The sequence below is a fragment of the Neomonachus schauinslandi genome, chromosome 16 (genome assembly GCF_002201575.2).
Source record: "Neomonachus schauinslandi chromosome 16, ASM220157v2, whole genome shotgun sequence".
Lineage (NCBI taxonomy): Eukaryota > Metazoa > Chordata > Mammalia > Carnivora > Phocidae > Neomonachus > Neomonachus schauinslandi.
The window spans coordinates 2,619,087-2,691,175 of NC_058418.1; the positions used below are offsets into that span (position 1 = coordinate 2,619,087).

Sequence of the window (72,089 nt, forward strand, 5' to 3'; positions counted from 1 at the left end):
TGCTTGGAAAATCAAACACAGAGATAGAGATTTCCATGCAGGAAGCTTACTGGGGGGTGTTCTGAGGAACAACACCTATATAGGAGTGTGAGAAGCAGAGCTGACAGAGAGTAGTTTGGCTACAAGGCTGGTGTATCAGATAAATCAGCCTATAACATGTATAGCTATATAGTTGAGAAAGCTTTCCAGAATTGTCCCAAAACTGTCTGACCAACTGTCCTTCAGAAATGAAGGAGAGATAAAACTTTCTTGAACAAACAAAAGCTGAGGGAATTTATCACAACTTGACCTGCTTTACAAGAATGCAAAAGAACACTGTTGGTAGGAATGCAAGTTGGTACAGTCACTCTGGAAAACAGTATGGAGTTTCCTCAGGAAGTTAAAAATAGAGCTACCCTAAGACCCAGCAATTGTACTACTAGGGATTTACCCGAAAGATACAGATGTAGTGAAAAGAAGGGGCACATGCACCACAATGTTCATAGCAGCAATGTCCATAATAGCCAAACTGTGGAAGGAGCTGAGATGCCCTTCAACAGATGAATGGATAAAGAAGATGTGGTCCAGGGAGTGTACAAAAAGATGGCTGAGGATTAGGGGACCCTATTCCAACTGGTCCCCTGAATTGAGGTGGATATCTACCAGACCACTATGAACACCTGAAATCAGCCTGAGATGTAAGAAGGTAGATCTGGATCTCTACAATTAGAATATCATAGGCAGTTGGTTTCGAGGTATGAAGTGGGGAGCTGTGATTCCACGGGCAGATATCAGAAGACAAATAGAAGGGGGTGGGAGCAGATGGGATCCTGCACCGCTGGTGCGAGAAAGCCTCCCGCACTGGGGATGGGGCATAGACTCAGAGACCAGTAGCGGTGGGGAAAGGACTTTAGGACAGCCCCCCAGACTGAAACCTGGAGCTGCCAGGGCACGCATGTGAACTGGGGTGGGCTGGCTGGCAGTTTTAGAAGCACAAAGTGCAGAGACAAGCCCCGACCTGGAGGCGAGAGCTGAGAGTGCTGCTGAGGGGCGCACAACCCAGGGTGCTGCAGTTTTTAGCAGCATAGACAGAAATGGAGATAGTGTGGCCTGGAGAGCTCACTGAAGAACAGACTGCGATCTCTCTGTTCTGAGACAGAGGGTTGGAAATGGTCTCTTCTGCTCTGACTCTTGGAAGAGACATGGAAGGCCACCAGGAAAAGCCGTCAGAGAAAAAAAGCCCCCAAAAAACGTTTTTCACTGAGCCCATTCCCCCCCCACACATGGGACAGGGTAACCCCCAAACAGGGTTGCCTGAGTAACGGTGCGACAGGCACCTCCCCCAGAAAACAGGATTTGGGTTAGGGACAGGCTGGAAGAACAAGAGGCTGACAACTCTAATGTCCCTATAAAACAGGTGCATCTTGCTTGGGTTGTGGTCAATAATTTGGACTCTGTATACTCCTACAACCACTCAACAGAATGACTAGGAGGAGGAAACCCCCAAATAGGAAAGACTCAGAGACTGTGACTTCTGCCACAGATTTACAAATGGATGCAGATATAACCAAGATGTCAGAAATGGACTTCAGGGTAACAGTTATGAAGACAATAGTGAGAATGGAGAAATAGATTCATGGCAACATAGAGTCGCTAAGGGCAGAAATGAAAGCTGAACTGGCAGAACTTAAAAATGCTATCAATGATGGGGCGGCTGGGTGATAGACATTGGGGAGGGTATGTGCTATGGTGAGCGCTGTGAATTGTGCAAGACTGTTGAATCACAGATTTGTACCTCTGAAACAAATAATATATGTTTAAAAAAGAAGAAGAAGAAGATACCAGGAGGGGAAGAATGAAGTGGGAGAGGAACCATGAGAGACGATGGACTCTGAAAAACAAACAGGGTTCTAGAGGGGAGGTGGGTGGGAGGATGGGTTAGCCTGGTGATGGGTATTAAAGAGGGCACGTTCTGCATGGAGCACTGGGTGTTATACGCAAATAATGAATCATGGAACACTACATCAAAAACTAATGATGTAATGTATGGTGATATAATAAAAAAATAATTAGCTTTAAAAATCTTATCGATGAGATCCAATCTAATCTAAATATTCTAACAGCTACAGTAAACGAGGCAGAAGAACGAATTAGTGATCTAGAAGACCAACTGATAGAAAAGAAGGAAAAAGAGGCGGCCTGGGAGAAACAGCTCAAAATCCATGAAAACAGAATTAGAGAAATAAGTGACGCCATGAAACGTTCCAATGTCAGAATTATTGGGATCCCTGAGGGATGGAGAGAGACAGAGGACTAGAGGATATATATGAGCAAATCATAGCTAAGAAATTCACTAATCTGGGGAATGAAACAAACATTTGTGTCCTAGAGGCAGAGAGGACCCCTCCCAAGATCAAGGAAAACAGGCCAACGCCCTGACATGTAATAGTAAAACTCACAAATCTTAGAACCAAGAAACCATCTTAAGGGTAGTTAGGGAGAAGAGATTCCTTACATACAGAGGGAAGAATATCAGAACGTCAGACCTATCCACAGAGACCTGGCAAGCCAGAAAGGCCTGGCAAGACATATTCAGGGTGCTAAACGAGAAGAACATACAGCCATGAATACTTTATCCGGCAAGGCTGACATTTAGAATGGATGGAGAGATGCAGAGCTTCCAAGTCCAGCAGAAACTGAAAGAATATGTGACCACTAAGCCGGCCCTGCAAGAAATATTAAGGGGGGGTTCTATAAAAAGAGAAAGACCCCAAGAGTGATATATAACAGAAATTTACAGAGACAATCTATAGAAACAAGGACTTCACAGGCAACATGACAATAAATTCATATCTTTCAATAATCACTCTCAAAGAGAACAGCCCAAATGCTCCCATAAAACAGCACAGGGTTGCAGATTGGATAAAAAGACAGAACCCACCCATATGCTGTCTACAAGAGACTCATTTTGAACCTAAAGATATATCCAGACTGAAAGTGAAGGGATGGAGATCCATCTTCCATGCCAGCGGACCTCAAAAGAAAGCTGGGGTAGCAAAGATTATATAAGACAAATTAGACTTTAAGCTAAAGACTGTAGTTAGAGACACGGAAGGACACTATATTATTCTTAAAGGATCTATCCAACAAGAAGATCTAACAATTGTAAATATCTATGCCTCCACCATGGGAGCAGCCAACTACGTAAGACAACTGTTAAGCAAAATAAAGAGTCATAGTAATAATAATATGCTAATAGTAGGAGACCTCAACACTCCACTCTCAGCAATAGACAGATCATCTAAGCAGAAAATCGAGAAAGAAACAAGAGGTTTGACACACTGGACCAGATGGACCTCATAGATATATACAGAACATTCCACCCTAAAACAACAGAATACTCATTCTTCTCAAGCGCACACAGAACTTTCTCCAGAATAGACCAAATACTGGGTCACAAATCAGGTCTCAACCAATACCAAAAGACTGAGATTATTCCCTGCATATTCTCAGACCATATATGCTTTAAAACTGGAACTCAATCACAAGAAAATATTTGGAAGAACCTCAAACACTTGGAAGCTAAAGACCACTCTGCTCAAGAATGTTTGGGTCAACCAGGATATCAAAAAAGAATTTAAACAATTCATGGAAACCAAAGAGAATGAAAACACATCGGTCCAAAACCTATGGGATACTGCAAAGGCAGTCCTAAAGAGGAAATACATAGCCATCCAAGCCTCACTCAAAAAAATAGAAAAATCCTGAATTCACCAACTTTAGACCTTAAAGAACTAGAGGAAAAGCTACAAAGGATTCCTAAGTCATGCATTAGAAGAGAAATAATTAAGATTAGAGCAGAGATCAATGAATTAGAAACCAGAAACACAGTAGATCAAATCAACGAAACTAGAAGCTGGTTCTTTGAAAGAACTAATAAGATCAATAAACCACTGGCCAGACTTATCCAAAGGAAAAGAGAGAGGACCCAAATTAATAAAATTATGAATGAGAGGGGAGAGATCATGACTAACACCAAGGAAATATAAACGATTATCAGAAATTATTATCAACAACTATATGCCAATAAATTAAGCAACTGGAAGAAATGGATGCCTGCCTGGAAACCTATAAACTACCAAGACTGAAACAGGAAGAAATTGACAACCTGAACAGGCCAATAACCAGTAATGAGATTGAAGCAGTGATCAAAAACCTCCCAAAAAACAAGAGTCCAGGGCCTGATGGATTCCCCGGGGGAATTCTACCAAACATTCAAAGAAGAAATACCTATTCTACTGAAGTTGTTTCAAAAAATAGAAACAGAAGGAAAACTTCCAAACTCATTCTATGAGGCCAGCATTACCTTAATCCCCAAACCAGGCAAAGATTCCATCAAAACAGAGAATTTCAGACCGATATCCCTGATGAATATGGATTCCAAAATCCTCAACAAAATCCTAGCTAATAGGATCCAACAATACATTAAAAGGATCAGCCACCACGACCAAGTGAGATTTATCCTCGGGATAGAAGGGTGGTTCAACATTCACAAATCAATCAATGTGATAGAATACACTAATAAGATGAGGGAGAAGAACCATATGGTCCTCTCAAATGATGCAGAAAAAGCATTTGACAAAATACAACATCCTTTCCTGATTAAAACTCTCCAGAGTATAGGGATAGAGGGAACATTCCTCAAGTTCATAAAATCCATCTATGAAAAACCCACAGCAAATATCATCCTCAATGGGGAAAAGCTGAGAGCCTTTCCCTTAAGATCAGGAACACGTCAATGATGCCCACTCTCGCCACTATTGTTCAACATAGTACTAGAAGTACTAGCAACAGCAATCAGACAACAAAAGAAAAGGTATTCAAATTGGCAAAGAAGAAGTCAAACTCTCTCTTCACAGATGACATGATACTTTATGTGGAAAACCCAAAAGACTCCACCCCAAAATTACTAGAACTCATCCAGCAATTCAGTAATGTGGCAGGATACAAAAATCAATGCACAGAAATCTGTTGCTTTCTTATACACTAACAATGCAACTGTAGAAAGAGAAACGATTCCATTTAAAACAGCAGCAAAAACCATAAGATGCCTCGGAATAAACCTAACCAAAGAGGTAAAGGATCTATACTCTAGGAACTACAGAACATTCATGAAAGAAATTGAAGAAGACACAAAAAGATGGAAAAACATTCCATGCTCATGGATCGGAAGAAAAAACATTGTTAAAATGTCTATGCTACCCAGAGCAATCTGTACCTTCAGTGCCATCCTGATAAAAATTCCAATGGCATTTTTCAAAATGCTGGAACAAACAATCCTAAAATTTGTGTGGAATCAGAAAAGACCCCGAATCGCCAAGGAAATGTTGAAAAAAAGAAAAACAAAGCTGGGAGCCTCACATTGCGTGACTTCAAGCTATATTACAAAGCTGTGATCACCAAGACAACATGGTACTGGCACAAAAATAGACATATAGACCAATGGAACAGAATAGAGAGACCAGATATGGACCCTCAACTCTATGGTCAAATAATCTTTGACAAAGCAGGAAAATATATGCAATGGAAAAAAGACAGTCTCTTCAATAAATGGTGCTGAGAAAATTGAACAGCCACATGCAGAACAATGAAACTCGACCATTCTCTAACACCATACACAAAGATAACCTCAAAGTGGATGAAAGACCTCAATGTGAGACAGGAATCCATCAAAATCCTAGAGGAGAACACGGACAGTAACCTCTTTGACATCGCCCACAGCAACTTCTTTCAAGATACATCTCCAAAGGCTAGTGAAACAAAAGCAAAAATGAACTTTTGGGACTTCATCAAGATAAAAAGCTTCTGCACAGCAAAGGAAACAGTCCACAAAACAAAGAGGCAGCCCACAGAATGGGAGAAGATATTTGTAAATGACAGTACAGACAAAGGGCTGATATCCAAGTTCTACAAAGAACATCTCAAACTCGGGGTGCCTGGGTGGCTCAGTTGTATAGCATCTGCCTTCGGCTCAGGTCATGATCCCAAGGTCCTGGGATCAAGCCCCACATCGGGCTCCCTGCTCCTCGGGAAGCCTGCTTCTCCCTCTCCCACTCCCCCTGCTTGTGTTCCCTCTCTTGCTGTGTCTCTCTCTGTCAAATAAATAAATAAAATCTTTAAAAAAAAAAAAAAAGAACTTCTCAAACTCAACACCCAAAAAACAAATAAGTCAAAAAATGGGCAGAAGACATGAACAGACACTTCTCTGAAGAAGACATACAAATGGCTAACAGACACTTGAAAAAATGTTCATCATCATTAGCCATCAGGGAAATTCAAATCAAAACCACATTGAAATACCACCTTACACCGGTCAGAATGGCAAAAATGGACAGGGAAAGAAACAACAAATGTTGGAGAGCTTGTGGAGGAAGGGGAACCCTCTTACACTGTTGGTGGGAATGCAAGTTGGTACAGCCACTTTGGAAAACGGTGTGGATGTTCCTCAAAAAATTAAAAATAGGGCTACCCTCAGCCTCTTCGACCTCAGCAACTTCTTCTTAGAAACATCGCCAAAGGCAAGGGAAGCAAGGGCAAAAATGAACTATTGGGATTTCATCGAGATAAAAAGCTTTTGCACAGCAAAGGAAACAGCCAATAAAACCAAAAGACAGCTGACAGAATGGGAGAAGATATTTGCAAATGACATATCAGATAAAGGGCTAGTATCCAAAATCTACAAAGAACTTATCAAACTCAACACCCAAAGAACAAATAATCCAATCAAGAAATGGGCAGAAGACATGAACAGACATTTCTGCAAAGACATCCAAATGGCCAACAGACACACAGACCAAAAGTGCTCAACATCACTCGGCATCAGGGAAATCCAAATCAAAACCTCAATGAGATACCACCTCACACCAGTCAGAATGGCTGAAATTAACAAGTCAGGAAATGACAGATGTTGGCAAGGATGCAGAGAAAGGGGAACCCTACTACAGTGTTGGTGGGAATGCAAGCTGGGGCAGCCACTCTGGAAAACAGTATGGAGGCTCCTCAAAAAGTTGAAAGTAGAGCTACCCTACAACCCAGCAATTGCACTACTGGGTACTTACCCCAAAGATACAAATGTAGTGATCTGAAGGGGTATGTGCATCCCAATGTTTATAGCAGCATTGTCCACAATAGCCAAACTATGGAAAGAGCCAAGATGTCCATCAACAGATGAGTGGATAGGGCGCCTGGGTGGCTCAGTTGTTTAAGTGACTGCCTTCGGCTCAGGTCATGATCCTGGAGTCCTGGGATCAAGTCCCGCATTGGGGTCCCTGCTCAGCGGGGAGTTTGCTTCTCCCTCTGACTCTCCCCCTCTCATGCTCTCTATCACTATCTCTCTCAATAAATAAAATCTTTAAAAGAAAAAAACAGAGGAGTGGATAAAGAAGACGTGGTATATATACAATGGCATATTATGCAGCCATCAAAAAAAATGAAATCTTGCCATTTGCAACTACGTGGATGGAACTAGAGGGTATTATGCTAAGCGGAATAAGTCAGAGAAAGACAAGTATTATATGATCTCACTGATATGAGGAATTCTTAATGTCAGGAAACAAACTGAGAGTTGCTGGAGTGGCGGGTTGGGAGGGATGGGGTGGCTGGATGATGGACATTGGGGAGGGTATGTGCTATGGCGAGTGCTGTGAATTGTGTAAGACTGATGAATCACAGACCTGTACCTATGAAACAAATAATACATTATATGTTAAAAAAAAAAAAAAAAGATAGTAGGAAGGGAAAAATGAAGGGGCGGGATCAGAGGGGGAGATGAACCATAAGAGACAATGGACTCTGAGAAACAAACAGGGTTTTAGAGCGGAGGGGGGTGGGGGGATGGTTTAGCCCGGTGATGGGTATTAAGGAGGGCATGTACTGCATGGAGCACTGGGTGTTACACGAAAACAACGGATCGTGGATCACCACATCAAAAACCAATGATGTATTATATGGTGACTAACATAACATAATAAAATTTTTAAAAATTATGGGATGCAGCAAAAGCAGTACTAAGAGGCAAGTTTATAGTGATAAAGATCTACATTAAAGAAATAGAATCAGTAAATAATCTAACTTTACACCTCAAGGAACTATAAAAATTACAACCAACTAAATTCAGATTTATCAAGAGGAAGAAAATAATAAAGATGAGAGCAGATATAAACAAAACAGAGAAGAAAAAAAGAGAAAAACCAACAATAATGAGAGTGGGTTTTTTGAAAAGATGAGTAAGTAAAATCAGAAATTAAACTGAGGACATTACAACAGATGTCACAGAAATGAAAAGGATCACAAGAAAATAGAAGGAACAATTATTTGCCAAAAAAACTGGATAACCTAAAAGAAATTAATAATTTCCTAGAGAACTGCAAGACTGACTCCAAAACATCAAAAACTAATGATGTACTGTATGGTGACTAACATAAAAAAAAAAAAAAAAAAAAAGACTGACTCCAAAAGAAAGTTTGAACATATCTATAACTAACAAGAGGATTAAATCAGTAATCAAAGATCTTCTAAAAATGAAAAGCCCAGACCAAGATGGCACAACTGCTGAATTCTTCCAATCATTTAAAAAATGAATACCAACCCTTCTCAAACTCTTCCAAAAAACTGAAGGGGAAGGAACACCTCCAAACCCATTTTATGAGGCGAAATTTACCCTGATATCAGAGCCAAGATATGGAAGTAACCTAAGTGTCCACTGATGGGCAAATGGATAAACAAGATATGGTACGTATGTACAATGGAATATTATTTGGCCATAAAAAAACAATTTTGTGGGGCGCCTGGGTGGCTCAGTCGTTAAGCATCTGCCTTCAGCTCAGGTCATGATCTCAGGCTCCTGGGATCGAGCCCCACATAGGGCTCCCTGCTCAGCAGAAAGCCTGCTTCTCCCTCTCCCACTCCCTGTGTTGTGTTCCCTCTCTCGCTGTCTGTCAAATGAATAAATAAAATCTTTTTTAAAAAGCAATTGTGCCATATGCAACAACATGAATGAATCTTGAGGGTATTGCACTAAGTGAAATAAGTCAAAGACAAAAAGAAATTATATGAACTCATATGTAGAATTTTAAAATAAAAATGAGCTTATACAGAGAACAGATTTAACATATTGGTGGTTGGTAGGTGGGGAGGGGGTCAAAGGGTACAAACTTCTAGTTATAATTACATGATGTGACAGAGGTGTTAGCTAATTCTACCTTGATAATCATACTACATTGATGTAAATATATCAAATTAATACGTTGCACACCTTAGACTTGCATTGTTATATGTCAGTTTCAAATAAAGATGTAAAAAAAATCATTGTGTATTTCATGTAAAAAAATTGGTATTCAGGAGGAAAAAGATGGCAGAGGAGTAGGGGACCCTATTTCAACTGGTCCCCGGAATTGAGCTGGATATCCACCAGACCACTCTGAGCACCCACGAAACCAGCCTGAGATGTAAGAAGATCTGGATCTCCACAAACAGAATATCGCAGGCCGTTGGTTTTGAGGTATGAAATGGGGAGCCATGATTCTGCAGGCAGATATCAGAGGATAAATGGCAGTGGGAGGAAGCCTGGACGTGGGGCTCCTACACCGCCGGTGAGCGACAGCCTCGCACGCTGCGGACGGGCACAGACTCGCAGACCGGTGGCACCGGGAAAGGACTTTAGGCAGCCCCCGGGTCGGAAACCCTGAGCGGCAGGGTCGTGCGGGCGAACTTCAGCCCCCGGGTGGGAAACCTTGAGCAGCGGGGTGGCATGCGTGAACTGGGAGCGGCTGGCGGTTTTAGAAGCACAAAGGGCAGAGACGTGCCCCAACCTGGAGGCAAGACCGGGAGCACTGCAGAGGGGCGCACAACCCAGGCAGCTGCAGTTTATAGCAGCACAGAAACGGAGACGGTGTGGCCTGGAGAGCTCACTGAAGAACAGACTGCGGTCTCTCTGCTCTGAGGCAGAGGGTTGGAAAGTCTCTTCTGCTCTGACTCACGGAAGAGACACAGAAAGCCGCCAGGGAAAGCTGCCAGAGAACAAAAGCCCCCAAAACTGATTCCCACTGAGCCCATCCCCCACCACAGGGGCACAGGGCAACTCTGCCCAAACAGGGTTGCCTGAGTAACAGCGTGGCAGGCCCCTCCCACAGAAGACAGGCTGGGAAAACAAGAGGCCAGCAACCCTAAGGTCCCTAGAAAACAGGTGCATCTTGCTTGGGTTCTGGATAATAATTTGGACGCTATACATTCCCTCAAACACCCATCAACAGAATGACTAGGAGGAAGAGCCCCCAAAATAGAAAAAACTCAGAGATTATGACTTATGCCACAGATTTACAAATGGATGCAGATATAACCAAGATGTCAGAGATGGAATTAGGGCTAGCAATTGTGAAGACAATGGCTGGAATGGAGAAATCAATTAATGGCAACATAGAGTCTCTAAGGGCAAAAATGAAAGCTGAATTGGCAGAACTTAAAAATGCTATCAATGAGATCCAATCCAATCTAGATAATCTAACAGCTAGGGTAAATGAGGCAGAAGAGAGAATAAGTGACCTGGAAGACAATATAATAGATAAAAAGGGAAAAGAGGAGGCCAGGGAAAAACAACTCAGAATCCATGAAAATAGAATCAGAGAAATAAGTGACACCATAAAGCGTTCCAATGTCAGAATAATTGGAATCCTGGAGGGAGTGGAGAGAGAGGACTAGAAGATGTATTTGAGCAAATCGTAGCTGAGAACTTCCCTAATCTGGGGAATGAAACAAACATTCGTGTCCTAGAGGCAGAGAGGACCCCTCCCAAGATCAAGGAAAACAGGCCAACACCCCGGCATGTAATAGTAAAACTTGCAAATCTTAGAACCAAGGAAACCATCTTAAGGGCAGTTAGGGGGAAGAGATTCCTTACATACAGAGGGAGGAACATCAGAATAACGTCAGACCTATCCACAGAGACCTGGCAAGCCAGAGAGGCCTGGCAAGACATATTCAGGGTATTAATGAGAAGAACATGCAGCCAAGAATACTTTATCAGGCAAGGCTTTCATTTAGAATGGATGGAGAGATGCAGAGCTTCCACGACCGGCAGAAACTGAAAGAATATGTGACCACTAAGCCGGCCCTGCAAGAAATATTAAGGGGGGGTTCTATAAAAGGAGAAAGACCCCAAGAGTGATATACAACAGAAATTTACAGGGGCAATCTATAAAAACAACGTCTTCGCAGGCAACATGATGACAATTAATTCATATCTTTCAATAATCACTCTCAATGTGAAGGGCCTAAACGCTCCCATAAAACGGCACAGGGTTGCAGACTGGATAAAAAGACAGGACCCATCCATATGCTGTCTACAAGAGACTCATTTGGAACCTAAAGATACATCCAGACTGAAAGTGAAGGGATGGAGATCCATCTTCCATGCCAGCGGACCTCAAAAGAAAGCTGGGGTAGCAATTCTTATATCAGACAAATTAGATTTTAAACTAAAGTCTATAATAAGAGACACAGAAGGACACTATATCATTCTTAAAGGGTCTATCCAACAAGAAGATCTAACAATTGTAAATATCTACACCCCCAACATGGGAGCAGCCATCTATATAAGCCAACTGTTAACCAAAATAAAGAGTCATATTGATAACAATAGGTTAATTGTAGGAGGCCTCAATACTCCACCCTCAGCAATAGACAGATCATCTAAGCAGAAAATCAACAAGGAAACAAGAGCTTTGAATGATACATTGGACCAGATGGACAGATGTTTACAGAACATTCCACCCTAAAACAACAGAATACTCATTCTTCTCAAGCACACATGGAACTTTTTCCAGAATAGACCATATACTGGGTCACAAATCAGGTCTCAACCAATACCAAAAGACTGAGATTATTCCCTGCATATTCTCAGACCACAATGCTCTAAAACTGGAACTCAATCACAAGAAAAAATTTGGCAGAAATTCAAACACTTGGAAGCTAAAGACCACTCTGCTCAAGAATGTTTGGGTCAACCAAGAAATCAAGAACTTAAACAATTCATGGAAATCAATGAGAACGAAAACACATCGGTCCAAAACCTATGGGATACTGCAAAGGCGGTCCTAAGGAGGAAATACATAGCCATCCAAGCCTCACTCAAAAAAATAGAAAAATCCCGAATTCACCAACTCACTCTACACCTTAAAGAACTAGAGAAAAAGCAACAAACGACGCCTAAGCCACGCATTAGAAGAGAAATAATTAAAATTAGAGCAGAGATTAATGAATTAGAAACCAGAAACACAGATCAGATCAACGAAACTAGAAGTTGATTCTTTGAAAGAATTAATAAGATCGATAAACCACTGGCCAGACTTATCCAAAAGAAAAGAGAAAGGACCCAAATTAATAAAATTATGAATGAAAGGGGAGAGATCACGACTAACACCAAGGAAATAGAAACAATTATTAGAAATTATTATCAACAACTATATGCCAATAAACTGAGCAATCTGGATTAAATGAAGGCCTTCCTGGAAACCTATAAGCTGCCAAGACTGAAACAGGAAGAGATTGACAACCTGAATAAGCCAATAACCAGTAACGAGATTGAAGCAGTGATCAAAAACCTCCCAAAAAACAAGAGTCCAGGGCCTGATGGATTCCCTGGGGAATTCTACCAAACATTCAAAGAAGAAATAATACCTATTCTACTGAAGCAGTTTCAAAAAATAGAAACAGAAGGAAAACTTCCAAACTCATTCTATGAGGCCAGCATTACCTTAATCCCCAAACCAGGCAAAGACCCCATCAAAAAGGAGAATTTCAGACCAATATCCCTGAAGAATATGGATTCCAAAATCCTCAACAAAATCCTAGCTAATAGGATCCAACAATACATTAAAAGGATCATCCACCACGACCAAGTGGGATTTATCCCCGGGATGCAAGGGTGGTTCAGCATTCGCAAATCAATCAATGTGATAGAACACATTAATAAGACGAGGGAGAAGAACCATATGGTCCTCTCAAATGATGCAGAAAAAGCATTTGACAAAATACAACATCCTTTCCTGATTAAAACTCTCCAGAGTATAGGGATAGAGGGAACATTCCTCAAGTTCATAAAATCCATCTATGAAAAACCCACAGCAAATATCATCCTCAATGGGGAAAAGCTGAGAGCCTTTCCCTTAAGATCAGGAACACGTCAAGGATGCCCACTCTCGCCACTATTGTTCAACATAGTACTAGAAGTCCCAGCAACAGCAATCAGACAACAAAAAGAAATAAAAGGTATTGAAATTGGCAAAGAAGTCAAACTCTCTCTTTTTGCAGATGACATGATACTTTATGTGGAAAACCCAAAAGACTCCACCCCAAAATTACTAGAACTCATCCAGCAATTCAGTAATGTGGCAGGATACAAAAATCAATGCACAGAAATCTGTTGCTTTCTTATACACTAACAACGCAATTGTAGAAAGAGCAATTAGAGAAACAATTCCATTTACAATAGCACCAAAAACCATAAGATGCCTCGGAATAAACCTAACCAAAGAGGTAAAGGATCTATACTCTAGGAACTACAGAACATTCATGAAAGAAATTGAAGAAGACACAAAAAGATGGAAAAATATTCCATGCTCATGGATCGGAAGAATAAACATTGTTAAAATGTCTATGCTACCCAGAGCAATCTATACCTTCAATGCCATCCCAATCAAAATTCCAATGACATTTTCCAAAGTGCTGGAACAAACAATCCTAAAATTTGTATGGATTCAGAAAAGACCCTGAATCACCAAGGAAATGTTGAAAAAGAAAAACAAAGCTGGGGGCATCACGTTGCCCAATTTCAAGCTATATTACAAAGCTGTGATCACCAAGACAGCACGGTACTGGCACAAAAACAGACATATAGACCAATGGAACAGAATAGAGAACCCAGATATGAACCCTCAACTCTATGGTCAAATAATCTTTGACAAAGCAGGAAAATATATGCAATGGAAAAAAGACAGTCTCTTCAATAAATGAGGTGCTGGGAAAATTGAACAGCCACATGCAGAAGAATGAAATTCGACCATTCTCTAACACCATTCACAAAGATAAACTCAAAGTGGATGAAAGACCTCAATGTGAGACAGGAATCCATCAAAATCCTAGAGGAGAACATAGGCAGTAACCTCTTTGACATCGCCCACAGCAACTTCTTTCAAGATACATCTCCAAAAGCTAGTGAAACAAAAGCAAAAATGAACTTTTGGGACTTCATCAAGATAAAAATCTTCTGCACAGCAAAGGAAACAGTCCACAAAACAAAGAGGCAACCCACAGAATGGGAGAAGATAAGGGCTGGTATCCAAGATCTATAAAGAACTGCCAAACTCAACACCCAAAAAACAAATAATCAAGTCAAAAAGTGGGAAGATATGAAAAGACACTTCTCTGAAGAAGACATACAAATGGCTAACAGACACATGAAAAAATGTTCATCATCATTAGCCATCAGGGAAATTCAAATCATAATCACACTGAGTTACCACCTTACACCAGTTAGAATGGCAAAAACTGACAGGGCAAGAAACAACAAATGTTGGAGGGGTTGTGGACAAAGGGGAACCCTCTTCCACTGTTGGTTGGAATGCAAGTTGGTACAGCCACTTTGGAAAACAGTGTGGAGGTTCCTCAAAAATTTAAAATTAGAGCTACCCTATGACCCAGCAATTGCACTCCTGGGTATTTACCCCAAAGACACAGATGTAGTGAAAAGAAGGGCCATATGCACCCCAATGTTCATAGCAGCAATGTCTGCAATAGCCAAACTGTGAAAAGAGCCGAAATGCCCTTCAACAGATGAGTGGATAAAGATGTGGTCCATATATACAGTGGAATATTACTCAGCCATCAGAAAATATGAATACCCAACTTTTACATCAACATGGTTGGGACTGGAGGAGATTATGCTAAGTGAAATAAGTCAAGCAGAGAAAGTCAATTATCATATGGTTTCACTTATTTGTGGAACATAAGGAATAACATGGAGGACATTAGGAGAAGGAAGGGAAAAATGGGGGGCTGGGAATTGGAGGGAGAGATGAACCATGAGAGACTATGGATGTGAGAAACAAACAGGGGATTGGTTAGCCCGGTGATGGGTATTAAGGAGGGCACGTACTGCATGGAGCACTCGGTGTTATACGAAAACAATGGATCGTGGATCACCACATGAAAAACCAATGATGTATTGTATAGTGACTAACATAATAAAATTTTTTTAAAAAATTGGTATTCAGTGAATGATTACTGAACAGTATAATCATGGCTATTGTTGAAGCTGACTTCTATAAATTAAGGTTCTTAACAGCCATTTTCAACATTCAAAAGCAGAAATTAGGAGCTATAGAACCTCTAAGGATCAGCAGTAAGAGACCAATAGTAGGAAAACATGAAGCCAAAATATGAGAAGTATGCATCAACCCTAGATAAGAGCCTATTAAAGTAATGACATTGGGGCACCTGGGTGGCTCAGTTGGTTAAGCGACTGCCTTCGGCTCAGGTCATGATCCTGGAGTCCCGGGATTGAGTCCCACATCGGGCTCCCTGCTCAGCAGGGGGTCTGCTTCTCCCTCTGACCTTCTTCCCTCTCATGCTCTCGGTCTCATTCTCTCTCTCAAATAAATAAATAAAATCTTAAAAAAAAATAAATGACATAAAAAGCAAAAATGGAATTCAGCATGTAGAAGACAACACATGTGGTCACCAGCATCAGGATGGTATGGGCGGCTCTGGTCTCTGGGGGAATCTGCGGTGACCATTGGGGCTGTGAATATATGACACTCTGGTGATGCCTGTGCAGGAGCAGCACCATCGAGCCACTGGATCAGACCATGAGGCCCATAAACACGGCATCAGAGATGCACCACAAGACAAGACTTGTATTAGGAGCTAAGGATGAGCAAAACCATTTGCCGTGGGTATGGTTGTATGTGTCCTGTAGACCAGTAACTTTCACAGGAACATAGATATATATATATTTTAAAGATTTTATTCATTTATTTAATTGACAGAGAGAGACAGCGTGAGGGGGAACACAAGCAGGGGGAGTGGGAGAGGGAGAAGCAGGCTCCCCGCTGAGCAGGGAGCCTGATGTGGGGCTTGATCCCAGGACCATGACCTGAGCCAAAGGCAGTCGCTTAACCAACTGAGCCACCCAGGCGCCCCAGGAACATAGATATTAATTAAGACATTGGAGATCCAGCAGATGAACAGGAAGGACCAATGACCTTGGGGGTTCATCCTCTGAACATCCTCCCGCTGTCCTGGGGAAGAGCATGACATACTGAAAGGTGCTCAGGACACTGGTGGAGCACAAGGTGGTGCTCCAAGCCATTTGGTGGATGTAATGGACAAGTGTACACCCAAGAGTGGACAGGGGTTGCCTAAAGACAAAAGCCACCATTGTGAGTGGAATCCCAGTGGAGAGAAGAACCAAGAGATTGGCTACAGCCATGTGGGTGAGAATCATGTTGAAGAGCCTCTGCTTGTGTCCATGCAAGACTGGAGGGATGTTATGGGAGAAGAGGATGACACTGGCAAAAGACCCAACTCCAATCTGTAACAAAAAGATGGTTTTCAGAGCCTCTTCCCCTGTGGTTCTGAAAAGACATGGTGAGGGCTTCAGAGTGGCCTGGAGTGAAGAGTAGGCTGTTAGTGCTGGCATAAGGACTCTTCTTAGTTCTAGGACCTTTTCTTCTCCTGAAAAGGGAGATACACTCATATTCCACAGGAGACTCGACTTGGAGAACATGTCATAGACACAAATTTCATATTATTACTTTGCATTTCTCTTTTATATTCTGTCTCCCCATCAGAATGTAAGTCCATGAACTCAGGAAGCATGCCTGTCTTGGTCAAAAAATATGGTTGACATAGAATGGGTATAAATACATACTTTATAAATGAATATGTGGAAGGAGACAACAAGAATACAGTGTACCATCTTTATAATTCATTGCCATCCTGCCATTATAATGCACTAATAAAGTTAAATGGAAATACAAAAATATACAGATTTTAAGATTTATCTAACTAAAATTACAAGAGAATACATAGTCAACTTCTGAGGACTCAATATTATATATTAGAGTGACAGTACACAAAATGCTTTTCAAAAAGTCAGTAGCCATCTGAATACACATGTCCCTAAAATGTCTTCAGATATTCTATTTCAGTATAGAAAATATCCCTACTGGCCGAAGAATTCTAGTTATTAATAATTCCACAGATTGTAACTTGTTGAGAAGTCAGTTCCTGGAAAGCTTTTTCAAAGTGGTCTCCCACTCACCTCAGTCCACACGAAAAAGTAAACAGGACTCAAAACAGCCAATCAAGATAGGTATTAAAGAGGGCACTTCTTGTGATGAGCCCTGGGTATTGTATGTAAGTGATCACTGAATTCTAATCCTGAAACCAGTATTACACCAGTATGTGAACTAAAATTATTTTAAAAACCTATCAAGTTGTACACCTTCACTATAAAGTTTTATTAGTCAATTACACCTCAATAAAGCTAGTAAAACCCTTCTATCATTAAACCATTGCACAGATTGATTTACATCTCTGAGTTGAGTTCCCACATTTTTTCTTAGTCTTTGATTCTCATTTATAAAATCCAGAGCCAATTAAACTAGGTACCTTAGCTCAAAAGCAACCATAGCACATTTGGGTGGTCCATTAAAATAAAGACTGATCTGAGCCCTTATGAGTGAAAAAGAAGGTTCTGTGACATACAAGAGAAAGATGGACCTATTCTGGCAAAAGGTGTGAAGTCTTCCAAAGGCAATAATCCTAATTGTTACTGTAGGATTCAGAAGCCACAGTGAGAAAGGAAAAATAAATGATATTGAGAAAAACATCTCTGAGTTACTAAACTTTCTTGCTCTTTGGGAAAACTGGGTCCATGTTAGGGGACCTTTGTGTAGACAGGACAGGAAACAGCATGGTGAGTACCTTGTGACCATCAGCTTTGGACTCACCCAGTACGGGTTTTGTTTCTTATTCCCCACTCTTCAATGATAATTAATGGTGCTGGGACATTAGGACACGTCCTTGAGCTCTGAGAACCTGTTCTCTCATTTGTGATATGGGAAGGACAGTGGAACCTTGGGTCAGAGGCTTAACCCTTGAGCAGACGAAGATTCCATCCTCTGCATCCTGAAAGCTCTTACTGCGTGTTACAATCAACCACTTACAAGCTTAGTCCCACCTGGGGTGCGTCACCGCTCTGTGCATCTGATTTCTCATTGAAAAGTAAAGTTTGCTTTAATATGGAACACCACTCAAACCTCATGTGGATATGCAAGGTGGATTTCATGTCAATTATTGATCACAATGGCTAGAACAAAGTTCTCATTAAGTGGTGGGAAGAATTATTTTTATGGTAGGTGTTGTTTCCTTGTTTTGATTACCTACCACTACCAGGGATACAAGGGAAGAATAATGACACGTAAAATGGGAAGAACAGACTAGCTGCATTCCAACACTCACACCATTTTGTGTGACTTGAAAATGAACCAGAGTTCATCTTACTAAAATTTTCTCTCTCCATTTACTGCATCAAGTTAAAGATAGAAGGGCCCTTTTCTACTTATTTAAAGTATGAGCAATACCCCCACTTTCAACACAGATCATCAGAGTATCAGTAAGGAAGCAATGCCCCCCAGATGCACAATAGACCCCCTTGACCTGACCATCTGCCCTCCAGTGGTGGAGCACACCTGCTTCCACGCAGAGTATTCACCAGGAAAGATCATAAGTTAGGTCCCAAAACACGTCTTAACAGATTTATGAAGACTGACATCATATCAAGTATCTTTTCGGACACAACGGCATGAAACTAGTAATCAGTAACAGCAGAAAACAGGAAAATTCACAAACATGCACAGATTCAACAACACACTCATGAACAACCCATGGGGCAAAGAAGAAATCAAAGGGAAACCACGAAATACTTTGAGACAAACCTAAGGGGAAACACAACACACTAAATGTACAGGATTCAGCAAAAACTGTTCTAAGAGGAATGTTTATAGCTATAAACGCCTACCTTAAGAAAAAAGAAAGATCTGGGCGCCTGGCTGGCTCAGTCGGTGGAGCACGAAACTCTTGGTCTCCGGTTTGTAAGTTCGAGCCCTGTGTTGGGTGTATTGATTACTTAAAATCTTTTTTTTTTTTAAGATTTTATTTTATTTATTTGAGAGAGTGAGAGAAAGAGCACAAGGTGGGGGAGAGGCAGAGGGAGAGAGAGAGAGAAGCAGACTCCCTGCTGAGCAGGGAGCCTGACGCTGGGCTCAATCCCAGGACCCCCAGATCATGACCCGAGCCCAAGGCAGATGCTTAACTGACTGAGCCACCCAGGCACCCTGACTACTTAAAATCTTTAATAGAAAAAAGAAAAAGAAGAAGAAACAAAGATCTTAACAAACCACCTCAGTTTATACCTCAAGGAACTAAAAAAAAACTCAGCCCAAAGTACTTAGAGGGAAGGAAATAACAAACGTCAGAGCAGAAATAATGACAATGAAACCAGAAAAACAGTGGAAAAGGTTGATGCAACCCAGAGCTGGCTTTTGTAAAAGACTCATCTCTCTACTCACCACTGGCAAGAATGTGAGGGGGGACAACATCCATGGTCAGGCAGCCAACTGCATTTCCCACTCCACTCCCATCCTCGCTCCCTTTCATTCCTACAGTCAGCTGAATTCACTTCCCTAGAAAGAACCAGACCTGTTTTCACTTCATCACGCAACCCACGTTCATCCTCCTCCTGGAAGCCCCTCCTCCCATCACCTCCCATGTCTCACACCTTCTCAAGCTCCAGCCCACCCAGCTGCACCTGCTCATAGACACCTGACCGCTATTCTCCATCATCATATCCCTGTTTGTTTCTTTACTCCTATATCCTTTCTCTTCCCCCTACACTGAGCTGGGTGAGTAGTCTCCTGATCCACTGATGGATACTTCAGCCACAGTGTCTGGACACAGGGAGCAAACAGCCCCTCCTACTGTTCCATATCACCTCCAACAGCAGGAGGAAATACAGCAAGTTTATGCTGGTCTCTCCTTTGAATTATAATGACCTGCAAATTCCCTGGCATTGCAGGGTGCATGGGATTCAATGAATCCCATGGAACCTTCCTTATTGGCAAAAGATCTGACTTGAGTCTCATGCAGTAAGGCCTCCTATGACCCCTCTGGAAACCCCACTCTGTGCTCCCTAATTCACACCTCCACCCAGCTGTGGCATAGATGCAGATGCTCAGAGTGAGGCAGGGTTGGCGTGCGTCCTGCCCAATCCATGTTGGTGCCCAACCACATCCCCAAGTTCCTGCTCTCCTGGGTTTTGCCCTGAACAGAAGGAACCACTCACCTGGCTGGTCTTTGCTCCAGAGCTCTGTGCAGGGAGGTGTCAATCACAACGAGCCAGAGTTACAGGGACAGGGTTCCTGGACCCGATCTCCCCACAGAGATGCCCTTACCATGTCAGCTGTAGTCTTGGTGACCCTCTGCAGGGAGAGCCTGGGGCATCTCCAGTGAGGAGCTAATTTAATCCCCAGTGCAAATCACCATCATTCTCTTCAGATGATTAAGGACAGTTGTTGGCAATTAACAAGAAGATTGGGGTGTGGATAGCCAAAGAGCTGGCATAAAAACGTTTTCTAGCTCCCTGTGGAAAACCATATTCAGAACCAAAGTTGTAATCAGGAGTTAAAAGGACGCAGAAAAGCACATCAAGGACTTGTTGGGGAACAAGATGTGACCACTCCCCCTGCTCATGCTCTCTCTCTAGCGCTTGCTCTCTCTCTCTCATATAAATATATAAAATCTTTAAAAAGAAGATGTAACCACTGGGGCACCTGGATGGCTCAGTCAGTTAAGCTTCCAACTCGATTTCAGCTCAGGTCCTGATCTCCTGGTCGCGAGATGGAGCCCTCCCTCCCTACCCCCTTTCCCTGTGTTAGTCTCTCCACTCTGCAGGGAGCCTGCTTAAGATTCTCTCTCTTTCCCTCTCCCTATTCCCCTCCCCTTCTGCTCTTGCTCATGTTCTCTCGTTATCTCTCAAAAAAAAAAAAAGATGTGACCGCCGACTTACCCATGAGCTGCACCTGGGTACTTAGAGGCTCCTCATCCTCTCTCCTGACCTTGGAATGTGGATTTGCTTGCCTTTCCCACTTCCAGAGGCTGCTCCAAGGGCATAGCCTTGAGATAGTGATGTGATGTTGAAAAGACCTGCCTGAGCCCAATTAGCACCTCTTTATAAACTTAGAAGGTTTGGAGGGCAGATTCAGGGATCCATTCATCTTGCTGCTGCCCCCAAGACAAGCCTCGTATTTGCTTTGCTTACTAAAATTTTGCTTATTAAAATTGCCATCTACCAACCTGGAGTGGCCTGCCTCCTTCTTCGGTCCCTTCCTGCCCTCTGTGTGCTGGGGGGCCAGCTTCCAGTAACACCAGGAAAGCTCCCTAGAGGGCTCCCTTTATTTCCATTGGGGTATGTTCCTCAGTGCTTTTTCATCTTTCCAAAATACTGACCATCCTCACTGGGTCAGGACTCTGGTCTTAACATGACTTTAAATTCCATGCTTCTTGCTGTTTATGGCCCTAGGTCTTTTTAGTCTGGAAAATACCCCATTTTGAAAGCATTTTCCCACCTCAAAATACAGGTATCCCTAATCCCCACATGACTCCAAACAAGATGATAATTTCCCTTCCAAGTCCCCATTCAGCCCCCCTCCTGTGCCTCTCATTGTGTAACCAGACTCCCCTCTTTATTCTGGACCATTTGCACATGAAGCATTCCTGAGCCTACACATTGGGCGAAGGGCAAAGCCATATAGGAAACATAAGTGATAACAAAGGAATTCAGACTTCCAGTGCCCACCACCCACCCTGGTATCTAAAGTCCATAGTGCCCCCAACCCCTGGGACAACCATACACTCCCTATGGGTTTCCAACAGTCTTTTCACCAAGAAATTGTTCTTTTTGCTGTCTTTTGTTTACTATTGACTATGACCTCATGTTTTTTATTCTACTTTTAGGGCCAATTCTTTAACACTATATTTCACCCACAATATTTTATATTAGTTTGAGCATTTATAATTTCAAAGAGCACTATTTAACATTTGCTCATTAAAATATAAATTTTAGGGATGCCTGGGTGGCTCAGTCAAACAGCTGCCTTTGGCTCAGGTCATGATCTCAGGGTCCGGGATCCAGCCCCACATCGGGCTCCCTGCTCAGCGGGGAGTCTGCTTCTCCCTCTCCCTCTGCCCCTCCCCCGATCATGCGCTTTCTCTCAATCTCTCTCAAACAAATAATAAATAAAATCTTTAAAAAATAAAATACAAATTTTATGGACCCCTGGCTGACTCAGTCAGAGGAACGTGCAACTCTTGATATTGGGGTCATGAGTTTGAGCCCCACGTTGGATGTAGAGATTACTTAAATATTTTTTAAAAATTAAAACACTTTAAAAAAATAAAATACAAATTTTAATGGACGTTTTCAAGCACACAAAACTGTAGACAATAGTATCACAACCTTCCCCCTACACACACACCCCTCAGGAACACCTTGTCTACTTTAAACCATCATTTACACTGAGCAGATCTAGTTTCATTTATATCTCCCTCATATTTCCTTACCCTGGAGAACGATAATTATACTCTGGCTAGGAACAGCTGGCTGTTCCTATTAACAGACATCGCTATGATGATGCATTCATGGGGTGAAAACCTTTATCAGTTAATGCGTTCAAAGAGGAATGAACAACAGGGGAGAGCTCATGATAGGAGTGTCACATCATCGCTTCTATGTTGCCTTTTGGAATGTCCCAGTCGACCACTTCCCCCCAACCTCCTCACTCCAATTGTGCAAGTAAACTAAACATCATCAACTACAAGCATTAAAAGACGATAATGATTATTTGAGAGCATGAATAAAGCAGAAATGTTAAAAAATGGCACCATGGTTGATGTGGTTGGATCTCTGCTCTGATTCATAAAATGTTGAATCACCTAACGGATTGTGTGCTTTACTGTTAGGAGCATAAGATCTCATAGCCCAGAGGTAAATTTGTATGCCTTCATAAAAAGGATAAACAAATGGGTAATCTGTTACAGTCACTATAACGAGAACAATCTCCACAATAATTGTGGACCTGTGCTTATCTGGGTCAACAGCAATGATTTAGGGTCTGCAGATGTCCTTTTGACTGTGGTAACATTTGATGTGGTCAGACCCACCATCTCCCTTAGTTCCCTTTGCTTGCTTTCCACAGAGCTACGCTCGTCACATTTTCCTTCTACAGAGCTAATTATTTATGGAGATAGGATTTGCTGTTAGTTGCAGATACTTATTATCCAAGTCATTTACTCATGCCGCAGATTTGGTGATCTCCATGTACACTTCCCCTAGAAGGCTCACAGGTGTTTGAACTTAGATGTTCTCTCAAGTGCCAAAACTAGAAGAATCTGGAGTTAAGGCCTCTGGTTCCAGTAAAATTGTATGTGGAACCAAGAGAGACCCTGCCCATCACAGCCACATGAAAATGCTGAGCCCAAGACCTGTCCTTGGATGGTTCAAAGCAGCACATTCTATGGATTGGAAAGTGTTGGATATGGGAGTGGATGGAAGTCAGGGCAGAAACTGTCATGGCCTTTGGGTGGCCAGATGTGAGAACTGAAATGAACTCCCACCAAAACTACTTTGGGGCCGAAGTAAAATGGATCCTTCTAGATCTGGCCACACGAAAATGTCAGAGAATTAAAAAAAAACACACACACTACCAAATAACTTTTTTCTATGGCAGTTGTCAATCGATGATATTCTAATTCCATCATTCCTTCTACATTTACTAGTTGCTACCGGACCCATCTATCTTTGGTTGCTGGCTCTGCCACTCCAGCTGTGTAATCTTGGGCAAATGAAAGGAAAGAAGCCAAGGGTCAGCCTAGAATTTTGCATCCAGTAAGAAAGACCTTCAGAAATTAGGGTGACACCTCCTTCTCTCCTTCTCTCTCTTTCCCTTGTTCATCCCTCTCTTGCCACATCCTTCCCCCTCTCAGGCTACCATGCAGTTGGTAGAGCTGCAGAGGCACCCTGGTGGTGGCATGGGAACCCTCTAGATTGCAGGGCAGTGAGGACAGAAGCGGACAAAACAGCTGTATAGTTGTGTTTTAGTCACCACACACCCAGGGATGCAGGTGGTGAGGAGGTAGGGGAGCCATGGGAAGGAACAGTAGAAGCAAACCTGCATTACATGAAGGTACTGGAGGGATGGGGGAAAGTAGGCAGAGGACTCAGGCACTGTGGCTATGAGTGGGATCCTCGAGCATGTAAGTGTTGAGCAAATAGAATGGAATACAGGTTTCTCACTGTTGGAGGAAATATTTATAAGCAGAGAACAGGGAGAAGCTAGAATGAATCCTAGGGGCTGGTTCTGATGGGAGGAATTCAAATGTGAATAACTCATATGTGAATAACTCCTAGTTCATTACGCACATGCATGTGTGCACATGTATGAAACCTAATTATGAGCTTTTTGCTGAGAGGTCCCAGAAGCAATGGCACGCTGGTAACAATGCACAAAGCTAAAAGCAGGTCTTGGTTTCCAGCAACCAACCTCCACTGAGGGGATCTTATTCTTTGGTGAAGTGGTAGATACCAGGGCTACGTCTTGAACAGCACAAGATGAGCCTACAATGATTCCTTTTGTTAAATCATACAGCCATACAGATCTTCCACTGGCCAATCTGGGACAACATGAACATGAAAACAGATAATGATTGCATCACAATGAAATCCATTGAACCATACAGGAATTTAGGAATCCTTTGGACGTGAATAAAAGACAATGGATGGATGATTAAATAAATACATGGGATGAAGGGAAGCCTCTTCCTTCAGTAGATTCCTACTAACTAATGTTGAGGGCTGATGTTAGAGAACCATCCTGTTGGTTGTTCCAATGGGAGCTGTGATAGCTAAGGCACATGAGTGTAAGGTGACAAGGAACAACACAGTGGGACAATCTCAGGACATCTCCCCATAATGTGCTAAATCAGTTGCAAAGACCAAATGGTACACATAAGATGGAGAGATTTGGCAGATGCCAACCTGACCAGGTGATCAAGGTGAACATAAGCACCGTTAGGATGGGTGAACACCGTGCGTGCCCTGGTGTGAAGCACTGGGAAGAGAACAGCAACGTTTCCCAGGTCCTCCTACCGAGGAAATGTGAGCTGAGTCTGGTCTTGAGGAAGCCCAGAGAGACCCACGGGGAGGGTCATTCAACAGAACAAAGTAGGGCAAGGATATGAAAGAAAGGGAAAGTCAGCAATAACAGTTTGATACTGGAGAACAAGGAAGAGACACAGCAACAAAGTGCACATTCCTGATGGGTAATTCCAACCAGAAAGGAAAAGGAGATGTTTCGGATCCGTTGGAAAATTTGAGCATGACCCATGGATAGAGCAGTGGTGGTGTGTCTACACTGATTTTCTAAATCAAAGGACAGTATGTTGTCATTGCAGGAGTGTCTTTGTTGTAGAGAAAACCACACCAGTGAGTTTACGGTGTACACACATTGCTTTCAAGTGGTTCAGAAAAAAAAAAAAGGTGATAACAGAATAAAATGTACAGAAATTAGTTAATAAATCAAATGTAGTAAAGTATTAATTGTTGGGGTATCTGGGTAAGGAAGAAAATTATGTATATTTGAAATGATATCAGATTAATAATTGTAAAAATAAAATTAATTCAAAGGCATTGAATTTCTCAATTTTTAAAATGAGGTTGGATAGTGCTGAATACATCTTTGTTATTGATCACGTTTTTTTAAAGATTTTATTTATTTATTTGACAGAGAGACACAGCGAGAGAGGGAACACAAGCAGGAGAAGTTGGAGAGGGAGAAACAGGCTTCCCGCGGAGCAGGGAGCCGTTGCGGGGCTCGATCCCAGGACCCTGGGATCATGACCTGAGCCGAAGGCAGACGCTTAACGACTGAGCCACCCAGGCGTCCCTATTGATCACATTTTATTACCTTTTTTCAAATAGACATTTTGTATAATTTAATGGGAAAAACAGTGAGATAAAGATATATTTAGATAAATACTGAAATAACTCACATAGAGCAAATCTGTACTTCAAAAAAGCTGAAGGAGGTGTTTCATACTGAAGGAAAATTATACCAGAGGAAAACACACAAAAAAGAATTATTATCAGCAGAATTGGCAATCGTGTGGATACATGTGTAATCTATACTTTATCATTTCTTATTTTCTCTAAGAGACAACTGGCTCATGACAGCAAAAATAATAGCATTAATTGTGGGTAATAACATATGTAGAATAAAAATTTATAAAAACAGTATCATAAAACATTATAAGGTATATGGAATTACACTATTGTAAAATTCTTACATAATCTGTGAAATGGTCAACAGTAGTTCTAACTGGAATGTAATAAGTTGGAAATCCACTTTAAAACAGCTACAATCAGCAATGTTCACAAAAGCCAAACTGTGGAAAGACCGAGATGCCCTTCAACAGATGAATGGATAAAGAAGATGTGGTCCATATACACAATGGAATATTACTCAGCCATCAGAAAGGATGAATACCCACCATTTGCATCGACATGGATGCAACTAGATAGGATTATGCTAAGTGAAATAAGTCAAGCAGAGAAAGACAATTACATATGGTTTCACTTATATGTGGAATATAAGAAATAGTGCAGAGGACCATAGGGGATGGGAGAGAAAACTGAATGGGAAGAAATCAGAGAGGGAGACAAACCATGAGAGACTCTGGACTCCAGGAAACAAACTGAGGGTTACAGAAGGGAAGAGGGTGGGGAATGGGGTAACTGGGTGATGAGTATTAAGGAGGGCATGTGTTGTGATAAGCACTGGGTGTTATACGCAACTAATGAATCGTTGAACACTAGGTCAAAAACTAATGATATATTATATGTTGGCTAATTGAACGTAATAAAAAATAAAATAAAACAACTACGACAACCACTAAAAATAGTTATACCTTAACACCATTAATTTTAAAAATACCAGACTGTCCCAAAAGGAGGCAAAAGGAAAAAGAGAGGGACGCCTGGGTGGCTCAGTTGTTTAAGCGACTGCCTTCAGCTCAGGTCATGATCCTGGAGTCCCGGGATCGAGTCCCGCATCGGGCTCCCTGCTCAGCAGGGGGTCTGCTTCTCCCTCTGACCCTCATGATCTCTCTATCTCATTCTCTCTCTCAAATAAATAAATAAAATCTTTAAAAAAAAATTTAAAGAAAAAAAGGAAAAAGAGAAAAAAGCAGATAGGACAAAGAAAAAAACTGAGTCCCCAGTTTCTGTATTTCAATGATAAACTAGAAAATCTGAGTAACAAGTTTATAGATGGCAGCTGTAAACCCTCCTTAATATTACTTCATTTATCCAATCGATGAACTTCACTGAGGGTCAGCCATGTAAAGAAAACCCACAAGGTATAAAGGCAAAGCAACCCACTGGACAACCCGATTCTCTGTGTCAGACTACAGCATATTAGAGAAATAGGAGTGAAATGCAGTAATCAAGTCAGGCAGAAAACACCTCTCCATCTACCAGGTTTCTTACCTGCATCTGTGAAACAAAGCCTCTGCACCCCCTCCGGCGTAGTATTTACCTGTAATATTAGATTGTGTACCAGTGTATGCGAGGTGTTCATCGTGCCCACACGGAGATAAAATTTGCAGAAACACTTTGAATATTCCTGAAGAAAGAAGCTTTGTTTCAGCATCAGCACTGGTCGAGAGGGAAGACATGTTTCCTTAACAATTTTGTATGTCTGTCTTAAGCTCATGATTGGTGAGTTGACTTTGAGATCTCCCACGGCAGCCCCAGTATCAGATTTACCCTCTAAGGTTGTATAAAACACTGGTGCTGAGTAAATGGTCACTGAATAGAGTGGTCACGGTTATCAAAGCTGGCTTCCACGCATTTACGTCTGATCTCTAACAACTCAAGAGCAGGACCTAGGAGGCCCAGGGTTGCAAAGGATCAGCAGGAAGGGGCTAAAAGCGGGGAAACATAAAGCCAAAATACTAGAGGTCTGTATCAACCACAGACGGAAACCTACAAAGGCAGTAAGATAAAAAGTGACAATGGAATTCACATAAAAGCTGACGAAGGTGGCCACCAGCCACACGATGGTGTGGGCAGCTCTGGTCTCCAGGGGGTGTTTGTGGAAGCTGTTGGGGCTGTGAACATACGGCACTCTCTGGTGGTACCTGTGCAGGAGGGGAACCATGGAACCACTGGACCAGACCATGAGGCCAATAAACACGGCATTCCGCGGCAACCCACAGGATGACTGTGCTTGCACTGGGATGCACGGAGGAGCAGAACCACTTCCCTCGGGTGTCAGAACTATTTTCCACGTCCTGTGCACCAGTGACGCTCATGGGAACATAGGAATTCATGAAGATACTGAACATCCAGCAGATGCAACAGGAAGGATGAATGACCTTGGGGGCTCGTCCTCTGAGCATGGTCCACACCATCCTCTCCGGGATGAGTGTGAGGAACCGACAGGCGCTCAAGATGCAGATGGAGCACACATGGTGGTGCTGCGAGCCACTCTGTGTATGTAATATACAAATTTACACCCAAGACTGGACAGGCGCTTCCTCAAAACAAAAGTTGCCTCCATGTAGGGAATCCCGGCAGACAGAAAATCCAAGAGATTGGCTACAGCCACGTGGGTGAGAATCATGTGGGGAGGCCTCTGCTTGTGTCCATGCAAGACTGGAGAGAAGTTACAGAAGAGGAGGGTGACATTGGCCAGAGCCCCAATGCCCATCTGGAAAAACAAGATGGTTTTCAGAGCCTCTTCCCCTGTGGTTCTTAGGGCGTTGCTCTGCGAAGACATGGTGAGGGCTTCAGAGTGGCCTGGAGTGAAGAGCAGGCTCTGTTAGTGCCTCAGGAGGACTCTTCCTAATTATAGGACCTCATAAAGGGATCCTGGGCCTTTTCTTCTCCTGAAAAGGGAGACAGTCGTATTCCACATGAGACTCGACCTGGAGAACATGCCACAGACACCAATTTCACATTATTACTTTGTACTTCTACTTACTTTTTTAAATTCTATTTTATTTAAATTCAACTAATTAACATGCAGTGTATTATTAGTTTCAGAAGTAGAGGTCAGTGATTCATCAGTTGCATATAACACCCAGTGCTCATCACATCACATACCCTCCTTAATGTCCATCACCCAGTTACCCCATCCCCCCACCCACCTCCCCTCCAGCAACCCTCAGTTTGTTTCCTGGAGTTAAGAGTCCCTCATGGTTTGTATTTACTATTACGTCCTGACTCTTCACCAGAATGTAAACTAACATAAACTTAAGAACCATGCTTGTCTTATGAAAAAATATGATTGACCCACAAAAAGTGTTAAGTAACATGCACTTAGTAAATAAATAAGTGAAAGGAGGTGGTCATACTGTACCCCTCTTAGAATTTATCATTATTCTGTCACCATAATTCATTAACCTAAGATAATGAAGTAGAAAAATGCAAACTCATGTTCAAATGTATAAGATTATCTAACTCATTAAATTTGCAACAGTCAGCTTTTGAGAATGCTTAATATTATTCATCAGAGTGACTGAATATGATATACCTTCCAAAAAATCAGTAGCCTTCTGATTAAGCAACATGACCCTAAAATGACCTCAGAGTGACCACAATGTGAATTTCATGTCAACTGTTGATCGCAGTGGCCAAAACAAAGTTAGTTCCCATATAGTGTTAGAAGTTGTAATAATAATAAAAAAAAAAGTTGTAATAATAGCAGTAGAAATATGATTATGGTACAAAATATTTGTTTCCTTGTTTTGATTATCTATCACTACAATATGAAGTAAAAGGTATTATAATATCAAATGGGAAAAATGGATCAGGTATGTTCCATCAAACTACTTCTGAGACTTGAAAATTAAATATAATTCATCTCACTAACATTTTTTCTCTCTCTCCTTGATGCTTCACACACACACAGAGCAACACTCTCTCTCTCTCTCTCTCACACACACACACACACTACAAAACAAAGAAAAATGACCCCAAAAATCTCCAGAAGAATACAGAAGCAATTGCATTCTACTGCCGTAGGATTTCAGAAAGGAAAAAAAAAATAGAGTCATTAAATCCTAATATCATTACACCACAGACTGTTTTTCTCTGTGAATATCTCTCTGTATGTGTATGTGTGTGTCAATGGACCTTATTTACATCAGCATTTTGAAGTTATAACCTGAACTCTGCACATCAATTTTCTACACGCATTCATACAAAAGCCTAAAATCTGTTAGGTCTGAGAAAATAAGCAGACTCTTCTGTACATGGTTGAGGAGGTCAGTGACTCTGCTCATCCAAAGCTTGGCTCAGATTCCTAAGAGATCCCGTCTTTTTTCCCGCATTGTCAAGGACTCTAGGACACAGAGATCTACAGTGACTCTCTCCACTGCGGTCCCACCCAGAGACAGTCCCCAACACATGTCCACCAGCCACCAGCCCAGCCAAAGCGCAGGCAGAGTTAGTACCTGTCCTCTACAACCTTACTACACAAACCCAGTTCTGAGTTCCTCTCCTGTTGGAGACGACTTGTCTCCTGGTTTTTGCCCTGAGACTGAACGTAAGAAACCACTCACCTGGCTGGTCCTGCTCCAGCGTTCCGTGCAGCAAAGTGTCAATCAGGAAGAGCCACAGTTATAGAGACAGGGTCCCTAGACCTCCTCTCCCCACAGAGACGCCATTACCATGTCAGTGTGTCTCAGGAACACTGCCTGGAGAAGCTGGGGCGTCTCTAATGAGAAGCAGATTTTATCCCCATTGCAAGTCTTCACCAGCCACTTCTGGTAATTAATGGTAATTTTTGGTAATTAATTTAAAGTTCCTGAAAAGCTGCTAAACAACAGGCAGAGAAGAGTTTCTATGTTCCCGGTGGAAGAATCTAAGTTCAGAGTCAAAGTTGCCATCTGTGGTGGAACTGAAACTCAATGTATGGACTCTGGAAAACAAACTGAGGTTTCAGAAGGGAGGGTGGGTAGGGGGATGGGGTAGCTGGGTGATGGGTATTAAAGAGGGCACGTGTTGTGATGAGCACTGGGTGTTATGCACAACTAATGAATCGTTGAACACTATGTCAAAAGCTAACGATGTACTATATGCTGGCTAATTGAGCATAATAAAAATAGTAATAATAATCATAAATAAAACCATAAATCATCAAAAAAAAGAAACTGAATGTTGGGTCAAGGGTTCCTCTTATAGTATTTCCAAATGGGCATTTCCTGTTTCCAGAATCAGGCTGACACCATGATTAGCTCATACTGAACATCTCCATTTGATCTGGAAACTGGTCTCTCCCTTGACTTAAATAACACAATTCCTGTTACTTAGGGCCCCACATCTTCTACATCTGGAGAATATCCCACTTGAAGCTAGTCTATCTTACCTCAGAACCTGTGAGCGTCTCTGATGTCCACGTGACTCCCCAAGAGCTCATTATATGCTTCCCAAATCACCCAGAGAGCACTTCTCCCTTGTCCCTCATCGGTCAACCGGGCTGTCCTTTATTTTCAGAGTTTGCCCTGGGAAGAAGTATTCCTGGATGTACAGAAAAGATTCAAGGGGAAGTAAAATATAGCACAGATAGAGGGAAAGCATCAGAATTATTTAACATCAAGAGAAGGGCCAAAAGCCAAATAGAAAATTGGGCAAAATAATAAAAAGAAAATTCACAAGATAGATGAGATGACCCTGAATCATATGTATGTTATTTATGGCAAGTCAGTCAATAAGTTATTTTTCAAGATTGGTTTGGACATTCTATATTTTTTGCATTTCCATATTATTTTTAGAGTAAGCTTGCCAATTTCAACAATAGCAACAACAAAGACAACAGAAGTGGGATGGATCATGACTGGGATTTATCAACTCCTTAGATCAACCAGGGGCATATATAGGGCCAGGGGGTGCATGGAAAATCTCTGTACCTTCCTCTCACTTTTGTGGTAGACGTAAAACTTCTCTGAAAAATAGTTTGTTGCAAGTTTTTAAAATGCTCAACAAAAATTAAGTTCTAGATAGTGTCAGTAAGGCATGAACAATTTCTTATAGAGGCAACAGAAAACCAGACAACATTTAATTAAGACAATGAGGTATTTACGTATATTTGAAAATGTTGGATTAAACTGTGTAACATTTGGAAAAGAGAATGCCGAAGTTTTTTAAAAGGCTATTGGAGTGGCATATTCTAAAGGATAAGTACAGATTTGGAAATGTATTTTTTTATTAGACCATGAAACTGATCAAATGTAAATTTGTACAAACTAAAAATGGAAAGTTTGGGTGGGTGCTAAATGTAGTGATAGCAATAGAATCTAGAATCCATAGATGCATTCTACCATCGCTTCTAAGTCAAAATTGTCAAAGGATTGTGGTTCCTTCAAATCCAAGCTCCTACTTCCCAAGACACTCACTAAGAAAATAAAGTCATGCTTTCTAAAGTGTTCATCCATTTAATGTATTCTTCTATCAAAAGCTAAGATGGGAATTTTAAAGGTGGGGATGGGGGCTTAGGCACAGATGGCGCATCCACAGTCATACCGCTAGGACTCTGTAAAGGGACAGGCCTGAAATTACAGCCCCCACCACCATGAATTACAGTTTACAGGACAGGGTGTGCTGGGAGGAGGATGGCCCACTGTGACCAAGGAGAAGGCTTTGTGAGATTACTTGAGGTGTTCCCCCGTCAGGAGAGCACACCCTTGATCCCGTACTCTTCGTTGACCCAGAGAAGATGGGAAATGGTCAGGTGGGGATTTGTCTCTTCCACAGCTGTGAGCAGCATCTGAATCTCCTCGTCAAAAGGAGATTTGCAAAGCCTGGGAAAATAGAAATAAAGTTTTCTTGACTCTACACATGATTGTTCACCTCTCTACATCCCAGTGCCTACTTCCAAGCCATTCTTCCCGAGAGGTGCCTGGCAAGATCGTTTTGAGTGTGCAGAGAAAGCACATATTTTTCCTAGAGGATAGGAATGTGGAGAATAGGGATGTGATCCACTCTGTTCCTCCTCAGGATGTCATCCAGGGGCCTGGCGTATGGAGGGCACCCAAATATTCATTCTACGGATGTCAAATACATACACATCACATGCAAATGTGACGTTCAGAACAACGCTGACTGCTGTGCTTCTAGGAAAGTGCCTCTGGATCAGAACTGCTCAGCCCTTTATAGACCCAGACACCATGTCTGAGCTGATGTTCCCTCCTTATGGACAATGTGAGCAGGCGGTGGTGTTTACCATAAGGCAGTGGTTCTTGCCTGGGGCAATTCTGCCCCTCCGAGGACATTTGACAAGGTCTGGAGATGTTCGGTTTTTTTATTTCAGGGAATAGATGTTATAGCTCTTCTGTTTTAATTTTCAATTAATTTATTATTATTTTATTGAGATATGATTGACATAGAACATTGGGTAAGTTTCAAGTATACAACACATTGGTTTGATACATCTCTAAATTGCCAAATGATTGCCAACTTAGCATTAGCTAATACCTCCATCATGTCACATTATCATAGTTTCTTTTTTGTGGCGAGAACAACTGAAATCTTGTCTCTTAGCAACTTTGAAGTTCCCATTTTTGATCATCATGACTGAGGGAAGGTGCTGTGGGCATGTAATATGCAGGGAGAGGCCAGGGATACTGCTCAGTGTCCCGCAATGCTCAGGACAGTCCCCACAGCAAAGGACTCCTGACCCAAATGTCAGTCATGCCAAGACTGGGAAAACCTACCATGGGCTGACCTCACTCTGAGGGAAAGAACATCCATTCACCCGAGCTGCTGCAGGGCACAGTCTAGGTGGTTCAGGGCCTCACGCAGCACAACCACCCCATCATGGTCCAAGCTAATCCAGTCCAGATTCAGGCTCTTCAGTGATCTGCAGATAGTGAGAACTGAGGCCAGGGCCTCACAGCAGGTACTGGTGAGCTGACACATTTCCAGCCTGCAACAGGGAAACACACACCAGAAGGCACACCACTGTGAGATGCCAAATCCCATGCCTCACAGGGCACTTTACAGTCTAGTCTAGTGTTTTTCAACCAAGGCCACTGTGTCTCCTGGGGGACATGTGGCAATATCTAGAGACACTTGACACACCTGGGGAGTAAAACTGGCATCTCATGGATAGAGAGAAGCCAGGGATGCAGCTGCATATCGTACAATGAGCAGGACAAGACCCCCTTCCCCACCACAGCAAAGAACCACCCAGTCCCAAATGTCAATAGGTCAAAGTTGAGCAAGCCCTGGCTTCATGGGATAGCATTTTACTTATCACATCGTTCAGGACACACTTGTTCTTAAACTTGCTTCCTTTACGTACCACCAATCCTTGAGGTTTTCCTATTCTTGAAATAGGTACGCCTTCTCATAAAGGCAATCAGTGGACACTCACCCAAGATTCTCTACAGTCCGGATGCTTCAGAGCTTCACATAACTGCTCGACATCTGCGTCTTGGATGTCATTGCTCCCTAGTTTCAGGGTCTTTAGTTTTTCATTGCAAACAAGAACAGCAGAGAGGTCCTTACAACAGAGAGAAGTGAGGCAAAAATCCACCAACCTGGGGGGAAATACACACCAACAGACACAATCATGAGGTCCCACCTCGCAGGGCTTGGCTTGTTTTCATTTATTCATATGAAGGAAGAAGTACCCAAGTACTTCTGAGATGGTGATGGTGATGGTTCCATGACTTCACAGGCCTCTACCTTCCTGCCCAACATGCTGGACTGCAATTCTGCCGCCTGTCTCTGTTCCCCCCGCGGCCTCGGCTCCCGTTCTCACTGATTGCAACACTCCTGCCCAAATATCAGTGGGGTTACTCCTTCACCTCCTCCAAATCTCTGCACAAATGTCACCTTTGGTGAGGACCTCCCTGAATATTTTATAGAGACTTACGTCCCCAGTCTGTGTCCTACCTCTGAGCTCCCCACAGTACTTACCACCTGCTAACATACGTGTACATATATTCATGAGTCTGGTATGTGCACACATGTGTGTATAAGCACACAGACACACATATACACACATGTGTGTCTGTATGTGTCTGACATCTACACATGTGTGTGTATGCGTCTCTGTGGTTCTCAAACAGGAATGACTTTTGTCGCTCCTCCCCGCCCCAGGGGACATCAAGCAATGCCTGTAATTTGGGTCTGCCACACTGGGAGAGAGGGTACTACTGACATCTAGTGGGTACGAGCCAGAGATGGTGTTAAACACCCTACAAAGCACAGGGCAGCCACTCCCCACAACAAAGAATAATCAAAGCCAAAATGTCAATAGTGCTAAGATCAAGAAACCATGATATATACACACATACTTGCAGCCCACACTTGTGTGTGTGTGAGTGCGTGTGACACTCCATAAAACTGACATCCATGGAAACAGAGATACTGGAGCATTTCATTTACCAATTCATCTTATCTACCCAGAAGAGTTTCCAGTGCCCAGGAGAAGCCGTGAATGATATCTATGCTATATGCCTTCTGCCATCATTTACTGAGTGCTTGTTTTGGGCAAGCCATTGGTAATAGTACTTTACATATGCTATTCCCGCTGGTCACCTCGATTCTTTGACGTGGGAAATGCAATTATCCTATGTCACACTGGAGGAGAGGTGAGGCACCTCACAATTCACCCAGCTAGCCCAGGGCACTTGGGACTCCTGGTCTTCTGGAGGCCAGAGACACTACTTCAGAGTAGCATGTCCTACCAAGTCCTCTCAAGCTCTTTGGTCAAGCTCACACCCGTCAGCGCCACTGGACACTCCCACAAGTATCAGGCGGGGTCAACGTTCAGCCTTGCTTTCTTTCAGCAGACCCCGTGATTTTGCCCCTTCCCATTTCCTTCCCAGGATGCTGATATCCAAAAAAAGGAACTCTGACATTCAAGCAAATCATAGCCAGACATACCACAACTGCTCAATATTGTAGTTTGGATGCTTCAGTGCCTCACCAAGAGATGCCACTCCATTATCTTTCAGGAAATTTGACCCCAGATCAAGAAAGGACAGGGATTTGTTGCACAGAAGGACTTGGAAGATGTAGTCACAGGCCACAGAGGTGAGGCAACAGCACATCAGTCTGCAAAGACATATACACACTCAACCAGTCAACCCGCTCAAGCTCTTCTGGTAATATTTTCATGAAGCCACATGCAAAACTTGCAAGTCATTCCTCATATTCCATGGTCATCTGAGAAAAGTAAGAGGATTAGAACATGCGGCAGCTGCAGAAACACAGAAGCAAAAAATGTGGACTATGGAATAGGGCTTCTCAAATTCTGGAATCAATTCCATTTACAATAGCACCAAAAGACCACAAGATACCTAGGAATAAACCTGACCAAAGAGGTAAAGGATCTATATCTAGAAACTACAGAACACTTATGACAAATTGAGGAAGACACAAAGTTGGAAAAACATTCCATGCTCATGGATTGGAAGAATAAACATTGTTAAAATGTCTATGCTTCCCAGAACAATCTACTTTCAATGCAATCCCTATGAAAATGCCATTGACATTTTTCACAGAGCTGGAACAAACAATCCTAAAATTTGTATGGAACCAGAAAAGACCCCGAATCACCAGCGGAATGTTGGAAAAGAAAACTGAAGCTGGGGGCATCACAATGCCTGACTTCAAGCTATATTACAAAGCTGTGATCATCAAGACACAAAAACAGACCCATAGATCAATGAAACAGAATAGAGACCCCAGAAATGGACCCTCAACTCTATGGTCAACTAATCTTTGACAAAGCAGGAAAGAATATCCAATGGGAAAAAGACAGTCTCTTCAATATATGGTGCTGGGGAAATTGGACAGCTGTTTACAGAAGAATGAAACTGGACCATTCTCTTACACCATACACAAAGATAAACTCAAAATGGATGAAAGACCTCAATGTGAGACAGGAATCCATCAAAATCCCAGAGGAAAACATAGGCAGTAACCTTTTCAACATTGACCACAGCAACTTCTTTGAAGACATATCTCTAAAGGCAAGGGAAACAAAAGCAAAAATGAACTTTTGGGACTTCATCAAGATAAAAAGCTTCTGCACAGCAAAGGAAACAGTCAACAAAATTAAGAGGCAACCCATGAAATGGGAAAAGATATTTGCAAATGACTCTACAGATAAAGGGCTGGTATCCAAGTTATATAAAGAACTTCTCAAACTCAACACCCAAAAAACAAATAATCAAGTCAAAAAATGGGCAGAAGGGGCGCCTGGGTGGCTCAGTCATTAAGCATCTGCCTTTGGCTCAGGTCATGATCCCAGGGTCCTGGGATCGAGCCCCACATCGGGCTCCCTGCTCTGCGGGAAGCCTGCTTCTCCCTCTTCCGCTCTCCCTGCTTGTGTTCCCTCTCTCGCTGTATCTCTCTCTGTCAAATAAATAAATAAAATCTTTAAAAAAAAATGGGCAGAAGACATGAAAAGACACTTCTCTGAAGAAGACATACAAATGGCTAACAGACACATGAAAAAATGTTCATCATCATTAGCCATCAGGGAAATTCAAATCAAAACCACATTGAAATACCACCTTACACCGGTCAGAATGGCAAAAATGGACAGGGAAAGAAACAACAAATGTTGGAGAGCTTGTGGAGGAAGGGGAACCCTCTTACACTGTTGGTGGGAATGCAAGTTGGTGCAGCCACTTTGGAAAACAGTGTGGAGGTTCCTCAAAAATTTAAAAATCGAGCTACCCTATGACCCAGCATTTGCACGCCTGGGTATTTACCCCAAAGACACAGATGTAGTGAAAAGAAGGGCCATATGCACCCCAATGTTCATAGCAGCAACATCTGCAATAGCCAAACTGCGGAAAGAGCTGAGATGCCCTTCAACAGATGAATGGATAAAGAAGATGTGGTCCATATATACAGTGGAATGTTACTCAGCCATCAGAAAGGATGAATACCCAACTTTTACATCCACATGGATGGGACTGGAGGAGATTATGCTAAGTGAAATAAGTCAAGCAGAGAAAGTCAATTATCATATGGTTTCACTTATTTGTGGAACATAAGGAATAACATGGAGGACATTAGGAGAAGGAAGGGAAAAATGAAGGGGGCGGGGAATCGGAGGGAGAGATGAACCATGAGAGACTATGGACTCCAAGAAACAAACAGGGTTTTAGAGGGGAGAGGTCTGGGGGAATGGGTTAGCCCGGTGATGGGTATTAAGGAGGACACATACTGCATGGAGCACTGGATGTTATACGAAAACAATGGATCGTGGATCACCACATCAAAAACTAATGATGTATTGTATGGTGACTAACATAACATAATAAAATGAAGAAAAAAAAAAAAAGAACTTCTCAAACTCAACACCCAAAAAACAAAGAATCCAATCAAGGAATGGGCAGAAGACATGAACAGACACTTCTCCAAAGAAGACATACAAATGGCTAACAGACACATGAAAAAATGCTTAACATCACTTGCCATCAGGGAAATTCAAATCAAAACCACAATGAGATACCATATTACACCAGTTAGAATGGCTAAAATTAACAAGACAGGGAACAACAAATGTTGGCAAGGATGTGGAGAAAGGGGAACCCTCTTACACTGTTGGTGGGAATGCAAGCTGGTACAGCCACTCTGGAAAGCACTACGGTGGTTCCTCAAGATGTTAAAAATAGAGCTACCTTATGACCCAGCAATTGCACTACTGGGTATTTACCCCAAAGATACAGATGTAATGAAAAGAAGGGGCACGTGCACCCTGCTGTTCATAGCAGCAATGTCCACAATAACCAAACTGTGGAAGGAGCCAAGATGCCCTTCAACAGATGAATGGATAAAGAAGATGTGGTCCATATATACAATGGAATTTTATTCAGCCATCAGAAAGGATGAATACCTACCATTTGCATCGGCATGGATGGAACTGGAGGGGATTATGCTAAGTGAAATAAGTCAAGCAGAGAAAGACAATTATCATACAGTTTCACTCATATGTGGAACATAAGCAATAACATGGAGGAGTAAAGGGGAAGGGAGGGGAAAATGAAGGGGTGGGGGTAGAATCAGAGAGGGAGACAAACCATGAGAGTCTCTGGACTCTGGGAAACAAATTGAGAGTTGTGGAAAGGGAGGTGGGTGGAGGGGTAACTGGGTGATGGGTGTTGAGGGGGACATGTGTTGTGATGAACACTGGGTGATATGCGCAACTAATGAATCATTAAACACTACATCAAAAACAAATGATGTATGGGGCGCCTGGGTGGCTTAGTCATTAAGCGTCTGCCTTTGGCTCAGGTCATGATCCCAGAGTCCTGGGATCGAGCCCCGCATCGGGCTCCCTGCTCAGCGGGAAGCCTGCTTCTCCCTCTCCCACTCCCCCTGCTTGTGTTCCCTTTCTCGCTGTGTCTCTCTCTGTCAAATAAATAAATAAAATCTTTTTAAAAAATGATGTACTATACAGTGGCTAACTGAACATAATAAAATAAATAAATAAAAATAAAAATAAAAAATCTTTAAAAAAAAACAGAGCATCTCGGAGGCTAGAGCAGGTTTCTCAATCTCAGCACTACTGACATGTTGAACTGGAAAATTCTTTGATGTGGAAGCCATCCTGTGTGTTGTGGGATGTTGAGCAGTATCCCTGACCTCCACCCACTAGATAAGCCTGTAACATCCTCCCAAGGCAATGATGACCATCAAAAATGTCTCCAGACACTGACATTCCCTGAGGGACAAAACTGCCCTCTGTTGAGAACTAATGATCTGAGAAGAACCTGATTTGGGGTACCTCTCACCCCCAAAACAAAACTGAAGTCAAGCATATGGATGGTCTGTTCCAAAGAGGCAAAGTTTCCAGCAATAAACATCTACACCTGACCCCTGGTTTCCTAGATCTGTTCCCCAGTCCTTATGGTAAAGTAGAATATTAAAACCTTATGCAAATGGCATAATATGAAATAGAGCAAAATACTAGGGAATTCTGTAAGTTCCCCCTGAGTAGAGAGAGCTAGAGTAGAGAAAACAAATGTTATGATATGGAAACAGCTCAGATGAGGAACAGGATCTATAGAAAGCCTGTGTGTTCGAACAACTCTTATGCATGGAATGTGCCTCTGTCTCCTGAAGAATCTTGACCGAGTTACAATTAACAAAGTGTATGTGAATCCATTAATTATATTCGCAACTGTTACAACAAAGGAGAGATGTGCTGAACTAGGAGAGAGAAGAGCATATTCTCCAAGTGGGTTTAATGAGTTGGTTTTGTTGATTGCTACCTCTATGACTTCCCCCTTTTGCTTTCTGCTGAAATATGGATTGAGCCTGCCTAGAAACCACCCAACCATGGGAGGAGCATCCCAGATAATTTTCAAGAGGAAGAAATGATTTGGAGCAAATGGCTTCCCTTATGACCTCCACGTGGTCACCTACCAGATTCACAAGAGCACACTTGTGATCATTAATATGATTTCTCATTTTAAGATGAGTATGAATATTTTCAGGGGGAAAAAATGGAGTTCTGATTTTGGCATGGTTGACGTTGAGGGCAGAACCAAGAAGAGGCAGGTCAGGGGTCCACAGGAAGTGAGGAAGAAGAAAAAGAAGAAAGAGAAAGAAGAAAAAGAAAAGAAAGCTGGAACAAACTTTCTGAGAGGTCTGGAGATGCTGAGGTGGAAAGTTTTCAACGTTGGAGACAAATGTTGATGGGGGAAGGAAATGGGCATATTCAAACTGTGAATTCCATGCTGGATGAGAAGCATCCCCACGCATGGACAACCCGAGACTTACCTCAGCTCATCTCTGCTGTACACTGGGTGCTTCAGCATCTCACACAGCTGCCTGACATCCACGTGCGAGAGGCTCGTGCCAGGCAGGTTCAGGTATTTCAGATGAGGGTTGTGAAGAATGGCCTTTTGCGAGTAGAGGCCACTTCCAAGGTGAGAAGCAAAATTATACCTACAAAAGATGGGGAAAAGGTGGACTCACACCATGGAGTCCAAGCACAAAGTAAGAACCACCCAACCTTTCCTGCCTGCCACACTTAGGGTCACAACACCGTTAGACACCTGGTTACTCCCACCTATACATTCTCTCTCTCTGGGATTTTCAGACAACGGACAAGCGCAGAAACCCAGCCTCTGGGTCCTCTCCTGTCTCTCCTAGTCCTTGCACATCTGCACACCACCACACACACTAGAAGTGAGGCGAGCCAGACTGATCCCGTATTAAATCCTAAGCACCGTCAGGACGGGGACACTATGCTTGCGCCTCTTTGCATCTGCAGGTCCAGCATGGAGCCTAACATACAAGGGAGATGCAGTATTTGAATCCATGCACAAGACTGCACTCCCCAAGGAAAGGATCCATTTGTTTAAAAACTATGGGGTTTTTGGTCCCTAAAGGAGACAATCATAATAACAACAGAAGACCATATCTGCAGTTGTTGAAGAACCAGGTTCCAGGGTTATAGAAAACTGGACTCCAATTTTTGCTTTTCTCCTGGATACTTTTGCAAGGTTGGGCAAATACAGATTAACTTCTTAGTTTCTTCATGAAACAAATAGTATCATGATGGTTACAAAATTAAAATTTAGGGGTGCCTGGATGGCTCAGTCGGTTAAGCGTCTGCCTTCGGCTCAGGTTATGAATTTAGGGTCCTGGGATCAAGCCTTGCATGGGGCTCCCTGCTCAGCAGGGAGTCTGCTTCTCCCTCTGCCTGCCACGTCCCCTGCTTGTGCTCTTTCTCCCTCTCTGTCAAATAAATAAATAAAACCTTTTAAAAAATTCAATTTAATTAATTTAATTAAATGTATTGTGGTGCCTGGAACATGACCAATGTATGTTGGCTTTGATCTGTAAAAGCCATATATGTATTATATTTTTATTTTATATTCATTTGTATGTGTTCATAAATAGAGGCCACATAAAATGTGGCTCCTGGGGTCACAACTTGAGCACACCCTGACTTCTCCCCTCCTGATCAACTTTGAGAAGGGAGATTAAAACAAGCAAATATTGCACCACATTGAAACACCAGCATGGGAATTACAAACAGCCCAGAGACCAAAGACAGATGAGAAACAGACGGAGGAGGGAAATGACAGCCTGGAAGCCTTTTGGCAATTTCTGGCAGAAATTGGGTCCCTAAATGTGGGCACTTCCTGCCCAGAGACGGAGGGAGCAGAGGGCTGGCAAGCGGGGCCTGCAGGGGATTGAGGGAGAGGGTCAGCACAGGCAGGAGAAGACAAGCTGGCCAGCCAGCAAGGAGACAAGGGGCGCCCATGATATCTGGAAACCTGTGTGAGACACGGAGGCATACAAGGGCAGCCCCCAAGCCACCTCATTCCTGAAAACACGGATCTGCCACCAGGCAGCTGCCACAGACTCCAACTTTGGGTGGCAGCAAGGGCTGAGTCAGCAGAGAACGCTGGGGGAGTAATGGTGATCAAGAATCACCCCCATCTAAGCCATCAGACTCGTGGAAAGGAGACAAGCTAAAATCGAAGGGTTGACAATAACACAGTTGGTTCACTTTCTGCCTTCCTGAGAGTTAAGGAAAAGGAGTCTACAAAGCAAAAAAGCACAGGATTGCAATCCTCAGCACCCTGTGACATTCGTGAGCTAAGAGCCAAGCACCGCAGGGGCCAGATGGGCTCACCCCTGCCGACCCCTTCACCACCTGTGTGACCTTGGCCAAGCCCCTTCCACTTCCAGGTCTCAGTTTCCCCATTTGTTGGGAGGAAAGGAAAGTGCCTACCTTGGTAGGTTGTTGTGAGCACAGACTGAGTTAATGAATGGAACCCCTAGGGCAGGTACTAGACATGCCCAGTGCTCTCGTGCCCATGAGCACCTTATCTCTGCGTGAGAATTAGAGACCCTGCCTTTGGCCGTGGCTTCGACAGAGCAGCGGAGTCCAACAGTGGTCCGTGTGAAATCTACCTGAAATGATGGACAATCACTGATGAATTTTGCTGTTGGCACACAATGTTACATTAGTTCAGGTACACAACACAGTGACTGAACATCTGTATGCCCTATGCTGTGCTCACAAGTGTGGCCACATCGGTCACCCTATTACAATACCATCGGCCAGGGGCGCCTGGGTGGTTCAGTCAGTTAAGCATCTGCCTTGGGCTCAGGTCATGATTCTGGAGTCCTGGGATCAAGCCCTGCATCAGTCTCCCTGCAGCCGGGAATCTGCTTCTCCCCCAGCTCATGCTCTCTCCCCAGACCGTTCTCTCTCTCTATCTCTCTCTCAAATAAACAAATAAAATCTTTTAAAAAAATAGAATACCATTGACCATATTCCCTATGTTGCTTCCCTTATTCCTGTGACTTCACTAGAAACCTGTATAATGAGCTTGCTAATCTTTTTTTTTTTTTAAGATTTTATTTATTCAAGAGTGAGTGAGAGAGAGAGCACAGGCAGGGGGAGTGGCAGGCAGAGGGAGAAGCAGGCTCCCCGCTGAGCAGGGAGCCCAACATGGGACTTGATCCCAGGACCCCGGGGAACATGACGTGAGCTGAAGGCAGACACTTAAACAACTGATCCACCCAGGCGCCCTAGCTTGTTAATCTTTCTTTAAAGTTTTAGGTCCAAACCCTATAAAAATCTAAGTTTATCTTGATGACATTAAGACAAATGGATTCAAGTTTTTACCTCCCTATTAGGGCAGAAGTAAGCAATTCTGATAGTTTTCCTGAACTTAAACACAACTCCCAAAAGTTACTTACTTTAGTAACCATTTGTCAGTTCTACAATTGAAAGGGTCCCAGTAAGTGCCAGGAAAATTAAGTTAAACAAACTTCCCACAGGCATCCACTATATTGAAATTGGTAAACTAGTAGGGATAAAGAAGACTCTGAAACACTACCAGAGGATTTTTTTTTTTAAAGAAATGACTTACAACTGAACAAGAATGAAAATGGTATCAATCTCTGTATCTGCAAGTAAAATGAGTCAGGCAGAGAGACAAATACTGTGTGTTTCCACATTTATGTGGAATCTAAAAACTAACTCCTAGATACAGAGAGCAGATTGGTGGTGGTCAGAGGTGGGGGCAGAGGGGTGAAGGGGGTCAAAACATATGAACATCCAGTTATAAGATAAATAAGTCCTGGAAATATAATGTACAGCATGGTGACTACAGTTGATTAAACCGTCTTGTATATTTGAAAGAAGCAAGAGAGTAGATCTTCAAATTCTCTTAAAGTTCTTTTTTTTTTTAAGATTTTATTTATTTATTTGAGAGAGAGAGAGAGAGAGAGTGCGAGCAAGCATGAGCCGGATGAGGGGCAGAGGGAGAAGCAGGCTCTCTGTTGAGCAGGGAACCCAATGCGGTCCTCAATCCCAGGACTCCAGGATCATGACCTGAGCCAAAGGCAGTCGCTTAACCATCTGAGCCACCCAGGCACATCTCTTAAAGTTCTAAAGAAAAAAAAATGTGTGGAAGATAAGGAAGAGCATGGAGGACATTAGGAGAAGGAAGGGAAAAATGAAGGGGGGCTGGGTATCGGAGGGAGAGATGAACCATGAGAGACTATGGACTCTGAGAAACAAACTGAGGGTTCTAGAGGGGAGGGGGGTGGGGGGATGGGTTAGCCCGGTGATGGGTATTAAGGAGGGCACATACTGCATGGAGCACCAGGTGTTATACGAAAACAATGGATCGTAGATCACCACATCAAAAACTAATGATGTAGGGGCGCCTGGGTGGCTCAGTCGTTGGGCGTCTGCCTTCGGCTCAGGTCATGATCCCAGGTTCCTGGGATCGAGTCCCACATTGGGCTCCAGTCCCACATTGGGCTCCCTGCTCAGCGGGAAGCCTGTTTCTCCCTCTCCCTCTCCCCCTGCTTGTGTTCCCTCTCTCGCTGTGTCTCTCTCTGTCAAATAAATAAAATCTAAAAAAAAAAAAAACTAATGATGTATTGTATGGTGACTAACATAATAAAATAAATACATACATACATACATTTAAAAATTTTTTTTAAATTTAAAAAAAAGAAAAAAAATGTGTCACTCTGTGAAGTGAAGCACCAGATCACTTCACAATGTATACATTTATCAAATCATCATGTCGTACACCTAAAACTAATACGGTATTATATATAAATTATACCTCCATAAAACTGGGGAGAAAATCTATACTCTACAAAGCTGGATTTGAGAAATAAACCAATAGACTCAAAGAAATAAGGAAAAAACATCTCCAATATTCAATGTGCATTCTCATCATTAAAGGGTACCATTAAAAGGGAGAGGATGTTAGTCTCAAATTTACTCCAACTTTGGACTCATAGAGTCTCTTGGAAAAGCCACTGGACACAACGACGTAGAGAGAACAATGAACTCAACTGGACAGAACAAGACACAGAAGCATGAATAAGCTAATAAATCAGTGAAGTTGTCCAAAGTAGCCACACACTCTTCAGTAACAATTTGGTGTTTTGTGATACCTACATGAGAGGTAGCATTGGTGTAAGATGGGAGGTGGGTAAGTAACAGAAGAAAGGCCCACACTCTAAAGGCATTCCCAGAGAAAAATACAGATACTTATTGACACAAGATCTTCTGCTTTAAAGGATGATCCTTAAACTATGCAACCACCACAAACTACCTGTGCCCTGTCTTCATCCAGCAAATCCTGACCTTCCAACCGTGGGCCAAGGTGTGTGGAGGGTATAGCTGTGAATGGGATGGTCCAGGACCAGGCACTCACAGAACTTATCATCCCATACTCAGGAGAGATGCAAGACAAAGGGGAAGACACAATTTCATGACAAGAGCCACAGGATGCAGTTATGGAGTGACTGGGGTGGGGGTTGCTCAGTTTGGGGGAGTGATGGTCAGAGAAAGCATTTGGAAGCGCTTGCCAAGCAGAAGTCTAGAGAAAGACTGTCCAGAAACGAGGAGAGCCAGAACAAAGTTTCCAAAGCAGAAATGAGCTTGGTCAAGGGCTTGAAAGAGAGTTACTGTCCTCAGGCCACAGCCTGATGTGGAGAATAAACGAGGGGGAAGGAAGGGATCAGACCACATGGCCATGCTCTTCTCTTCACGCCCAGTAGAATTTTTTTCCTAGTTATGGGAAATCAGGGAAAGGATTTTAAGGTGTATGTTATTTTTTAAGATTGCTCTGGCTTGTATATGGAAGAAAGAAAACACACATTGATGGAAGACAAAACAGGATCCAAGACACTGAGGCAGAGGTGATTGGAGTGACCATCCCAGGTGAGTGGTGCTGGTTTCTGGAGGTCAGGTGGCAGCTGCAGAGACTGAGAGAAAGGGATGGATTCCCTGGCTCACAGAGGGGTTATGGCCCAAGGAATCACAGACAGATTGGTCTATTCCCAAATACAATTACCTCCCACATTCCTCAAACCCCATGCCTGGACAGAGATTGGATTTGAAGTTCAGGGAATGAGCCAGGCTCCCCATTCTTTATTCATCCTAGCAATTACACTGTTTTTGTGGGTTTTTTAAGATTTCTATTTATTTATTTGAATGAGAGAGAGAGAGCACAAGCAGAGGGGAGGGGCAGAGGGAGCCCGATGTGGGGCTCAATCCCAGGACCCTGTGACCAGGACCTAAGCCAAAGGCAGACACTTAACAGACTGAGCCACCCAGGCTTCCCTCAATTACACTGTTTTAAAATCGCATGTATAGGAGAAGAAAGAGAAGGAATACTATTTCTTGATTCCAAGACATATGGCTAGATCTTTGGGAGGACAAATGGCCAAACTCATCATCTCTATCTTGTTTGACACTTAAAAATGAATCCAGTGATATTAAAGCTAAAGCTAAAGAACTTTAGGTATAATACCAATGACTGGTTTCCATGTACACTGTGAAGAGAAACTCTCTTCCTCATTTTGCAACCTGAGGGAAGACATGCACAATTTAATTCATGCCTTCACCTGGATGTGTCGAATTATTCATCTCCTTCATGTGGTCATCACATTGACCACATCTAAATTCACCAATAAAATTAATTAATTAATTCACCGACAGACCGCTCACTTTCGAGCCCACTCACAACCTCTCCCTTGCTATACTATTCCTCATATCTGGCACTAAAATTCATATGCTAAAAGCCCATTTATGAGCACACCAGTCCCCTACTTTAACACATTTCCCAGAAGAAAACAAAAGTTCAATGACCCACATTTTACTCTGTGTGGGGTCTTTACCAGTTCATTTCTGAGTCAGTTTCCTTATCTGAAATAAAGAACCCATTTTCATAATACAGGGATCCATTCATTCATTCAACAGATATTTAATGAGCCCCTACAAAGCTCTGTGTTTTGCTAGCTGGTGGAGATATGAGGACAAAGAGGTATCACCTCTCCCATCATGGTGGTGTACTCAACACAGAAACACTGTCCCCAAGACCTCCCCTGGCTTCAGTGACCTGCTAGGACCCACAGGACTTGGCATATAGTTGCACTCATGGCTATGATTGATTACAGTGCAAAGACAGAAAGCAAAATCCGCAAAGGAAAAAGGCACAAGGGCAAAATCCAGAGGAAACTAGGCGCAAGCTTCCAAGGGTCTTTGCCAATGGAGTCGCCATTGGACGTGCTAAATTCCCCCAGCAACACACTGTGACAATGTATGTGAAAAGTCATCTACCAGGGATGCTTGTTGGAGACTCAGCACCCAGGGTGTTTATCGGGATGGTCACAGAGGCACCCACTGCCCAGCACGAGCCAAAATCTCAGACTCACAGAAGGAAAACAAGTCTTTGGCATAAACCACATTGTTTACACAGTATGGGAACAGTGAGCCCTTCTTATCAGTTAGGGTGGTGGGAATTCTCCCCAAAACCCAAGTTCCAAGATGCCAGCCAAGAGCCAACCTAGTAAGCAGGCCTTTCTAAGGACAACAGTCTCAGACCTACTATATTAACTCTTCTGCACAAAGACAGCAACCAATAATTAGATGTGTGATAACTATGACCAAAAAAAGACATATAAAAAGTGCTTTGGGAGCATAGAAAATCTTCCATGAAGAAGTGAGCTTTGGGGCACCTGAGTGGCCCAGTAGGTTAAATGGCCGACTCTTGATTTCAGCTCAGGTCATAATCCCAGGGTCCTGGGACTGAGCCCCACTTTTGGGCTCCCTGCTCAGCAGGGAGTCTGCTTGAGATGCTCCCTCCCTCGGCCCCTCCCCCCCACTCTCTCAAATAAGGAAATAAATCTTTAAAAAAAAAGGAAGTGAGCTTTGAGCTGAAGGAGGAGTTACATTTAAGCTGAAAGAGATGAACTTCTGGGGGTGAAGAGAAGAACATGACCCAGGCAAACCCAGATATCCAAAGTACCAGGGAGTAGCTGTGTGCTCCTCTGGGCTTCTGTGTGTGATCTATATTAAGGTGACAGTGAGACCGTTTGAGGATTAAAAGGAAACAATACAGATAAGGAATGTGCCTAAAGCGGCCAGCTCTGTGCTAAAGAGCTGTTTTATAAATGCTGCCTAGTCTCTATGTCTATTCTTATTATTTTTCTCCTTCATGAACTTAAGGCTATTTTCCCATTGGTCCCTTCGTTACCTGGGAAACATCTATTCACCCATCAACATCCCAGCAAGTGTCACCAAATTCCCTCTGCGGCTCTCCAACCACTACATTTAAAACATCTGTTAGAGTTGGGGCACCTGGGTGGCTCAGTCGTTAAGCGTCTGCCTTCGGCTCAGGTCATGGTCCCAGGGTCCTGGGATCGAGCCCCGCATCGAGCTCCCTACTCCACGGGAAGCCTGCTTCTCCCTCTCCCACTCCCCCTGCTTGTGTTCCCTCTCTCGCTGTGTCTCTCTGTCAAATAAATAAATAAAATCTTTAAATAAATAAATAAATAAAACATCTGTTAGAGAAAAACTCCCAAACGTACCCCCAAACCAAAACACACATGGTCATGTAATCCAAACGAAAGACTGATGTCCCTGAAATGCATACTCTGCTTTAAAAACTTACACTTTCTTTGTGCCAACGTGAACTTGTAGCTTTCTACTAACAGGCTACACGCAAGTGAGCTGGTGCGCTGAGAAGGGGAGTGCTCTCTGGCGCAGAAAACCAAGCACTTCCCCATTAGTCCTTAGAAACTGACCTGTGGTGACTGGGGACTGAGCCCCTTGACAATGTTTGGTTCTGAAGTCGTCCCCCCCCCCATTTGCCAACAGTTTCTTCTTGCTCAACAGTATTATTACCTACGGTCAACCAGGCTGTACATGACATCCCCAAGGCTTTATTTTATACCTGTATGTTCTTATTTTTGGATATAGTTCTCCATTTCACTGGTGGATCACCAAATACCAACCTTCATTTACACCACAACTTACATTACACCACAACTAAGCATTGTTACCTAACGGAGGAAGAAGTATAGACTGAAGTATAGACTCCAAAACTTTTCTTGAGACATTGGATTGTAGCTCTGTGCTTACACATTGGCCTTTCCAAAAAAGCCAGAGTAGAAAGAATGAAACTCAGTTATTTAAAGAACGGTTAACATCCAACTTACATGAACTTTTGGAGTTTACAAACAGGCTGAGCCAGAGCCTTACAGAGAATCGCCAGGGAGGCTTCACTGAAATTACAGTTGTCCAAATCTAACATCTGGAAGTTCTTGTTGGTGGTGAACACAGAGCAAAGGTCTCGCCAAAAGGAGAGCTTCTTACTGAGACTACGGGGAGAACAAAGACTGTGACTCTCCAATGGCTCAAAGCAACTCAACACGTTCACAAAACAAGCAGAATGCCATTTTCAGGGCCCCTCAAAGCTGATGCATGGACACCCATGCCTGAACAAGGAGAGGGGCAGCCAGGTACACTGAGTCAATATGGCCTAGTGGTTAAGGAAATGGACCCTGATGCCAGAGTAATTGGGATCAAACCCCATCTGAACCACTTATTAGCTGTGTGACTCTGGACAAGCTATTCAACCGTATTCAGTCTATACTTCTTCCTCCGTTAGGTAACAATGCTTAGTTGTGGTGTAAATGAAGGTTGGTATTTGGTGATCCACCAGTGAAATGGAGAACTATATCCAAAAATAAGAACATACAGGTATAAAATAAAGCCTTGGGGATGTCATGTACAGCCTGGTGACCGTAGGTAATAATACTGTACTACATATCTGAAAGTTGCTAAGAGAGCAGATCTTAAAAGTTCTCATCATGGGGCACCCGGCTGACTCAGTCAGAAGAGCATAACTCTTGATCTTGGGGTCATGAGTTCGAGCCCCACGTGGGGTATAGAGTTTACTTTTTAAAAAGTTCTCATCGGAATTCTTAATCACAGGAAACAAACTGAAGGTTGCTGGAGTGGGGGGTGGGGTGGGAGGGATGGGGTGACTGGGTGGTAGACACTGGGGAGGGTATGTGCTCTGGTAAGCGCTGTGAATTGTGCAAGACTGTTGACTCTCAGATCTGTACCTCTGAAACAAATAATGCAATATATGTTAAGAAAAAAAAAAGAAGAAGAAGAAGAAGGTAGCAGGAGGGGAAGAATGAAGCGGGGGAAATCGGAGGGGTAGACGAACCATGAGAGACGATGGACTCTGAGAAACAAACTGAGGGTTCTAGAGGGGAGGGGGGTGGGAGGATGGGTTAGCCTGGTGGTGGGTATTGAGGAGGGCACATTCTGCATGGAGCACTGGGTGTTATGCACAAACAATGAATCATGGAACACTACATCTAAAACTAATGATGTAATGTATGGGGATTAACATAAGAATAAAAAATTTTAAAAAAAGTTCTCATCACAAGAAAAAAAAATTGTGTAACTATGCGTGGTGACGGCTGTTAACTAGACATATCGTGGTGATCATTTTGCAACATATACAAATACTGAATCATGATGTTGTGCACCTGAAACTCGTATAATGTTATGTGTCAATTATACCTCAATTTAAAAAACTAAAAACCAAAAGTGTGACCATGAAAGGTGATATATTTTTTTTTTGGAGGAGTAAAAATAATTTATTAATAGACTATCAGAACTGAAGTGTGAGTTGGTAATCTGAACCAGCTGGTGAAAAGACACAGGTTAGACCAGCAAAGAGGAGAAGCCCAAGGAAACCACTCACAAGCTTCCAAGAGTCCCTTCATGATAGATACGCTCAAATGCTATGGGGGCAGGGGGAAGCATAGTCATGGCAACAATAAAAGCTGCTTACCTTTCAACCTCATACTGGCCCCACCAAGTAGGTAAAGTGTCACGCTTCTTTATACAGATAGAAAAACTTAAGAAGTTACTGTTCAACATGACACAGCTAGCAAATGCCAGAGCCAGAATTCAAAGCGAAGTCTCTCTGGTTACAAAAGCCATGGGTTTTGGCGGGGGCGTTTTTTAAGTATAAGGATCCATGAAGTATCCACTGGGACCTGAAACAAGCAACAAGTATGGCGTGTGTGGCATGGGGGTTGGGAGAGATTATAGATGGACTCACTTTGTGCTGGATCCAGAGTCATCTGAGAAGACATTTTCTATACACAGGTGAAGTTTCTGCAAATTTTGGCAAAGTTTTAGGCAGAATGCAGATATCACCAAGTCTTCTGTGTTACCAATATAAATACTAACTTCCTCAAAGAAATCCGTCACTTGTGTTACAAACTCTTTTTCATGGGTCTCAAACAAACTGCTGAACAATTCCTGGAAATTCACCACCTCCTGACCAGAGTTATGCTGACTTAAACTTTTAAGGCATTGGGTTATTTCCTGCTTTATCTCTTTGGCCAGGAGAAAACCAAAGGATGTCTCCAGCATGTTGGTTATTTTTTCAGTTGAAAATGCAAACAAGAATGTTATCATCTGGGACAAGTGGCCTTGGACCTGACTCGTGCTTGCTGTCACAAGCCGGGTCACACTTCCAATGGCCGGGTTAGGATTGTCCTTGGGTTCTTTGAGCAGATAGAACATGGAGGCACAAAACTGTTGGAGGCACACATGTATGAAGGGAAAGCATTTGCCATCCCTTGAAGAGTCTCATGCCCATCCACATCAAGGCATCGGACTCAGATACCCCATTCCTCCTGAGGTCCCATGGCAAAACACAAACATGCGAGTCCATATTCCCTCTGCAGCCAAGGAACACAGGCCTTGCAGTCGGGCTCTGCTCTGCTTCGGTGGACAGTTCTCATTTCTTGATTTGAATACACTAATAAAAAAGGATGCATACAAAGAAGTGGTGCTTTCAGACACAATGTCAAGGTCTTCTCCTCTCTCCAGCGGCCATTTCATACAAGTACAGACCCGCCAGCATACCAGGGGATTATGACAGAAGAGAAACAGCGGCATATTGCCCCTCACAAAACTGAAGGCTTTCAGGGCTTTACTCCTCTCACGGAAGAAATGGTAGAAATACAGCTTCTTTTCATGTTCAGAGAATCCTGAGAGGGTTATGTATTTTGGACACTGCAACAAGAAATTTTTTCTCATGCCCACTATTCCCAATGCAATAAGCAGAGAAGACTCTGGAAGCATTTTTTTCTGCAGCAAACTGCTCAGGATAATCTGCACTGGCTGTCGCTGTCTCTGGTCATCGCACAACTGAGTCGTTTGCTCCAAGTCAAATTTCAGTTCCTCAAAGCTATCCATGATGAACAGGATCCTCTCCAGCTGAGAGAAGATGTCCTCGTCTGGCTCTGAAGACTGAGGCCAGTCCCTGGAGATGAGCTCCACGAAGCTGGTCTTGGTCATAGCGTTCATTTCACAGCCATTGAGGAAGAAGATAAATGTGAATCTGTCCTTCCATAGGTTCCCCTCTGCCCATTCCAGCATCACTTTTCTCAAAAGTGTTGTTTTCCTGATTCCCTCTGACATTGCAAGACCACAGTGGGTGAAGGCTCTCCTGCCTGGCTGGTGCTATACGCAGCATGCAGCTTTTCATACTCACACTTTGTGATTTCTTTGTAGAAATCATTGGGAACCAGAAGGCAGGTTTCCTTTTCCCATAGGAGATGGAATTTTTCCTTCATGTGATTTCTGTATGGGTTGGGTTTATCTGAGTTCACAGGGAGAAAATACAAGACAATTAAAAAGTGCACTCGTTGACACTCAGAATGACCCTTAGAGATTTACTTGTGCACATATGTAAAGACTACTGCATGTCCACGGATGACCAGGCTCATTAACTTAGTTTTTGTTAGGACCATAATTTATCTAAAATCATGTCCATGGAAGCACTTGACCAAAACTGGAAGCCTGTCTCAGAGTTATAGGCTACATAGTGTGAATTCCATTCCAAACCAGAAGGGGGGTGGTCGCATCTCCCCAGTAAAGAATCCACAAGCACTATATCATTTACTGAGTGTCCGCCGGGAACCAGGGTTGAGAATGTCCCTACCGATACCATGTCTTCCATGTCAATAACCCATCAAGACTCATTCTACTCCCATTTTACAAAAAAAGTGTTGGGAAAATATATCACTTGATTAATTTGCACTAGTGAATAAATATCAGGGTCAGGTGTCTGTCCCACATCTGTCTGACTTGAAACAATAAGCCATTTCTGTTCCACCATGCTGATCACAGGTTAATTTCAGAAACCAACCCCTGAACCACCATGCATTCAACCCGCCCTTATGATGTACCTTCCATGTTCAAGGCACCACATTATGGGAGGTCAACAAAATTACAAAAGTGGACAAGGATCATACCCTGCACCAGAGAAATATATGCCACACTAGGTGAGGAATGTCTGCATGCCTTCCAAGCAAAGGGCACTAATGGTTTTGTTCAGGGATGTATGACTAGAAAACATTCTTGGGATGTACCAATGGTCCTTCCTCTCTCTGGGGCAAAGGAAGATTTGTTTCTAAAAACAGGTCTTTCTTTCCCCTCTGGAGAAATTCAGAGATGTCTGTCACTCTCTGGAGACATGCTAGGGTAACAAAGCTAGTATCTGTCTCTGGAGGGCAGGGGACAGGGCTGTCAGCAGGCATCACCTAAGATCAGGATCTCTGACTCTATAGGTTCCTATGACACAGATCTGCCTGAGCTCACCTCCATAGCCCCCTGCTGAGAGATTCAAGGGATGAGAGGAATGGACATGAGCATGAATCTCATGTTCCTGTTGTGGGTGAGCAATGAACCTTCTAAATCCATCTGGGCTCATTATATCCTTTCAGACCAAACTTATGGACATGTGGCAAGCTGACCTAACAGTGGCTTGCTGCTTAGGAACTGCCTAAAAATGGGGAAACACCCCTTAGATGAGCAGGACACTACCCATCCACAGTCCATCACTAGCCCATGTATGCCCAGAGTTGGCTTGCAATTCCTCCATGACCTCCAAGCCTCCCTCAACCCACAACACATTCTCAATTGATGGAGGATGGCCACTAACTCAATAACATCACCCTCATTCTTACAAGCTCCCAGCAGACCAACCTTCCTCCATAGGTCACTGCCCCTTCACCCTACACTTACTTCTGATTTCCTCCTGAGCCTTTGTCCAGGGGTCACGCCGATCGATCTGTAGAAATAGGTTCAGGGTCACCTCCCATGCCCACTTTCCTCGGTAATGCTTGTCCAACAACTTCGCTAGATCTTCTCTTGAAGCCTTCTTTAACTCAGTCCACGGGATTGGCTTGAGGTCAAGTTGCAGAGGCTCTTGTTTGAGGAGCGCCTTAAATTTCCAGAACTCTTCCTTTCTGAGCTCCTCCAGGTACCACAGCAAGCCAAAGTCCGAAAAAAGGGATTCAGTCATCTTGTCCTGGGATTGTGAGCTTGGAAATCTCCAGAGGAAAAAAATCTTCAAAAACAAGGAATAAGTAGTACCTGAGGGAGAATGATGTGATTACAGAGATAAATCTCAGCAGTTGGTAGTGGCTTAGAATTATTGATATCCTGCATTTCCTGCTTAAAACATATCTGGCCAGCTTCACTTCATCCTTCCTCTTTTTCCACGGCCGTACACATGAATTCAGTGCTAGCAACTAAAAATGTAGTTTACACTAAACCAGGTGGCAGGGAGAAGTGTAATTACCTAAAACCATAATAAAGCATTGAAGTTTATCAGTGGGCCATGGAAGGAGGAGTTAGAATAGTTCTGTCCTGGTGGTGGGTATTGAGGAGGGCACATTCTGCATGGAGCACTGGGTGTTATGCACAAACAATGAATCATGGAACACTTCATCTAAAACTAATGATGTAGTGTATGGGGATTAACATAAGAAAAAAAAAAAAAAAAAGAATAGTTCTGTCCTAGGGCTCACCACTGTGTGTATCTCTGGGGACGCTTCTGAGAAAAGCTGTTGACTTGGTGTCATTGTGGGAGCTTCTATCTAAAATTCAAAAGGTCATGTTTACTGAACATTCCTTAAAGGAGAACAGTTTCTGACCTGGCTTTACTAAGTTATGAAGACTTTAAAATTTCAAAAACCTGGGGCGCCTGGGTGGCTCAGTGGGTTAAGCGTTTGCCTTCAGCTCAGGTCATGATCTCAGGGTCCTGCATTGGGCTCCCTGTTCAGTGGGGAGTCTGCTTCTCCCTCTGCCCCTCCCCCCGCTCATGCTCACTTGAGCTCTCTCAAATAAATAAATAAAATCTTTAAAAAATATATCAAAAACCTAAAGCTATGTCTTTGGGGGCATGAAGGTTTTGGTGAATCCCTGCAAGATAGGAAACAGGGGTGCGCCTGGGTGGCTCAGTCATTAAGCGTCTGCCTTTGGCTCAGGTCATGATCCCAGGGTTCTGGGATAGAGCCCCGCATCGGGCTCCCTGCTCGGCGGGAAGCCCTCCCGCTCCCCCTGCTTGTATTCCCTCTCTCACTGTGTCTCTCTCTGTCAAATAAATAAATAAAATCTTTAAAAAAAAAAAAAAGATAGGAAACAGGGAGCTGTGACTAAGGGGGAAAAAAATCCAAATTTCAAAATAAGAGCAGGAAAAATGAATCCCAAGGCACTCCAGCTTATATACTGTGCTCCTGGACAGAAAGAAGAAACTCTGGACAGCCATCTCAATGATGGGCAAGGAAGTACATTTCAAACAGCACTCAGCACAAAGAGAACGGATGAAATGTTTAGATACTGTTAATATCTCCAGAAATCCCAACATCCATCTTATTGAAGTTCCAAAGAAAAGAAACAAAAACAAAAAGAACAGAGGGAACAGCAAGAAAGAAAGAATTCATGGAAGAAATATCTGCAGATCTATCTGAAAAACAGATTTGCATCTTTAGGATAAAAGATTTTGCCAAGTGTTAAGGGGAAAATAAAATATTACATCATATGAACTTCAATTTCAAAGATAAAGAAGAAAAATCTAGAGTCTAGATGAGTACTGCCCAATTGCAATATAATGTGAACCTTGCTTGTAATTTTAAATTTTTGAGTAGATTCATTAAAATTCTCCCACAAACAGGGATAATTCGTTTTAATACTATTTAACCTACTCTATCTAAAATATCAATTCAACGTGTAAACAATATTTTTTAAGTTTTATTTATTAAGCAATGTCTACCCCCAATGTGGGGCTCGAACTCACAACCCCAAGATCAAAGTCGGATGCTCTTCCAACTGAGCCAGCCATGCACCCCTGTAAACAATATTTCAAAAAAATCAGGGGCGCCTGGGTGGCTCAGTCAGTTAAGCATCTGCCTTCAGCTCAAGTCATGATCCCAGGGTCCTGGGACTGAGCCCCACATCGGGCTCCCTGCTCAGCAAGGGGAGTCTGCTTCTCCCTCTTGCCTGCCGCTCCCCCTGCTTGTGCTCTCTCTCTGTGTCAAATAAATAAAATCTTTTTAAAAAATCAATGAAAAGATGCTTTAAATTGTTTCAAATACTTCATTAAAGTATTTTATTATAAGAAAAAATCAATGAAATATTTTACCTGTTTTTTTAATACTAAGTCTTTAAAATCCATTGAATATCTAAATTGTCATTGGAAATACTTGATCTCTATCTAGATTTCATAAAATATGCAAAAGAAAGGTAAATTTTCCTACCCAAGCTGTCTCATACACACATAAGCTTTCTAGAAACTGAATGGCGGGGGTGTGCCTGGCTGGCTTAGTTGGAGGACCAGGCAACTTTTGATCTCGGGGTCATGAGTTCAAGCCCCACATTGGGTGTAGAGATTACATAAACAAACAAACAAACAAACAAACAAGCAAACTTTTAAAAAGTTTAGAAAATGAAAACTGTGACTAGTGAAAAAGAACAAGGAAAAAAGAAAAAAAAAGAAAATGAAAACTGAATAGAATATCAGTTTTAAAGTTAAAATTTGCATTAATTAAAATTAAAAGTTCAGTTCCTCAGTCTTATGCGATACATTCTAGGTGCTTAGTCATCAGCTATCATTCCAGATGATGCAGATCTAAACTCCCAGAAATGTAAGTCATTTCCTACCAAGAAGGGGTGATATTCAAATTATTTAACAATTTAATTTTTTTTTTAAAGATTTTATTTATTTATTTGAGAGAGAGAGAGAGAGAATGAGAGACAGAGAGCATGAGAGGGAGGAGGGTCAGAGGGAGAAGCAGACTCCCTGCCGAGCAGGGAGCCCGATGCAGGACTCGATCCCGGGACTCCAGGATCATGACCTGAGCCGAAGGCAGTCGCTTAACCAACTGAGCCACCCAGGCACCCACAATTTAATTTTTTTTAAAGATTTTATTTATTTATTTGAGAGAGAGAGAATGAGAGAGAGCACATGAGAGGGGGGAGGGTCAGAGGGAGAAGCAGACTCCCCGCCGAGCAGGGAGCCCGATGCGGGACTCGATCCCGGGACTCCAGGATCATGACCTGCGCCGAAGGCAGTCGCTTAACCAACTGAGCCACCCAGGCGCCCAACAATTTAATTTTTAATAACCACGACACGCACATTCCCAAACAATGCTCTGAATATCATTTTTGTCTACAAGAGGTTAGGAATTAGTTTGTGAGGACCTTTAATGACAACACTGACTATAAGTGAAGAGTAAACAGAAGAACTCTGCCAAGGATTTAGACAGTTATTGATCAAGGCTTCTCTACCAAGTGACATCTTCCCTTCATGCATAAAAGTCAACCATTTCGGGCATGAAGAAATTCGTGGTTTTACCATCCAAAATTCTCCTCTGAACAAGCAGAGGATATACTCAAACAAAATAAAACGTTATTAAGGAGGGCACGTGTTGTGATGAGCACTGGGTGTTATACGCAACTGATGAATCGTTGAACACTACATCAAAAACTAATGATACGTTGACTAATTGAACATATAAAAAAATAAAAATAAAACATTAATCAAGAAGTTGGGAAGATACCAGGGGCACTTCTGCTACGACCAGGAACAAAGGTGAGGGTGATTCAATGATAAAATTCATATTATAAAAAAACTCACTAAAGTGCTAAAAAAGTAGATCTTTAAAAGATCTCATCGTGGGGCGCCTAGCTGGCTCAGTTGGTAGAGCATGTGACTCTTGATCTCAGGGTCGTGGGTTCCAGCCTCTCACATCGGGTATAGAGCTTACTTTGAAAGAGAAAAAAAGTTCTCAAGGCAAGAAAAAAATGTTATAACTATGTGTGGTGATGGGTGCTAACTAGACTTAATGTGGTGACCATTTCACAATATATACAAATAGATACAAATATATCAAGTCGTTATGTTGTACACCTAAAACTAATACAATGTCAAACATCAATTACATCTCAAATAAAAAAATTTTAATTCACTAAGGTATCAGGATGTACAATTGACACACAGAAATTATTAGCTATCATATAGACAATGCCCAGTCGGAGAATTTAGGGTAGAGAAAATCCCATTTATAATAACAATGGAGAAAATAATATACTTAGGAATAAGTTTAACAAGATATGTACAAATCCATATGAAGAAAATTTTAAAACACTCAAAATAATGAAGACGACACTGAAAGAAAAAACAGGGGGTAGATATTAAAACATACTCTTAATGCACCTGCAATTAAATCATAGTGGTACTCACAAATGACGAGAAAAACAGATCAGTGGAATAAAGAATAAACTACAGAAATAAACCAATCATATGTGGACATTTAGTAACTGATAAAGCATGCATTTCAAACCACAAGTGCAAAGGCGGACTTTTTGACAAATAGTTCAGACACAATTTGTTAGCCAGCTAGAAAGAGTTAACGTGAAATTTCAAACCTCACCCCCTATTCAGGAATAAACTACACATGGATCAGTAATCTAAATGTAAAAAGTGAAAACCTACAAGTATTAAAAAAAAATGTGAATTCTCTTGCAACCTGGATATAGGAAGAATTTTCCAATTATGACTTATAATCCCATACAATAAAAGTTGGCTTTTTTTTTAAGTTCATATGGAATACAAATAATGGAGAACAAAAAAGCAAAAATGATAAGAGTAACTTCTGTTTAAGTTTGTAGGCATGAAACATCATAAATAAAAAAGCACATAAAGCACATGCCTAGTTTTTGAATTTCCAGGAAATCCAGTGTAACCACAACCAGATCAAGAAATCACACCTTATGTGGCCCTTGCTTTATAATCTCTTCCAGGAGATCACCACTATTTTCATATTTATTTTTAGGAGTTGTGTTTTATAATTTTAAAACAAATATGTATTCCAAACAAGGTAGCTTGGTGTCATATGATTATTTTTGGTGAATGGAACAATAAATTCTTTTCTATCTGGTCTCCTTTGCTTGCCATTATATTTGTGAGATTCACCCACGTAGACATAAGTGGTTCATTTGGATTGTTTGTATAGTAGTCCCCCGTCAGCATTCCACTGTTTATTAATGCTGCAGTTGGCTGGCATTTATATGTTTTTCTGGGGTTTTTTAGTAACATAAACGATGCTTCTACGAACAAACTTTCACGTGCACCTTGGTGCAAATAAGCACACTTTTCTCTCGGTTTGTAATTTGGGGTCACAGCATATACGGACCATCATGTTTACAACATAATGCCCAACAATTTCCCTTTGTAAATATAATAATTTACATTACCACTAGCATCCTATGAGAGTTTCTTTGCTGTACAATCCTGCCCATACTTAGTAGAGTCTAATCCAATTTCAATAATGGAAAAAATGAACGGATATTAAACTCACAGATGATCTTATTCTAGAAGATGAAAGTAAAGAGTGGGGAGAGAACATTAAAGCATATTTGGGTTTTCCTCTTATTTGGAGGGGTATGCTTTCTTACTGTAGCACAAAGGACAAATAAGATGTTTTATTTGTATATTAAAATTTTTTAATTTTAAGTCATACATCAATGGCTAGAGCAGTATTATTCTCAACAGCCCTGAGGTGGAAACAACCCAAATTTTCATCCATGGAAAAAAACCCAAATGTTCTATAACAAATAAATGGATAAACAAAATGTGCTATATACATGCCATGGAATATTATTCAGCCATAAAAAGGAATTTTGACACATGCTAGAGCATGGATGAGCTTTGGAAACATCATGCTCAGTGAAATGAGACAGATACAAAAGGACAAATATCTTGTGGTTCAACTTACGTTAGACCCCTAGAGTCTCAAATTCATAGGGACAGCAGGTGGAATAGAGAGGTCCTGGGGTGGGGGCATATAAACTAAGTGGGTGTGGTCTCAGTTGCAGGGATGAGAAAGTTCTGGAGATGGATGGTGGTGATGGTTGCACAGCAATGTGAATGAACTTAATACCATGAAACTGTGCCCTTAAGAAATGGTTAAAATAGGCCGCCTGGGTGGCTCAGTTGGTTAAGCGACTGCCTTCGGCTCAGGTCATGATCCTGGAGTCCCCGGATCGAGTCCCACATCAGCCTCCCTGCTCAGCAGGGAGTCTGCTTCTCCTTCTGACCCTCCCCGCTCTCGTGCTCTCTCTCTCTATCTCATTCCCTCTGTCAAGTGAATAAATAAAATCTTAAAAAAAAAAAAAAAGAAATGGTTAAAATAGTCAATTTTGTTTTGTGGATATTTTACCACAATTTTAAAAGGAAACCCTCATGTGTCCTAAATCTTTTCTCTAAACATTCCTTTCTCCTTCCTTTTCTAGCTGAAACCTTCCCCTTGAAGATACAGTGTTCCCTGAAGCCCTTTCAAATACTCCCACTCTGATATGATGTCCATACAAAGCAAATGTCACCAACAAAGTTACTTACATGTCATTTAACATAAGGTCAGGGCATCCTAGAACTTCTGGGTAGTGAAAGATTAGTTCAAAGCCAATCAACCGAATTACCATAGCAACAGGTCTCAGACTTAAGTCTCCGTTTTGCCTGCTGCTTGCCTTTCCTCTTTCATAATTTCCCCATTGCCAAAATTCTGTTTTTCATTTGTCTCCCCTGGTTATGTGCATCTCACAATCAGAACCGATAGACCAGCCGAGTCTGAGAAACAGCTCTTGGGCTTCTGGTGTGTTCACCCTTTCTCCTTTATTCTCTGATACATGAGGTCCTCTAATTCTCCATGTCTCCGATTACATTTGAGGAAAACAGGGAGCCTGTTTCAGGAGGAAGACTCTGTTCTCTCACCTAATTTAGAGTTGGGATACACAATCTGCAAGTTTAAATGCTTTTCATGTTTGTACATCCTTGTGGAATCAAAGGGGCAAGATTTGATCATTTCTGGTACCCCTCTACCTTGTTCTTTATGCATGCCAAACCTACAGTAAGTGTTGAAGGAGAAAAATGAAGAAGAAAGTCACTGAGAAGACTTCCTCACCCAGTCTGGCCCCTGGTCCTCCCGGCTGGTCCCCATCAAACAACAGCTGTGGAAACTAACACTAAAAGGCTGTGCTTGACCTTTGATTGGCCATAGACTCTCTCCCTTCCCATTGGCTGGCATGACTCTTGATTGACTAAACTCCGGAGGTGATGTGAAACCACTTAGGCATGTTCTCTGCACCTCAGGTGTGAATGATCTTCCTTCAGGGATTGCTGAGAGCTACCAACTGATGGGTATTCCCATGATGCTACCAGCTGCATCTTCCTGTATGATAGAACCACTTGGGCTTCTGTGGGCAATCTTTTCCCTCTACCAATGAGGGATAATGTGGAAACTGGTAACGGGAACCACTCTGCTCATGATCTGGATATCTGACTTCTGCCATCGAAGATACCATAAACTTCCCAAGGGAAGCTGTCTTGGGCAATTTCTCAAACTTCCATAGAGCACCTAGAATGGAGCATTTCTATAGGAGGAAATTGATGAGTATTTTCAAATAACTCGCTCTGGATGCAAAAGGCAGAAGTTAGATTTTACAAATGTCTTTTTTTTTTTTTAAGATTTTATTTATTTGACAGAGAGAGACACAGTGAGAGAGGGAACACAAGCAAGGGGAGTGGGAGAGGAAGAAGCAGGCTCCCCGCTGAGCAGGGAGCCCGATGCGGGGCTCGATCCCAGGACCCCGAGATCATGACCTGAGCCGAAGGCAGATGCTTAACGACTGAGCCACCCAGATTCCCCTTTACAAATGTCTTTTTTTATTGTGATAAGAACACATCTGTAGGCTTAACAAAGTCTTCAGTGTGCACTACGGTATTGTTAACTGTAGACACAATATTGTATGGCACATATCTAGAACTCATTCGTCTTGCATAACCAAGTTTATACCCGTTGAAAGATCACGCCATATTTCCCCCTGCCCCCAGCTCTTGGCCACCACCATTCTATTCTGCTTCTGCGAGCTTGACTTTTTGAGATACTCCATTCAAGGGGACTCATGCAGTATTTGTCCTTCTGTGGTGGGTTTATGCATAATGTCCTCCAGATGCAGCCATATTGTTGCACACGGCAGGATGGCCTTTTTTTTTTTAATGGATTTTTTTTTTAAGATTTTATTTATTTATTTGAGAGAGAGAGAGAGTGAGAGGGCGCAAGAGAGGGTAGGGTTAGAGGGAGAAGCAGACTCCCCGCCGAGCAGGAAGCCCGATGTGGGACTCGATCCCGGGACTCCGGGATCATGACCTGAGCCTAAGGCAGTCGCTTAACCAACTGAGCCACCCAGGCACCCCAGGATGGCCTTTTTTAAGGCTAATATTCCAGCACAGGTGTCTACTGACGCCCCTTTATCCTCATCACTAAATCTTGTGCAAATCCTGCCTCATCTTTATTCTAATCACCATCAGTGCTATTAGCTGTCATAATTGTCCCCACTGTCTCTGACGTTAATTGGATGCTATTCATGTAAGGGCCCTATAGCTAAGGGCATTTCATGCAACATCTGACTTTCTTCAGCCCTCTGAAATAAGTAGTATTATTACTCCCCTTCTCAAAGATACCTGAGGACATCAGGGTGGAGGCTACAGGTGAGACCATTCCTACTTTGTCAGCCCAAATTTCAACCTTTCCACTGTGGTGCCTCTCAGGCAGCATTGATCCCAGTGGGGCTTAAAGAGGTCTGTGTTGGATCAGTGTGCAGGTACACCTTAGTTTTGTCGGCTGACACTGAGCTAAGAGACTCAGTGGATCTTTTCCCTCCACGATATTGATTATTGGTTAACCCAGACACCCTCCACCAAAATTCTGACCTCATGCTGACTTTCTAAACCATTCTTAGCTGGGCCACAGCTCACATTAGAGCACTGAGTTGTCTTGATTTGCTTTCCTTTCTCTTCTCTTCTCTTCTTTCTTTCTTTCTTTCTTTTCTTTCTTTTCTTTCTTTCTTTCTTTTTTCTTTCTTTCTTTTCTTTCTTTCTTTCTTTCTTTCTTTCTTTCTTTCTTTTCTTTCTTTCTTTCTCTTTCTTTCCTTCTCTTTCTTCTTTCTTTCTTTGTGTGTGGCATTCCCTGGTAGCTGACATAGAAGGTTAAAAGTGGTTAAGCGCTCGACCTGCCACACTCAGTCACCTAGGCTCTATTCCAAGCTATCTTTGTGGCCATGGGCAAGTGTCTTAACTTCACTGTATTTCCCCCACCCCCGTAAAAATGGAGATGGTGATGATGATGAAGGTAATGAAGGTGATGATGGTGATAAAGATGGTGATGATGGTGATGATGAAGATGATGGAGGGGATTATGCTAAGTGAAATAAGTCAAGCAGAGAAAGAATTATCATATGGTTTCACTCATATGTGGAACATAAGGAATAGCACGGAGGACCACAGGAGAAGGGAGGGAAAACTGAATGGGAAGAAATCAGAGAGGGAGACAAACCATGAGAGACTCTGGACTCTGGGAAACAAACTAAGGGTTACAGAAGGGAGGCGGGTGGGGGGATGGGGTGACCGGGTGTTGGGATGAGCACTTGGCGTTACACGCAACTAATGAATCATTGAACGCTACATCAAAAACTTAGGATGTGGGCGCCTGGGTGGCTCAGGTGGTTAAGCGTCTGCCTTCAGCCTAGGTCATGATCCTGGGGTTCTGGGATCGAGCCCCACGTCTGGCTCCCTGCTCAACGGGTAGCCTGCTTCTCTCTCTGCCACTCCACTCCTGCTCTCTCTCTCACTCATGCTCACCCTCTCTCAAATAAATAAATATATTTTTTAAATTTGTTGTTGTGGGTGCCTGGGTGGCTCAGTTGGTTAAGCAACTGCCTTCGGCTCAGGTCATGATCCTGGAGTCCCGGGATCGAGTCCCACATCGGGCTCCCTGCTCGGCAGGGAGTCTGCTTCTCCCTCTGACCCTCCCCCTCTCATGCTGTCTGTCTCCCATTCTCTCAGATAAATAAATAAAATCTTTAAAAAAAAATTTGTTGTTGTTTATGGATCCTAACATAGCACATATATTTTCATGCTATTTTTGACTTTCCAAAATTCTAAAACCCATGTATTTGTAATAGACTGAAATGATATTCCACTGGGACCATTTTTTTTCTGTTTGATATTTTATTTATACATTTCATATTTTCTTTTATTTGCTTATCTCGGGTTTGGAAACTTTTGCAAAGAAACAATTATTATTTATATGAGAAGAAAAATGAGGCATTAAAATAAAGAATAAAGCTCAATGGCAATAAGCACCTTACAGAACACTGAGATTCAACCCAGAGTAAAATAATAGGGTCTCGGTTCTCCTGGGGTTCAGCCTGTCATTCAGGAACCTGTTGCTTTATCCTGTATCCTCCAGGATACAGGATCCTCCTGTACTATGTTCCATTTGTGTCAACCCTGAATCTATTTTTCAAAGCTCTCCTTCTTTTTCTTCACGTGAAATGTAACCGCTACACCCGAGACATGTATCACAAATAATTTGCATGTACTTTTTTTTAAAGATTTTTTTATTTATCTATTTCACAGAGAGAGAGAGATAGTGAGAGCAGGATCACAAGCAGGGGGAGTGGGAGAGGGAGAAGCAGGCTTCCCGCGGAGCAGGGAGCCCGATGCGGGGCTCAATCCCAGGACCCTGGGATCACGACCTGAGCCGAAGGCAGACGCTTAACGACTGAGCCACCCAGGCGCCCCAATTTGCATGTACTCTTAATATTTCCTTTTCAAAATCAACACGCGGTACTTTACACTTACACAACCTTACATGTCCTTTATATCTCAATAAAGCTGGGAAGAAATAGAAAGTCATTTTCTATAGTCCATTATGATGTAATTTTTTTTCCAGAATGTTTTTTATTTAAATTCAATTAATTAACATATAGTGCATTATTAGTTTCAGAGGTAGAATTTAGTAGGTAGAATTTCATCAGTTGCATACAACACCCAGTGCTCATCACATCACGTGCCCTCCTTAATGCCCATCACCCGGTTACCCCATCCCCCACCCCTGCCCCGCCAGCAACCCTGTTTGTTTCCTATGATTAAACCTCTTATGTTTTGTCCCCCTCTCTGATTTCATCTTGCTTTATTTTTCCCTCCCTTCCCCTATGATCCTCTGTCTTGTTTCTTAAATTCTACATGTGAGTGAAATCATATGATAATTATCTTTCTCTGATAGACTTATTTTCTTTAGCATAAGATTCTCTAGTTCTATCCACATCATTGCAAATGGCAAGATTTCGGGTTTTTTGATGGCTGAATAATATTCCATTGTATACATGAACCACATCTTTATCCATTCGTCTGTTGAAGGGCATCTTGGCTCCTTACACAGTTTGGCTATTGCGGACATTGCTGCTATGAACTTTGGGGTACATATGGCCCTTCTTTTCACTACATCTGTGTCTTTGGGGTAAATACCCAGGAGTGCAATTGCTGGGTCATAGGGTAGCTCTATTTTTAACGTCTTGAGGAACATCCATACCGTTTTCCAGAGCGACTGCACCAGCTTGCATTCCCACCAACAGTGTAGGAGGGTTCCCCTTTCTCCACATCCTCGCAACATCTGTCGTTTCCTGACTTGTTAATTTTAGCCATTCTGACCGGTGTGAGGTGGTATCTCATTATGGGTTTGATTTGTATTTCCCTGATGCCCAGTGATGTTGAGCACTTTTTCATGAGTCTGTTGGCCATTTGTATGTCTTCTTTGGAGAGATATCTGTTCATTATGATGTAATTTTTGTTTTGGATGACCTCCACGGGATGAGAGATTTTTGTTTGGACGATAAAAATCCAGGGGTGGGGGGAAGAAACACGAAAAAGAGACCAGATTGACTTTAAAATTTAAATTTAATCATTGAAAGATTAAGTGGGTAAATCGAGTATATATGATTAGATCACGGTGCCAGCCATTAACTTCTTAGGTTGTCCTTCATTACACTGCGGTGATGTGCCGGATACTCTGTGATTTAATGTCAGCAACAAAGGCGAGGGTGTTGGCTTTCCAGAGCAGCCGTCTCAATAAGGAACATGAAGAACAACACAGCTCTGCAGAGCCCGATTCTAGGAAGGTTCACAACTGTGCAGGCAGCACAAGGTGGAGGAATGACTGTCATGGGACCAGAGGAAAGGTTCTGCTAGGAAGGAACAATCAGGCGGCCATGCCTTCATTGGAGTTTCGCCAGAGCGAACATGCTTAAATATTTCCAGGCAGAAGGAAGGGTGGGTCATTATGTACCTGTGAATTTAAACTGCGGTGATTTTAAATAGTCTTGTGAAGAGCGGATAGTCAAGATGTCCCGAGGCACCAGGAGACATAAACGTCTGCTAAACGGAGCAGTCCTGGTATCAGATGAGTCCTGGACCTCTGGAGGGTGTTTCAGAAAGTAGGGTGGAGGCGGGAAGCCTCCGTCAGAACAGGAAAGCACAAGGGGGCCACCTGGGGGACGGGTGTGAGCTGACCCGAGTCAGGTTTTATAATTACTTCATTTATCAGAGGTGGTTAGAAGTGCAAGAGCTGTGACTCACAAAGCAAATCTTGCCCGGGCTTTTCATATATGGAGAATCAAGGACAAAATAAGTAGGAAAATACCTAACAAAAACCAAACCTCAACTTACACTGGGAAAATATATGTATTTTATATTTGTATTTCTGAGCTGTCGTTATGACTCTTTCATCTTCATGAATTCCAAAAATATTTTAAAGATTTTATTTATTTGTGAGAGACAGCACAAGCAGGGGGAAGGACAGAGGGAGAAGCAGGCTCCCCACTGAGCAGGGAGTCCAATGTGGGACTCGATCCCAGTACCTGGAGATCATGACCTGAACTGAAGGCAGACGATTAACTGACTGAACCACCCAGGCACCCCTCAAAAATATTTTAAATGATTTTTTACACACTTATATTTTTTACTTTAAATGTGCAGCAAAGTCAGATGACAATAAGGGATTTTTTTCTAGTCATTCATTAGCTGTAATACCAGGGGGAGGACTCGATCTCATACAAGGGGATAATGTACAGCCGAATTCCATTTCACCCTACTTTGGACCATAGTAGAACGTGATTACTTAGCAAATATATTATTCCTCAATCAGCTTGGACCTGCATTACCTCAGGACCAGAAGTTTTGGTAAAGGGGAAGGTAAGAGAGCCATTGTTAATGTTGAAATAAGAGAATGATTTCTAAAGGAGAAGCCTCACCAGGGGCCGTGTGGGGCCCCTGTGGTGGACACTCCCATTCATAGCCCAGAATCCAAATCCTGAAGACATTCTGACTTCCCCATGGGGGAAATAAATTCTTTACAAATGCCACGATCCCACTCGTGGCTGGTTCCCATGTCCACCTCCCAATGGCGTCCCGAGGTGAACCCAGGGTACAGAGTGCAAAACTGAGCTCTTCAGCATGCTTTTTTGGAATCTGGTTGATATGCCCACATGGCACACTCCTCGGGTCACCCGAAATGATGAGGGGAGTGTTGTCTGTGCCCCATGCAGGCTCCTATCCACTGTGGGGAGAACAGAAGTACTTTCACAAATGGGCAGACCCTGTGGCCCACATGGCCCCTTTTTACTTAACCTGGTTTATTCTGTCTTTCTCTACTTGATAAAACTTTCCCACAGAAATCTTTCCCGACTCTGGAACTAGGACTGGGAGTTAATGGCTCACGTTAACACGGACCCTGCTTCACGATAGTAACTACTTAGTAAATGTTTTAGAACAAAGGAAGGAAGCAACACCAGATACACGAGACAGAATCACTTTTGAACTGTTGGGACTCTGGGGTTCCCTTGGTGCTGCCCAATCCCCATTTCCCAAACCAACCACTCGACCACAAACTAGAATTACAGAGATTTCTTTTTTTCCCTACAAGTCTAAGAAAAAAAAAAAACACCATTATGTCAAGTATCTTGTGAGAAAATGAAGAGCAGACACGGAGGCCTTGCCTCTGTCTACACGGGACGCCCTTCAGGCTCGGGCCCAGGAGGGACAACAGTGACGAGGCTCGGGTTTAGAACTCGGTGGGGTTGGAAAGCACGGTGGGAAATGTCGGCCGGCCCCGCGCCTCTGCTTGGGATGACATGGGGTAAGGATCTCCAGCAAGTGCCAACAAGGGATTGCCGTGGAAATGATGAAATGAACGATATTGAACATAATCACTTAGGCACCGTCTAAAGCCCTGCCACCCCCCGCCGTCCCCAATTTTTCATCCTGCCCCTTAATCCGAGATCCCCAATGAGTCCTCTGATGCCACGAGGAACAGGTTTTGCCCATGTTTGAAAAGAAATGTCTCCTGGTGTCTTATCTCCTCTCATCTATGTTGTGATGGAAGGAAAACACTAATACTGTGAAACATCTTTAATCTTTGATTCCGTAACTAACATAAAATGGGACCTCCAGTGGCTGACTTGTCATCAGGGATCAGTTTTGGGCTTTGCTTTCCGAACTTGTAAGCAAGGGTCCTCACGTTTGCGGAGAAACACTTTTGAAGAAGAGACTGTGGTCTAGTAAGTGGGATTTTAGGAGAGACTTCTCAGTAGGCTTAACCCATTTTCTGGCTCAAAATGGGGGGTTTCACTGACATGATCAAAACTATTTGAAACTGGCCTCATTTGTGTACAAAGATTAATAACGATGACACATTTTTTAAAAAATTGTAACCCTGCTTCCAATTCTTATCACCAGCAGAGGGAATATTCCACATCTAATCTAGAATGATTTTATGGCGACATTGTGAAAAATAACACCTTCGAGATACAAGTACTTCTCTAACGTGCGAGAAAAGTCCCACTGACGGGCAGGGCAGCACGAAATCCGATTCTGACTGGATTAGGGAGGCTGCGGGCGGGGAAGCATCCCTAATAAAATCCCCTCCTGGGGGATCTCGCTCAGAACTGCTGGGGAAGACCTGGGGCCAGAGCAGGGCTGAGGTGAGTCCAACCTCACAGGTCTCCTTTGTATTTCTCAAAGGTCTACAAAGACCTGCAAATACGGAGAACAAACGGGTGGTTGCCAGAGGGGGGTGGGGGGTGGGCAAAACGGGTGCAGGGGGCGGGAGGTGCGGGCCTCCAGTGACCGAGGGCGTCCCGGGGAGGAAAGGCACAGCCCGGGGAACACAGTCGGGCGGATGGGTGGGGTCCTTGCGCCAACCAGCATTTTGAGTATCAGAAGCCGCGAGTCCTGTCTGCACGCAGGGCCTCCGGGACCCCGCGCCCAGGTGAAAGCGGCCCGAGGCCTGGTCCCCGTCCGGCTCTCGCGAAGTCCCCTCTGCGCATCTTCCCCAACAGTGGCCACGGCCGGACACTTTAAAGAAAGAAGCAGATGTCCGGTGTGTCTGAATCACCTGGAGATGCCCGTTACCTGCAGTGTGGCTTTGTCGGCTGCCTCCGCTGCACCGAGTCCTGCGGAAGGAGCCCCGAGGGGAGGGTCTCTTGTGCCCCTCCCGCTCCGTGGTCTCTCAGAAGAAGGACCTCAGGCCCGGTACCCATCTTGGGAGGCTGGTTTCGAGGATCAAGGCGTTGGAGCCCCAGCTGACAGCCGTTCTGCAGATGAACCCGAAGATGCGCAAGTTCCAAGGTATGGCCTGCCCCCGACCCCTAAAGAGCCCTGGAAAAGGTAACTTGCCTACAACTCTCCACACACAAGGGCATGAGCTGAAATGTTTATCTTTGCAAGCCACAGCTGTTCTTACCTAGAAGTATAGATTAGAACCATCTGTAAGAAAATAAGCTTCCGCCTCGGACCTGCACCTAAGAGAAATCATGCCTGACTCTCTCACAACTCCGAGTTAGGGTGAGTTCTCCCAGTTCCCCAGCACTTCTCACCGGCTCAAGCCAGGATGCCAGGCGGGACCTCCCAGGCTGCCTGGAGCGGGGTCGAGTCCTTGCTCCTTCTGGCTCTGTCCCGGCTCTCCTATGATGGGTCCTGAGGAGCGGTGTGGCCCTTGGTGTGAATGGGGTGTGAGCAGTGTGCTGTGGTGGGCACTGTGGTCCCCAGTGTCTTTGTGAAGGACAGGGGTGGCTTTGTGTTCTGAGTGTAGCTCCATGCACCTCGAATTTGGGATGGCGAGCCCTGTCCCAGAAACATGACAAGTCTGGTCAAGTCCCCTGTGATGGTGAGACAGTCTGAGCATCTTCCAAACAGCTGTATGTCAGGGCGCCAAGTGAAACAGCTGGTCTTTGGTCCAGAGGGTTTGTTTCCGAGCTGTGTTGGCTCCGTCCGCATGGTCCCCTTAGGAAGCCTCCTGATCAGGGGCCACAGATGTAGGCAGCACACACAGTCCCCATGGCATGGAATCTCCCCACCCCTCTGAGCCATGCCCTGCATCTAAGTTGCTGCCAGACCCCAGCACATCCCCACTCCTGTCCACGGAGCCCCTTCCTCTGCCTGGACTGTCACCCAGCTCCTCTCAGGACCCCCAGCCTTACTTCTTTTGTGTGTTTACAACCCCAGGAATCAAAGGTCTGGGATGCGTTTGCCTGTTAACAGCAGTAAAGGAAGAAGGTAATTGGCAAGAAGACGTGAAAAACTTCCATATTTAACGTTCTAAGATTAAGTTGCCATCATTCACATATTCATTTGGTGACTGTATGTCAATGGAATATGTGGTTTGCATAATAATTTTGAGAACAAACAACAGTCATGGTCTCTTCATGTATGATCTGTGCCAAAGGAAGAAGCATCTTTAATCAAATAATTAGAGAACTTAATGTGAAGAAAACACCTAGTAGGGGTCAGAGGGACTAGTTCTGATTATAATCATTCTCTCTCTACAGTCGACCACATCAGGGGCCAGGGAAATTCTGATCAGGGAGGAAGCACAGGGTGAAGACGTGAAGGCAGGCGAGACACCGGGGCCTTTGCAGCAGATGTGCAGAGTGCCATCGAGCACGTGTTTGCTGATTGGCTTGTTTTCCCTCCACAGTGGAGGTGACCCTGGATGTTGACACCGCCAACCACTACCTCATCGTTTCTGAGGACCTGAGGAGTGTCCGCTGTGGGTATTCCAAACAGAACCGGAGAGCCCGAGCCGAAAGATTCAACTATGCCCTGTGTGCCCTGGGCTCCCCTCGGCTCCCCTCTGGCCGCCACTACTGGGAGGTGGACGTGGGGACAAGCAAGGAATGGGATGTGGGTGTTTGCAGAGACTCTGCGAATTGACAAGGGCCAATTCTACTGTCCGCAGAACTTGGCTTCTGGACGGTGGGCTTGAGAAAAGGAGAGCTCTTCCAAGCCAGCACCATGCCTGTGACCGTTCTCTCGGGGAGCCCCCGGTTACACCGACT

At 43.1% G+C, this 72,089-nt stretch overlaps 3 protein-coding genes and 1 pseudogene across 3 annotated transcripts in view; 1 reads left to right on the top strand and 3 right to left on the bottom strand.

Annotated features, from left to right (window-relative positions):
• Positions 1-15,484: 15,484 nt before the first annotated feature.
• On the bottom strand, positions 15,485-17,726 carry LOC110573678 (vomeronasal type-1 receptor 4-like). Its single transcript, XM_021682295.1, is given in 5 exon segments — positions 15,485-15,490; positions 15,722-16,038; positions 16,248-16,321; positions 16,323-16,667; positions 17,707-17,726. Coding segments are annotated over 5 exon segments (762 nt in total).
• Positions 17,727-28,082: 10,356 nt separating this feature from the next.
• Positions 28,083-28,991, bottom strand: LOC110573598 (annotated as a pseudogene).
• Positions 28,992-32,882: 3,891 nt separating this feature from the next.
• NLRP9 (NLR family pyrin domain containing 9) lies at positions 32,883-54,879 on the bottom strand. The gene is given in 12 exon segments (XM_021682296.2): positions 32,883-33,015; positions 33,969-34,139; positions 34,590-34,601; positions 34,603-34,755; positions 36,110-36,280; positions 40,970-41,137; positions 49,697-49,852; positions 51,619-52,149; positions 52,151-52,211; positions 52,214-52,990; positions 52,993-53,172; positions 54,600-54,879. Coding segments are annotated over 12 exon segments (2,793 nt in total).
• Positions 54,880-69,931: 15,052 nt separating this feature from the next.
• The window catches only part of RFPL4A (ret finger protein like 4A), a 4,265-nt gene continuing 2,107 nt past the window's right edge, over positions 69,932-72,089 (top strand). Inside the window, 4 exon segments of the mRNA XM_021682297.2 lie at positions 69,932-70,160; positions 70,163-70,201; positions 70,204-70,380; positions 71,729-72,089. The exon segment at positions 71,729-72,089 is cut by the window's right edge and continues 140 nt beyond it. Of these exon segments, the coding sequence (XP_021537972.2) occupies positions 69,932-70,160; positions 70,163-70,201; positions 70,204-70,380; positions 71,729-72,089 (806 nt within the window).